Raw genomic sequence first — 72,089 nt, forward strand, 5'->3', positions numbered from 1 at the left:
ATGTATATATCTTAATTAAAAAATATTATTGCTAAGAAATATTCACCATCATCTGAGCCTTCACAGAGTGGTAGTATTTTTGCCACAGTAACATCAAAGATTCTTGATCACAGATCACCGTAACAAATATAATAATAATGAAAAAGTTTGAAATATTGTGAGAATTACCAAAATGTGACACAGAGACATGAAGTGAGCAAATACTGTTGGAAAAACGGTGCCGATAGAGTTACTTGATGCAGGCTTGCCACAAACCTTCAACTTGTAAAAAACACTATATCTGCAAAGCTCAATAAAGAGAAGCACAATACAGTGAGGTATGCCTGTGTGTGTGTGTGTGTGTGTGTGTGTGTGTGTGTGTGTTATAATTACCAACTGTGATGACATCTAAAAAAGAAAGACTGAGAGAATTTAGAAAGCACACCCAGTAGGTGGTGGTAGTGTAGGTGAGGGACTGGCTTCTCTGGGACAGTGATGAAAGATTAGAAAATCCTTATAAGCAAAGCAAAAAGAAGAGAAAAATATAAAGAGAGATTAAAGAGAAGAAAGAAAAGAAGACATGAAAAATAACCTCATTTTATAGAAAACCTTGTTCATTTTCTGGTTTATACATTTAAACAGAATAAACTATTGTCTTGATACACACTAAGTTGCCTGTAATAACACTAACTCACAATTCCTTTACATGATCTTTGGAAATTCTAATGACCTCTTCAAGGGTTTCTGTTATATCTGCCTTCCCCATTTTCAGAGTACCCTTTGGCTCTGAGCTCAGGGCCTCTATACACTGATTTAGCTTAGGGTTTCTCCCACTAAACTTATTTTTTTTCCTGTTCACATTATATCAGCCTAGATGAGAAGCCCTGTTTCTTTTCTTAATTGTCATCAAAGTATTTTGTATGTACAGGAGGTTTCAGTGAATTATTAGGGAGACAAGGATTTTTACTACATCAAGCAAATGCCATAATGTCAACTTCTAGTTACCCCTGCCCCTATCAGCTATGTGGTTATTTAAGCTTCTGGAATTCCAGCTACCAACCATGTTGTTTGCTCTCCTTGCTTTCAACTCTCCTTGTTCTCCAATATTGCCCTTTCTGTTTTCTCTTCCTGAAATCACTGTCCATTCATAAAGCTATAGCATTTAGGTATTTATCTCTTCTCCTTTTTTTATTTGTTCTCAATTTCTATTGCTCCATAACATAGGGTCTCAAAACTCTCTCAAAAGATTCTTTTAGTTGACCCATAACCTAAGGCAGTGTATCTAGGATTTTGTTTGTTTCCATTTTAGTTATTATAAGTCATGTGATAATGAATATCTTTGTGCAGATGGCTCTCTTATAAAATTAAGTGGAAGTCAACTTCTTTGATCTTTACTTCTTCAGACATCTTAGTCCTTCTGAGGTTAGTTCCTCGTCTTGGAGTATATCCTTTATAAATTATTTTAAAGAGAGCCTAGTGAACTCTTATTTTTAATATATCAGATAATCTTCATTCTGAGATTTTCTTGGTTATGCAATTCTAGCTTGACAGTTATTTTCTCCTGGCACTTTAAAGATATTATTTTACCACCTCTACCTTCCAATGTTGTTTCTGACAAGTCAAAATTAGGTTTAATTGCCTTGGTTCAGCTGTCGAGATATGATGTCAAACATACACCAAGAAGGTATGAAATGGTTTATTACTTACATAATAGAGGTCTCTGGGGAGAGCAGGACAGGTATCTCAAGCTGGTCCAAAATGGCTTGAGAAAGAAAGGAAGGGAGATTTGCTGGAGTTTTATTGCAGTTGGGGCATGGGCTGAGATGGGAGATTGCATGGCTTAAATCTCATGACAACACCAAACGAGTGGGCACCCAGGTTTTTCAAAATCAGTTTGTCCAGATATGGAGCAACAGGGGAAGAGAGACGGTGGGGCTTAAAAGTTGTCAGCAAACACCCAAAAACGGAGTCAGGCTCCTCATCACAGCCTTGTAAGTACTTTGAACACATTTATATAAAAGTTTCACAAAGATAGATGTGACAATCATCAAGATTCTGTAGGCAGGATCTGATTAACCTCCAAACCAGTGCCTGGAATCAAGACTATTCAGCAATCAAGGTTCAGTTACTATCCTTAAAAGTTACGGGCTATAGGGATCACTGGGCTCTTATTTACATCAGGGTCTAACACAGCTGTAAAATATTTTAGCCAATCAGCATTTCATCAATGAGGAATATTTTTAATATCCATTATTCTAACTGTAAGTCAGGGCCAAGATCATTACCAAATTTCTCTTATTACTGCCGAGATCCAACTGAGATTTTTGGAACAATTTATAAGATGTTCAGCATAATGGAAAAGTAATTTAACAAGAGGATAACTTATTAATGCTCCTCCTTGACTAGCTCCTTGTCCACCTCTGTGTCAGTGATTCTCAACTCTATTAAATTGAATGCTCTTTTTAATACCAAATATTTTCAAATTTCTATTTAGCATAATAAAGTGAAATACAGACATATACAACATAAACACAAATCTTTCCAAAGCATATTTAAAGAAAAGGAAATAATTAAAATAAAGCTTGTAACCTTAAGTAGAATTGGCAGCTACAATATAGCTAACAATGAAAGCAGGAGCTACAAACACAGATGTATGTTACCTATACCTTAGAAGTGCTGTCATTAGTAAAAAACTGAGTACCAACTAAGGTAAAATTTACCTTGATTTTCACAACAGTGGCATTACAGGAAAAAGCAAGTATATATTAAACTTACCAAAAACCACCCTGGTTTATATATAAAACAGAGTTAGGTACCAAACGCAGGTCATTTAAGCAGGCTTTTGACTTCAGTGAACATCTCTCAGTACTGTGTATGCATTACAGAAAGGCTAGCATCCCTGGCTTTTCCTTCTAATTACCAAGGTACTTATATTAAATGGCAACTGGGAAATTGCCCTTTGTTCCTTTTCAAAATGCCCACTAGAGTAGTATGACTCCTGATGAAAATCACCCCCACCACTAGCAGTGCTCCAGATATCTCTGACAGGCCCAAATACCAGGACACACAGGGAAAGTCAAAACTCCCTCTTCCTCTACAGTATGACTCACCTAATTAGTTCTCATTTTCTGCTTCAGAACCATGCCCTTCTCAGGGCAACTGCCAGAGTTATTAATCCTTCCTTCAGGGAAAATTCCAGACCCTTACACTGCACTGTGGATTTGTCCTCTAGAGGAATTGAACTCCTGACATTCCCCACCATCACACACACACACACACACACACACACACACACATACACACACACACACACACACACACAGCACCACTGAAATTAGATAGAGATGATGGATAGGTACATGGATGGGTAGATGATAAATAGGTAGGTAGATAAAGTATTATGGGGCCAACTTAAATTAATTCAAGTAAAATTATTTACTTTACCTAACAGAACAATTAGCATTTCAGCCTAAAATATTAGCTTTCAGGTCACTTCAGTTTTCTCCAGAATAGTGAGTATGCCCTTGCTTTTAATTTATGCCTATTCAGAGGACTTGCCCCAAATAAGGAGCCAAATGGGATTTCAAATATCAGTCTTTTCAGATATTAAAACCTAGATGTGGCTTTTAAATGAAATATTTCTTTCAGCTGCAATCATTTAATATCTATAAGGCCTCAATGTAGAAAAAGTTTCTTTTATTTTGAATTTGATCCACTGTACCCCACTACATTATTTATATTATCAAAAAAGGCCTTATCTAGATATAACATAGTGTCATATTCTCATGCTCATCTTTCTCTGGCCATCACTGTTGATGTAATATTTCTGAAGTTTTAAAGCAGTTCAGGAATATAGGGCAGTAGAATCATTGCTTTTTACTTGATCATCCCATGGCCAAATCTTCTTGCTTACCTGCCATGTTCATTTACAGTGCTGCCAATTCTTTACAGTGAGTCTTCAGGTTTATGGCCAACTGCTTGCTAAAGTTTTAACTCTAAGTAGGTTCTGGACTTCTTTACACATGGCAATGAAATTTTATCATGCTATGAATTTCAATGCAGTTGTCAGTTCTGTTGTTTATTCTCAGGTTTGCAATGTTCTTATCCAAGTTTGATTTTCTGAGGGTCGTTATAAATCAAGTTCCAATTTCTCCTTAATATTTGAATTAGAAAACTAGGATGGAAGATTTTAGCTTCTTTCTCACTATCACTGCGTATATATTAAAAAACAAACTAAAATAAAACTCTAACAAAGTGGGTACTTTAGAATGTTATCATAGAAGTGTCCTAAAGTAAATGTAAGAATAAGGGTAAGATTGAAATTTCCACTGTACAGTGACCCACTGCAGCCCAGAACAATGTAGTATATTGACCATCATAATATTTTGTTCTTCATTAGGAAAATAAATCAAAATTACAGTAAACTGCTTAAGTTAAAAACTTTATGACACACACACTAAAATAGTTGGAGTAATTACTGAGAAAGTTTAGGGAGGCATTTTTCACATCTGAACTGCCCTCTGTATACATTTGAACAAGATGCTAGTATGACATGGGTCAGGTCTGTGGGTGCAGTGCATGGAGCTTTGGGAAATTAGAAACCAAGCTAAACAAGCAAACGAAACTATTACCCACAACTAAACCATTTAGTCCTTTGAAATCTAAAGGTGGGAGGCAGGATTGCCCCCAGGGAGCATTTTGTGAATCTAATAGTCATTTTGTTTCAAGTAGCAAATACATTTAAAAATAAACATTATTTTATTTTAAAAGAGTGTTCATGCTTTATTTATAGTTAAGGGATTATATTCAATAGTTTGAAATTATATGTAGGTGGTGATACTATACATAAATTTCAATTCAGGAGGTTAAGGGGAGTATCATGAAATATTTATCTAGTAGAAAGAGGACTTTCAATTTGATAGGGTTGAAAATCATAGCATTACATCTTTATCCTTTACTAGGGTCAACTGCTATAAGCATTTGAGTAAATGTATATACCTTCAAAACTATAATCTTATGTTTAAGACAAAGTATCTAGAACAGTTCCTGGCATACAGTAGATTCTCCATGTATGTTTGTTAATTTGGATTAATTGAATTAATTGTCTGGTGCCTATTGATTTAGCCAAGCAAATGAAAACATTATGTAAATTACTGCTGGGCAGCTGTTTGCAGACAGAATCAATATATTAAAGTACTAGTATGAACCAAATGCTTAAATTTAAGACTACTGTCTTCTTTAGTGCCAGCTCAAAATAAAAACATCAAGGCAAAAACCTCTAATTGGTCATTTGTGTTATCCTGAACCAATCATCATGGCCAGAAAATTAAGTAATGAAATTCAGTGGAAATTTGGTCAGGACTGAAAGGTAGTGTAAGTGGAAATCTGGCCAAAATCATATGATTGTAGCAGGGGAGCAGTAGTAATCCAAAGAAAGGTTGTAATGGATTTTTAGATGAATAAACTGTGAGATACCTTTGAGAATATGCAGAAGATGATGGAAACATTCCCAGAAAAATTTCATGTACAAACACACAAATTGTTTTATTACATATCAAAAATGTTTGTTTCAAAACTCAGCTTCCCTCCCTTTTGTCTAATTTATGGAGCTGGATGAGTGTGAAGGAGCAGCTGGTGGCATTCCGCCTGCTCTCCATGTGAAGAAGCCTGATCTACAGAGAAGAGAATGATGCTGACACAACACAGCAGAACTTAGAGAGAATGAGAGGGAGAGAGAAAGAGAGAGAGAGAGCCCACAAGCACACAAGTTGAGTCCTTGGACCCACTGTGCCTGAGATTTCTTTTGTCCTACAATGTCCAGTTGTATGGGGCAATAAATTTGCTTTTGTTTATTTGGGTTAGTTCTGTCACTTGAAACCAAAGTTGTCTATTCAATACTAATTGGTAACTGAATATATCAAGAACTGCATTATGATATTAGCAAAATTATTTGGACACAAAATCAACACACAAAACTGCAAAACCCTTATCTTTTAGTAACGAATTTAAATTATTTTTGTTTTTAGCCAAACGGAAAAAGAGAATGCATATCGTGGGACATGAATGCATCCAAATTCACCTTGAAATGATTATGGATCTCTTTTCTTGAATGACAGTGGTCTGTTAGTTTTGTTATGAAGTACATGAAAACTATTCCCAACAGTACATTAGAATAAGGTCCATAAAAAGGATACAATATTTCAACACACCCATGTTATGGAGATGAAATGTATTGAATGATGATACTTAAAGCACGTGGGCAGTCTATGTATGACTCTTTTAGTGGGGATTGTTGTCTTGATGATTGCTACAATATTATGTGTATAATATTTTGTCTATTTAATTGCATGTTTACATGAAATGTTTTTTATTTATTAACATTAAAATATGTGATGCTAGGCACAACAATGAAAACAAGCTCTTTAATTTCGGAGCATCGGTGCTTTTTCTCTTTTTTGGATGGGGAGTGTTGGGAGAAAGTGGTGTGACTTAAAAACTGCAAACAAACCATGTGCCTAAATGATCTGCAAACCCAACATTTCTGTGGCAGTAGACCTTCTCAGGCAGACCTTCATAGAATTAGTGATGACTTTCTCTACTCGTTTCTTAACTATACATATGGAAAGGACTTTCAGTTAGAAGCTGGCTCATAGTTATGTTCTCTAAAGAGAAATAAAACTATGATATTAAAGCAAAGAGTAGAAAATAAAAATGTGACAGTTTGAAATTTTGGTCTTGTAATAAATTGAAATACATTAGAGTTTTTATTCTCTGGTTTTTACCACTCCTTGAGATTTGGTATCATGTTGAAGAAAGAAATTCACACCATGTGTATATGACTCTTATAATATTGATCCTTACAGAAGATGATGGTTTCAATAGATTATTCATGAAATGGCAAGTTACCATCACTTTGATTAGAATCAACAAAGTTATGGAATAGACATTTCTTCCATAAGAATTGCAAAGGCTTTAGCATCTTTATTCTTTTCTTTCTGGCAGTTGTTTTGAGAGAACTTGAGTTAGAAATAGAGTGTCTGCCTTTAGATTTATGAAGATCTGTATTTTTTTTACAAACAATTTGACAGCATGTGATGTAATCATTCAAGCACTGAGGTCAGACATGCAATGGCTTCTGTAGAGATGTCTAAAATTTACTGCTTTTCACACATTCCCTGTAGTCTTTAAATGAAATGAGCCATAAAAGCAACAAGCAAACATACAGAAAATTATGTCACTTGTTTTTTCTCCTGAGTAACTCTACCCCAAAGTCAATTTCTCTCCAGCTTAAATTTAAAGTAAGACATTTTGAAGATAAGCATATTTCTGTTCTTCTGTTATATTTTCCCATACTGAAACATTTGGGTAACAATGGAGTCTTGTGTTTGTTTTTTTAAAATATGAACCATATGGTTGCTGATAAAACTAAGTTTTAATTATGAGTTTAGAAAGCAGATCTGACTGTTCTCATAGTTAGCCTAACACTAGTCTCCATTAAGTTTTTTAAATTAATTGAACACGTCATACAAATCAATCACCTAAATAACTGACTAAATTTTTATTGTTTTGACTAATTAAACTAGGTGTTTGGTTTTTTCTTTTTTTGAGACACAGAAAAAGCTAAAAGTGTTGTAGGAAGTTGATTACTTGAGTTCCAGACAGAAATTTTCCATGGCAAAAAACTTAATTAATCAACTAATATTTCTGGCCCAAGTCTACAAACATAGGTTAGTTCTGATCACAGAGATGTTAAAATCAGTCAAAGATTGCCCTCCTTTCTCTAAATTTCCAGATGTCTACCACACGAGTGATTTTTGATTGTCTTAAGGATCACAATGGTCAACTAATGTGTGCATGTTGCTTTGGTTACCAAGTATCTTTTCTTCGCCTGATTAAATTTGCAAAGTGAAAAAAAATGAATTTCCACTGAATATTCATTATACACACTGGAGGCTGAAGGTTAAAAATACCACTCATATTCTTATTACTAAACCACTGGGGGTAAGTAATTTGAGGATTTCAATGAGTGCTGCTGATCTCATAGTTCCATTGGTCTTTATGTACAATTTGATATACGCCTAAAGATGTTTAGTATGTTTTATTCCAGTTGGTCACTAAGTTGAGGTGTTTGAGTACATGGATAATGTGGTAACGAATTTCTTATTTGAACCCAAATTAACTTCATTTATAAATACCACATTTAGTGTTATAAGGAGAAATTTTTTATTTTGGGGAAAATCTTTTGATTGGAATGGAGACAAAAGGATAACATTAGCTGATGTGGTTTACTCCTATAATTATGAACTTTAAAATATTCAGATTATAATTAAAAACCTCATTCTTTCAGAAAAGTTTTATTTTATTTACTTTTAGTTGTGTTATGAAGGAGAAAAAAGTGCTTAGTGATACCTTCTTTTCATTGTTTTCATGGGAAAAAAAGAAATATATTAGTAGATAAATGATTTTGAAAGTGATTATTTAGGAAGATTTTAAACTGAGTTGTAGATTTGTGAGAAGTCTGAAACTAAAAATTCACATCATTTTTCTAACTATTTTCATGTTGATATTAAGGCCAAGAAAATTCACATTAAATAATTGTAATTGACAAATATATTTTTAATTTAAAAAAGCATCACCTAGGACTTTAAGTGTAAATATTTGCACATAAATTCTTTTCATTATTCAGATATGAGCTGGGTAAAATGGCTTTATGGGGCAGCTGTAGGCCAGATGTACGAGGAATACATCTGAACAAATAAGTACACAATTAGATAGAAAAGTATCCAATCACATGACTAATGACATTTAAAAATAGATTAATATAATAGGGATGGCAGTCAGGGATTAATAAATGAATGCTTAGACAAGTAAGATTGAAAAGGTGCGAAGATAGTGTTAATTATAGTAAGGATACAGATTAAAGGAAAGAAATACTATAAAAGCAGTGTAAATGAACTTTATCTGAAAAGGAAGAAAACACAATTGTCCATGAGAAAATACATAAACAGAAACAGATGCTATACATATCAATAGAATGAGAATTTTTAAAGGAGTTTATATTCTGATTTAAAATATAGCCCATGTTCTTGGTACAAGATAGACACAAGTAAGTATTGAACAAAATATAGGAATTGAAAAAAATTTTGCATAATTACAAAATGGGAAAGAGTCATAACATTTTCATATGTTTGTTTCTTGCCAAAGAGGTAATACAGTTGCTAATAAAATTACCTTAGAAGTAATTTATTTATATTTGTTTTCATATGAAGTTGCAATATAAGAAAACAGAGTAACGGTGGGGAAACATAGAAGGTAGTATGTTGTAAATACAGAAGAAAGTGGCCATTACGATCATTGGAAGTGAGTGTTAGTCATATTATTATCATACAAGTTGATTAATGGTCTGGAAAATTCAGTAAATGACATTAAAATTTGCAGATGGCTCTGGTTATGACTATTTGCTCATAATATGATGCAGTAATTACTTTCTTAGTACTTGAATTTAATAGTGACACTGTTTTTATGATTGTATGATAATGCAAAACTTTTAAAAAATGAAGTAGAACAATGCATTTAGAAAGCAACAGAAGTATGAATGAGAACATGTAAACATTTCTGGATGAATGCAGCTCAGATAACCTTTGATTCTGATCTCTTTTCAGAACCTTCATTGGATAAGAAAGGGGAAGATGGTATTTCTACATTACACTTAAGTAAGCATTTATATTTCTCTTTCCATGTATTACTGTTGGTACATTAAATTAATCTCTATTTTAATTTCAATTAGTGGAAATAAAATGAATGGAAATCTCTATTTTATGGGGCACCAAATCAAGTAATAATGGTGGTGGTGTGGTTATGGTAGCGGTATTGGGGTGGTAGTACTATAACTACTAGTACCACTACTAGATAACATTTATGCACAATTTTTTATGATCCAGGTCCTATGGTGAACATCCTGTATGCATTAAACTCATTTAATCATTGCAATAATGAATCTACTGTTGCTGTTGTTATTTAAATTGTTGTAGGCTATAGCCTGTTTAATACTGAATAGAAGCACAAGAATACCTCTTCTAGACTTAATCATTGTTTTGGAAAGACTGATACATTAAATGTATCAAGTCCGACATATTTAGGGCACTACAGAGACAAATTATCTACTGCTTTCCACTACCAAGACTTTTTTGAGACATATTATTATTATATATCTCATATTGAATGCTACTATTTGGGGATCAATATTTTGGAAGAAAAACACATTGCATAAGGGAGACAGAAAACTCACTTTGTGAAATATGACACATTCAATCTGTGTCCAAGGCTGGAACTCTGGGGTTGATCACAGTGATGATTTGCAAGTCAATTACTAGTAAGTAAATGCTTATAACTACAACTGGTAAACAGATATTACTTGTATGAAGAGCTTCAACATACAAAAACAGACTAATAGTGGAGAAACATATCCAGCAATAAGTTATAAATTCTCAGAGAAGAAAGTGCCTTTATGCTCATCGGATGTCAGCATGAGTCACATTATTAGTCAAATGCTTGTGAGTCATACACTCATTAAGACAGTCATGTTAAATTGAGAAAAAAAGTTGACCTATATATATATATATAATATATATATAATATATATATTATATATATATGTATAAACTTGCAAGCCTCTTTCTTTCCATATCATGAAATTCTTTCTGTCCACTATAATTTGGCATTGACATTTTATTTATAGTATGATGTATTGTTAACTGTGTTTTAATATATTAAAATATAACTCCAAAATAAACTTCTATTTCTTGAGTTCTTGATGTACTATAAAACTAGACAGATTACAATATGCATTAAATGACTACTTGGTCAATTGCTCAGTTAATATCAGATTGGATTTTATAGAGTTCCTAGGTCAAACATTGAAAGATTTTGGAATAACTTTAGTAATAACCCAAAGTTTACCTCCTAAGTTTATTAGTAATACATTTTAATCAATATATGTAAGTAATCTATATATGCAAATAGTAGATAGTTGAACTAGTATCAACAGCATTAAAAAATGTCTGGTAAAGGTAATAAAGAAGGGGAAAAAAAACCCTGTTCTTAGCCTTTCAGAGTTTTCTTTAGAATTGTCTGATCCACTGGAGCATAAACATATATCATCTTTTGCAAAGCATCAGTCACATTCTTAAATAGGCTATTTGCCAAGTTCATTTAAGTGACACTACCAAGAACTGAAGTTGGGATTTACCACTTGGCCTATATATTATACAGATTTAGTAAAATGTTATTTCAAGCATGTAGCCCTAGAGGTCACTCAATTTAACTGTCCCTCAAAGTTATAATAATTGATTATAGTGGAAGTCAAATGGGTAGCAAAGGGAACTCATAGCCATAACTGAACCCCATTAAATGCATTTGCAATGTCAAAGTCAATTGCCTCTGGCAGTGCCATTCCTGTTATCATGTTGATCAAAACATAATGGGAAGTGACAAGCAATATCACAAACACTCCATCGTAAACAAAATACTCTTCAAACACTTAAGTGACTATGGTGATAACCTGTTTTCATAAGAGTCAAATCCAGTGAAGTCTTTTACAGCTTTCAGAAACATGCCTATGTTTTACAGGAGGAAATCATCCCCTATGGACTTTGAATATAAGCCAGTAGGGTAATCTTAAGAATGATGGCAAAGCAAAGTTCATGTGAGGAATCAATGTACGGAACGGCTTCCACGTAGAACGTTTGTTTGTCTGGTTGTTTTTCTTGCCCCCACAAATAAAGATGCTGGTGATATACATGCATTATTTCCTCTATGTCCATATTATATACTTGCAGGGTTTTATGAATTTATGATAATTTTCCTGCCTGAAATGACCTATGCTATGCTCTATTCTTGTCACTGGTCAATGCTACCTTTTCTTTCACGATTTGCCTCACAACAGTTTCCCTTTATTGCTTTTCCTAAACTTCTTCACACCCACACACAAATAATTAGCCTTCTATTTGTATTTCTAGTATTTTATCTAATATTTATAGTATCATAAACCAAATACCTCAGTCTGTAACTCAAGGCACATCATATTCAGTGCACAAAACTGAACTTAATGTTTTATCCTTTCCAAGGCAAACTGCTCAAACTCTTGAATCAATTATGTAAGTGATTGAAATTACCATAGCAAGCCAGAAACTTGGCAATTGTTAATAATTACACTCTATACCTCAACATCAATTGTATTTGTACAATTGAGTTCTTCTCAGTACTTCATAAAAAAAACTTGTCCAAACCCTCATGTGTCCACTCTGCCACCAGTATCATATATCTATGGGCTTGCCATCACCTTCCTTCTAACTGAACTGCCTGAAAAGTATCTCCCTTTATTCTATTACTTTGTCATTGTTATTTCCCCAACAAATAAATATGATTTGATAGCATCATCAGTAAGTCTAATAATACAATATCAAAGTATTCATGGATTCTTCATTGCCTACAGGTTAATATATATTTTCTTAACATAAATGTCCTTTCATATATTCAACCCAAACAATTTTCAAGTCTCTTTTCTTGATACTTCTGGTACACACACTTTCCTTATTATTACACTACAATTAAATTATTAATGCATCTATCCAACAGATATTTATTGAGTGCTCACCATGTATTGGACATTGTTTTAGGTTCTGAAGTTACAACAGGGAACCCAACACACAACTCATCAGACCTGACTTCCTTTATATTTTTACTCATGTCACCTTCCAATGAAAGTTTTCTGTGACAATTCTATTTAAAATTTCACCCCACAAAAACCTACTTCCTTTATCTCTTTCCAATCCAGCTTTTCCCCATAACTCTTTTAATCCTAAAACTACTATACATTCTAGATATCTGTTTATATCTCTTCCTCTACTATAAAGTAAGCTCAGTGAGGGCTGAGATTTTTGTCCTCTAGCAACCAGTAATGACAGTAAACAGCTTTAATATGTAAATTATTCTCGAAAGGAAAATGTATCTTACATAATTCAAGTTGGTATTTTATAGTCCAGTTACTGCTGTCCAGTAGAGGGTTTTTTTCCCCTCTATTGTCAATCCTAAATGATGTTAGTTTTATTTTATTAACAAAGGTGAAGGATTTCTGTAAATGCCCATACCCCATTTTCCATAATTCAGTTATGTTCATTTCATACGTAAAACCTTGTCCCAAATAATTCCTTCTCTATGAAACACTTCTTGATACTCCTTGTAGAATTGCTTTCTTTTCTGTTTGTGACACCAATAACAAGTAATGCTTCTAAACAAGCATTTATCATAGTGTATACACAAATTATGTAGCATTAGGTGAGGTGAAGAGAGGGAAAGCAAGCATTAGATGGCACAATCAGAATTTCCTAGAGAATATTATTATTTTTTTATCCTAGAGAAGAGATACAAAAGTCACACTAGCTCTACTTGTGGCTCAGATAAGTACATTTTAATGTAAAATTTTAAAAAACTAACATGAAAAATGTCCACATCATTTATTCCTTATTTCTCTCTGAAAAATAAGTTAAAACTCACTTTTAGACTTCTAATCTATGTTTCATCCCCAAGGAAATTAAAATAGACAATATATTTAAGCCCTTACAGCCTTCACAATGTTGCCTGGATTTCAAAGGACCAAATAATAAAGGTCATTTAAATCCAAAACAGAAAACTGCTCCCCTCCAGAAAAATGTTTCATAGGTGCATATGCCACGTGTATACTATGGAAATCTACTGACTTCAGCATGCCTAAAATACATTTATATTATATCCATGCATTTCTCTTAAACTATAGAGACTGTTGAAATTCCCAGAAACCTTGTAAAATAAACTGAAACAAAACATTATTTTCCAAGAACAAAACACGTTAAAAACACCAAGTTAGGGACTTCCCTGGTAGTGCAGTGGTTAAGAATCTGCCTGCCAATGCAGGGGACATGGGTTTGAGCCCTGGTCTGGGAAGATCTCACATGTCATGGAGCAGCTAAACCCGTGTGCCACAACTACTGAGCCTGTGCTCTAGAGCCCGCGAGCCACAACTACTGAGCCCACACGCCTAGAGCCTGTGCTTTGCAACAAAAGCCACCAAAATGAGAAGCCCATGCACCGCAAGGAAGAGTAGCCCCCACTCGCCACAACTAGAGAAAGCTTGCGTGCAGCAATGAAGACCCAATGCAGCCAAAAATAACAAATAAATAAATTTTAAAAAACAAAACCAAAAAACACCAAGTTATATAACAGCAATCCTTTATCATTATTATATAAATGTAATTGTGGTGTGGGTGAAAATTTGCATACCATTAGTATGTATTAAGCATTCCATTGCTATGTCTATAATTTTACCAACAATAAATAAAATACTACAATAATAATTGAAATCACCAATGAAATTTTTTCCATGATTAAATTTCAATCACTAATTCAATAATTTATTAATTTGATGAATGCATCTACTCTGAATTATATCATTATAGACCAATTTGTACTTTTCAAATGTTAATGTCTCATTTCCATCAGGGTTCTTCTTTCAAAGAATCACTTTGCTGAACAGTAGAATCTAACACAACACTGTAAGCCAATTATACTCCAATAAAACTTTAAAAAAGAAAAAGCAATACAAAAATGAAAAATGACATTCAATGATTACATTAAAATTAGTTCTCAGTGTTCACATTTCATGGAAATAGACACATCTAATTAAAGTTTCTATCAAGTCTATACCCTTTAACTATGTGCAGCCTTCAGAAGCTTATTAAATTCACATAGAGTAAAAAAGTAGTTCTGGCAGCATTTCCTCAAGTATTGTGTTAGGTATACCTGAGTGCTTTTGACACTGTAGATCACCAGGTTTTATGCTTCCTTAGACTTATTGTAGGAAACTGGAATCAGCCTTTTGATAAACACCCTTGTGATTCTGATTCAGACTAAGATGGGCTACCAATCAGACACTGAGAAACCTGTCCTATGGTGCAGATTCTCTAATGGGCAGATACCCAAGGAAGTAGGATTTATAATTTTGTCTTTACATACAGGAAAAAAATCCTCTGATATAAACAGTTCTCATTGTATTATTCTTACTTGATGATTACTGGAGTCCCATGGCCCAGCGCAAAACACATTGTAGGTGCTCTTCCTTTTCCCCTTTTCTAGCCCATGGCTGTAGAATGAAGGATTCATACTAAGTAAGCTCAGCTACCTTCTGTTACAAAAATTTACTGTGAATTACCCATGTTCTGCTGAAAATCAGACATAAAAGAAAATAATGTTATGTAATTGTATCGAAAATGAGAATACTCCACATAATTACAAAATATGAAATATGAGTAGTTTATATTGCAATGGCCATACACGTTAAAAATTTTCCATACACTGCTTAAAAAAAAGTATAACTTCCAAAGAAAAAGATCCTGAAATGGAACAAACTACCAAACAAACAAACAAGCAAACTTGAGTTATGTTAAAATAAATTAACTTCTAACCAAAAATAACTATTGGATAAGAGTAACTAGTAATTGGCCTTCCCTGGTGGCGCAGTGGTTGAGAGTCCACTTGCCGATGCAGGGGACGTGGGTTCGTGCCCCGGTCTGGGAAGATCCCACATGCCACGGAGCGGCTGGGCCCGTGAGCCATGGCCACTGAGCCTGCGCATCCGGAGCCTGTGCTCCGCAACGGGAGAGGCCACAACAGTGAGAGGCCCGCGTACCGCAAAAAAAACAAAACAGTAACTAGTAATTGTTTAGGTCATACCAGGCTGTGTTGTAAGTCTTTTTAGAGATTAATTCCTTGAATCCTCACAACTATCCTAAGCAATAGAAAATATTATTCTCCCTAGTTTACCAATAAGGAAATTGGAGCACAAGAAGGTTAAATAACTTCCTGATACTGAAGCTTATACTTACTGTCAGAACTCGGATTGAACCTAAGCAGTTTGGCTCATGACAATTTCACTGTACTGACTTAATATATGTAACCCCAAACTTATTAACCTTTTATGTACACATTTAAAGAAAACTTTCTTAATCATTTGTAGGTTTTACATAGATATATTTTAAAATCTTTCAAAATTTCATAGGAGCTAATATTCCCAGCTGACCAGTTTGTTATTTATCTAAAATGGAAACCCAGTCATCAGACTAATAAACCATATGTAAAGTCCACTGTCAGTCATTTTATGTGTCTACAAATAGAGAATAGCAATAAAAAGATATAAAAAAGAACCAAATGGACATTTGCCACTATTCAATTTCTCTGACAATAATGCCTTAGTTGAAGCTATCTTCCATATAGTGACAGGAAAGTTACAATAGCTCCCATCCCCTACAAGCCACCCTCCCAGTTAGTTTATACACATTTTTTCTTGTCCCTTCTAATCTTTTCTTTGCACAGTAGCCAGACTGACCTGATCCAGAAGCAAATTGAATCAGGTACCTTCTCCTGACTTTTAGCATCTCATGTCAACTCTCATTACCTCAGGAACATCTTTCCTGTTCTTTCTGAGCAGAATACATCTTGCAATTATATAGTTTTTATTGTACCATATATCTTTCATTCATAGGACTGCTCACAGTTGGAATTTTATCAGCTTTATGTTTATTTGATTAAAACCTGTCTTCTACCCTAATGGAAATATACACGAATTCAGGGACTGAGAATATTTAATTTTTTGCTTGCCATTATTTCTTCCATCAACATCCTAATTGTTGGGAAATAATGCTCCATGAGTATTTTCATGTTTCTGCATGATCAGTGTTTTCTGGAAAAAAAAATACTGGCAACCGAGTTAAAGTATGATGGGGCACAAAAACTAAGTTTGACATGTAAGTAAAAAATTGGTCTTCCTCCTATTCAGAACCTTCATATTTATTATCAGAATAAAATAAATACAAAAACTTATCACTGGTGTTTTGTATATGGTAAATACATTTTCAAGAAATAATATATATACATATGAATATATGAGGTTTTATACCAATTATACATATGTAATTATATGATTATATTTTCTTTCTCTAAATTATATTATATATGTATTTGACAGGGAAATATATATATAATTGTTATGGAACCTCATAATAAAATATACACATTTATTTGAATATAAAGGATTATATTATTTAGATGTAAAACTACTTTATTTTTAGTAGTCACCACTTATACTGGTTACTTTAGATGTCATATATTTAATTTTTTCTTAGCTATTAGAATCTAGAAAATCTGAAATTTCTTTTATTAATGATAAAATGTCATTAAAACATTAAAAGAATATGAAAAATCTATAAAATTGACAATACAATTGCTATATAAGATCGTCAAGAAACCTACATTACCTAATGTGAAAGATAAATTCTGACATACTACCCAGAATTGGTTAACAGGCCAGGTAAAATTCAAATTGGGTTTTTTTTTTTTTTTTAATTTTTTTTTTGTGTGTGTGTGTGTGTGATACGCGGGCCTCTCACTGTTGTGGCCTCTCCCGTTGCGGAGCACAGGCTCCGGACGCGCAGGCTCAGCGGCCATGGCTCATGGGCCTAGCCGCTCCACGGCATGTGGGATCTTCCCGGACCAGGGCACGAACCCGTGTCCCCTGCATCGGCAGGCGGATTCTCAACCACTGCACCACCAGGGAAGCCCTCAAATTGGGTTTTTAATACATGAATTTGGCTCTAAAATGGTCATTTTTCCTTATCATAATCAATATATTTTACCCTTCCAAGAGTTGGTTTTATTGTTGCTTCCCTATTTTCCCTATTTAAATGTGTTTTTTATTTTGTTTTTTTTCCGGTACACGGGCCTCTCACTGTTGTGGCCTCTCCCGTTGCGGAGCACAGGCTCCGGACGTGCAGGCTCAGTGGCCATAGCTCACGGGCCCAGCCGCTCCGCGTCATGTGGGATCCTCCCGGACCGGGGCACGAAGCCGTGTCCCCTGCATCGGTAGGCAGATTCTCAACCACTGCACCACCAGGGAAGCCCTTAAATGTATTTTGTGGCAGAATTTTTTATACTATTTTATTTATTATTTAAAATAAATATAAAATATTTATATCTGTCTTAGCCATATTGGAGCTTATGTATAACATGTTGCATTCAGTTCTTCCCAACTCCAATAAAATTGTGCATAATAATATTTAGAGTATCATTCCTACCTTGAGTTTGCCTTGTCCTAGAGGCAAGAAAATATTAACACAGTTATTCATTCATTCAATAAATGTTCACTGACAGCCTTTGAAGTTCCAAATATTCTCTAATCACTAGAATCTGTCAATTGTGATAGCAGTTGCAGTCCTTACCCTCAGAGGTCTAAGGATAGCATGGAAACTGATGTTAATCACCAAAATATAAACTAGAGCTGTTTGTAGGACCAAATGGCATAATGCATATGAAGCACTTGGTTGAGTATCTACAGACATCGAGCTTAATATGTCTTCAGTAACATTATTATTTTTCATATTAAGAGTACAGTAGAGGGTAGGTGCTTAGGTGGGGTTAAATTATAACTTCCCAAAACACAGCTCATAGCACTTAACCCAGACTAAGAGCGGGGACTGGGGAAAACCTTACTGGAGGCAGCAAAATGACAGGTATATTTTTCGTTGTATGTACACAGCTACAACTTCATGCTTCTCATGTCTGCCTCCAAATCTCACATGGGTATATACCTTTGGAGAAATCTTTGTCATATATAAAGCTTTACTGCAAGGGAATAGAGAAACGATTGTTTTAGATTTCCACATTCTATAGTATAAGAAGATAAGTTAGAAAAAGGGTTTTGAATGAATCTCCACTGAACTAACTTACAGCATCTGCACGGTTTACTGTTTGGCTATTCATATGCACAAACATATCTGCTTATCCTACTTGACTTTGAAATAACAATAATAATATGTTTTTACCTGTCATAAGACAGTCATCTTTTGTATCCGTGAAAAAATACACATCATTTACCCAGAAGTGGAGCTCCAAAGTTTTATCAGTCACTGCATCCATCGTTGGGTGATGTTCATTTCTTCTTTAGTTCAATTAAAATCTCATCTTGACAGATTGTAGCCAATGGAATAAATTATAAATCTAAGCACTTCCAACCTATCCTATATATAATTATAGATAATTATAATTATCTATTATTATTATTATATAGTTGTTTCTGCAACTGGCCACAATTTGATAGCTGGTCTTTACAACTTATTCCTCCATTGTGCATTTTTTTCTTTGCCCTCATAATGCACCTAATGTGCTCTGGTCTGTTTATCTAATGGAGTAGCCCAAACCTTCATTTCCGAGGGTTTTACTTTGCTGATCCCACCTATATTAGCTTTCTGGACTCATCTATTATATTTTACCACTGTACAGTACAACATTAAAAGGTGATTCAGAGGATTCCTCCAGGCTTCAGACATGATCTCACTATATAGCTACATCTAATTTTCCATTAAATTTTGTGCCCCAGGCTACAAAGAAGCACTGTGCATCCCTGTTTATCCAGTGGAATGAGAAGTCTGAAAAGGTCAAGTGATGGGCTCAACTATCAACTTAGTGGAACCATTTTCATGCCTTCTAGTGGAGGCATTCCTCCACTGGTTCTAAGAACAAACTGTAATCCAGCATAGCCCAGCATCACAGGCATAGACAACAAACAAACAAATAAAAGCAAAAAAACAAAGCAAGAAAAAACACAATACAAAAATGTATGTGAGTTGTTAACTGTAATAGTGACAGATATCTCTCTACTCCTAAGTTTTATTTCCCAGACTTACATATTCTGGCTGTGGGTGAATAAAACAAAATGAAAAAAAACCATATATTGTTTATGTTTTAAAAATTTAACATCTTTACTGGAGTATAATTGTTTTACAATGGTGTGTAAGTTTCTGCTGTATAACAAAGTGAATCAGCTATACATAAAAATATATACCCATATCTCCTCCCTCTTGCATCTCCCTCTGACCCTCCCTATCCCACCCCTCTAGGTGGACACAAAGTACCGTGCTGATCTCCCTGTGCTATGCTGCTTCCCACTAGCTATTTTACATTTAGTAATGTGTATATGTCTATGCCACTTTCTCACTTCGTCCCAGCTTACCCTTCCCCCTGTGTCCTCAAGTCCATTCTCTGCATCTGTGTCCTTATTCCTATCCTGCCCGTAGGTTCTTCAGACCACTTTTTTTTTTTTAGATTCCATATATATGTGTTAGCATACGGTATTTGTTTTTCTTTTTCTGCTTACTTCACTCTGTATGACAGTCTCTAGGTTCATCCACCTCATTACAAATAACTCAATTTCATTTCTTTTCATACCCGAGTAATATTCCATTGTATATATGTGTCACATCTTCTTTATCCATTCATCTGTTGATGGACACTTAGGTTGTTTCTATGTCCTGGTTATTGGAAATAGAGCTGCAATGAACATTGTGGACTCTTTTTGAATTATATTTTCTTCAGGGTATATGACCAGTAGTGAGAATGCTAGGTTGTACGGTAATTCTATTTCTAGTTTTTTACGGAACCTCCATAATGTTCTCCATAGTGGTGGTATCAATCTACATTCCCACCAACAGTGAAAGAGGGTTCCCTTTTATCCACACCGTCTCAGGCATTTATTGTTTGTAGATTTTTTGATGATGGCCATTCTGATTGGTGTGAGGTGATACCTCATGATTAGTGATGCTGTGCATTCTTTCATGTGTTTGTTGGCAATCTGCATATCTTTGGAGAAATGTCTATTTAGATCTTCTGCCCATTTATGGACTGTGCTTTTTTTTTTGATATTGAGCTGCATGAGCAGCCTGTGTATTTTGGAAATTCATCCCTTGTCAGTTGCTTTGTTTGCAAATATTTTCTCCCATTCGGAGGGTTGCCTTTTCTTCTTGTTTATGGTTTCCTTTGCTGTGCAAAAGCTTTTAAGTTTCATAAGGTCAACTTTGTTTATTTTTGTTTCCATTACTCTAGGAGGTGAGTCAAAAAGGATCTTTCTGTGATTATGTCATAGAGTATTCTGCCTATGTTTTCCTTTAAGAGTTTTATAGTGTCTGGCCTTACATTTAGGTCTTTAATCCATTTTGAGTTTATTTTTGTGTATGGTGTTAGGGAGTGTCCTAATTTCATTCTTTTACATGTAGCTGTCCAGTTTCCCCAGCACCACTTGTTGAAGAGGCTGTCTTTTCTCCATTGTATCTTCTTGCCTCCTTTATCAAAGATAAGGTGACATATGTGTGTGGGTTTATCTCTGGGCTTTCTATCCTGTGCCATCGATCTATATTTCTGTTTTTGTGACAGTACCATACTGTCTTGATTACTGTAGCTTTGTAGTATAGTCTGAAGTCAGGGAGCTGGATTCCTCCACTTCCATTTTTCTTTCTCAAGATTGCTTTGGCTATTTGGGGTCTTTTGTGTTTCCACACAAATTGTGAAATTTCTTGTTCTAGTTCTGTGAAAAATGCCATTGGTAGTTTGATAGGGATTGAATTGAATCTATAGATTGCTTTGGGTAGTAGAGTCATTTTCACAATGTTGATTCTTCCAGTCCAAGAACATGGTATATCTTTCCATCTGTATGTATCATCTTTAATTTCTTTCATCAGTGTCTTATACTTTTCTGCATACAGGTCTTTTGTCTCCTTAGGTAGGTTTATTCCTATGTATTTTATTATTTTTGTTGCTATGGTAAATGGGAGTGTTTCCTTAATTTCTGTTTCAGATTTTTCATCATTAGTATACAGGAATGCAAGAGACTTCTGTGCATTAATTTTGTATCCTGCTACTTTACCAAATTCATGGATTAGCTCTAGTAGTTCTCTGGTAACATCTTTAGGATTCTCTATGTATAGTATCATGTCATTTGCAAACAGTGACAGCTTTACTTCTTCTTTTCCCATTTGGATTTCTTTTATTTCTTTTTCTTCTCTGATTGCTGTGGCTAAAACTTCCAAAACTATGTTGAATCATAATGGTTAGAGTGGGCAACCTTGTCTTGTTCCTGATCTTAGTGGAAATGGTTTCAGTTTTTCACCATTGAGGACGATGTTGGCTGTGGGTTTGTCATATATGGCCTTTATTATGTTGAGGTAAGTTCCCTCTATGTCTACTTTCTGGAGAGTTTTTATCATAAATGGGTGTTGAATTTTGTCGAAAGCTTTTTCTGCATCTGTTGGATGATCATATGGTTTTTCTCCTTCAACTTGTTAATTTGTTTTATCACATTGTTTGATTTGCGTATATTGAAGAATCCTTGCATTCTTGGGATAAACCCCACTTGATCATGCTGTACATCCTTTTAATGTGCTGTTGGATTCTGTTTGCTAGTATTTTGTTGAGGATTTTTGCATCTATGTTCTTCAGCGATAATGGTCTGTAGTTCTTTTTTTGTGACACCTTTGTCTGGTTTTGGAATCAGGGTGACAGTGGCCTTGTAGAATGATTTTGGGAGTGTTCCTCCCTCTGCTATATTTTGGAAAAGTCTGAGAAGGATAGGTGTTAGCTCTTCTCTAAATGTTTGATAGAATTCACCTGTGAGGACATCTGGTCCTGGGCTTTTGTTTGTTGGAAGATTTTTAATCCTAGTCTCAAATTCAGTGCCTGTGATTGGTCTGCTTATATTTTCTATCTCTTCCTGCTTCAGTCTCGGGAGGTTGTGCTTTTGTAAGAATTTGCCCATTTCTTCCAGGTTGTCCATTTTATTGGCATATGGTTGCTTGTAGTAATCTCTCATGATCCTTTGTATTTCTGCAGTGTCAGTTGTTACTTCTGTTTCATTTCTAATTCTATTGATTTGAGTCTTCTTTCTTTTTTTCTTGATGAGTCTTGCTAGTGGTTTATCAATTTTGTTTATTGTCTCAAAGAACCAGCATTTAGTTTTATTGATCTTAGCTATTGTTTCCTTCATTTCTTTTTCATTTATTTCTGATCTGATCTTTATGATTTCTTTCCTTCTGCTAACTTTGAGTTTTGTTTGTTCTTCTTTCTCTAATTGCTTTAGGTGTAAGGTTAGGTTGTTTATTTGATATGTTTCTTGTTTCGTGAGGAAGGATTGTATTGCTATAAACTTCCCTCTTAGAACTGCTTTTGCTGCATCCCATAAGTTTTGGATCATCGTGTTTTCATTTCTATTTGTTTCTAAGTATTTTTTGCTTTCCTGTTTGATATCCTCAGTAATATCTTCATTATTTAATAGTGTATTGTTTAGCCTCCATGTGTTTGTATTTTTTAACAGATTTTTTTCCTGTAATTGATATCTAATCTCAGAGTGTTGTGGCTGGAAAAGATATTTGATACGATTTCAATTTTCTTAAATTTGCCAAGGATTGGTTTGTGACCCAAGATATGATCTATCCTGGAGAATGTTCCATGAGCACTTGAGAAGAAAGTGCATTCTGTTGTTATTGGATGGAATGTACTATAAATATCAATTAAGCCCACCTTGTTTATTGTATCATTTAAAGCTTGTGTTTCCTTATTAATTTTCATTTTGGATGATCTGTCCATTGGTGAAAGTGGGGTGTTAATGTCCCCTACTATGATTGTGTTACTGTCAATTTCATTTTGTCAATTTTCACAAAGACTAACAAATAAAACATGAATCTTCTAAGAAAATATGTATATTTTTAAAAGATTCTTTAGTCAAATAATATAGTGGACACATACACAGGCTAACAAGAAACTTTATCTGAAATACTACTAAAATAATCCTACTGGAATCATGTAAAGTTCACTATAATATTTGGCTTTTTATCAATAATAACTTTTCCACTAATGTTAAGAATCAAAATGTACCCAGATGTGTTTTAAATTCTGTTCCCCAGATTTAGACAGAGAATTACATTAAGATGCAGAGTAAAAAATGTCAGTTGATTATTAATTATCAAGACATCTTGGGGAAAAATGGCTTCTAAAATGTATAGATAAATGATTTTATTTGAATTATAGGAATGGACTATAGAATGGAAATATATTCTGGTGTAAAATTGAGCATAATGTTTTATGACAATTAAAACATAATATTTCCCTTGAAGTACAGACTTATATGTGTAGTTATTTAGCATCTCTACTTTGAAATCAAATTATAAACTACTAAGCCTGCACTGTGGAGGCCACAAGCCACAACTACTGAGCCTGCGTGCCACAACTACTGAAGTCCATGCACCTAGAGCCCTTTTTTTTTTTTACATGTCAAAAGAACCTTTATTCTGTTGCTATCATAGTAAATGGACACTCCATGTTTCATGTGGCTCAACAAATCTGTTATTCTTAATGCTTATTTTCCTTTCATAACCTAAACCAAATTCATCAGCAAATATTATCAGATCCATTTGCAAAACTATCTAGAATCCATCCACTTTTTCTGCCTTGAATTCTGTCTCATTAACTTATTGCTAAAGCCTCTTAACTGTTCTCTTGACATCTGCCTTGAGTCCTTTTGATCTATTCTCAACAGAATAGCTACAAGTTTCCTTCTACTGTGACAGTGTATCTAGTATCATATAAACCTCTTGATAGGAAAACTATTAAAGGTAGATAAAGTATTTTTAAATACAGCTTTTGATTTTTTATTGTATTGGGAGTAAATATCAAAGCCTGTGTTATCCTGGAGAGACAGAAGATGTACTAAAAGGGAAATTGGGAAAAGTTCCATTTACAATAGCATCAAAAAGAATAAAATACCTAGGAATAAATTCAAATAAGGAGGTTGTTATAGACTAAATCTGTGTGTCCCTCCCCCACCAAATTCACATATTGAAAACTAACCGGGCTTCCCTGGTGGCGCAGTGGTTGAGAGTCCACCTGCCAAAGCAGGGGATACAGGTTCGTTCCCCGGTCCGGGAAGATCCCACATGCTGCAGAGCAGCTAGGCCCATGAGCCAAGGCCGCTGAGCCTGTGCGTCTGGAGCCTGTGCTCCGCAATGGGAGAGGCCACAACAGTGAGAGGCCTGCATACCACAGAAAAATAAAACAACAAAAAAAAAGAAAACTAACCCCCAGTGTGATGCTATTAGGAGGTGGGGCCTTTGGGAGGTGATTAGATCATGAGGATGGAGCCCTGATGAATGGGATTAATGCCCTTATAAAAGAGGTGACCTAATAGAAGTTGTTATAGTCTTTTTGATGTTTCCATTTTGTTAGGGTATAGTCCCCAGTTATTCAATAAAGCCCTAATCTAGGTGTTGCTGTGAAGGTGTTTTGTATATTTGGTTAAAGTACATAATCAGTTTACATTAAGTAAGGGTGGATATTTTAGGTAATCTGGGTGGGCCTGATTCAATCAGCTGAAAGGCCTTAAAAGCAGGATTGAGGTTTCCCTGAGGGAAGAATATATTCAACCTATGGAGAGCAGCTTCAGCCAATGCCCATGAGTTTTAATCTACCCCTCCTGATGGCTTGCCCAACGGATTTTGGATATTCCTAGACAGCTCTCACAATCATATGAGCCTATTCCTTGCAAGAAATCTCTTGATATATATACTGGTTCTGCTTCTCTGATTGAACTCTGGCTGATACAACTATCTAACACAAGATGTCCAACTTCCAACCAAAATTTATTAAACATACAAGGAATCAAGGGGAAAACAAAAATAAAAACAAAAATCCAACATACTATCAAGGGAGAATTCAATCAAAAGACCAGCCTCCAAATGTTGAAATTAGAGAAATTAAAACAATTATGGTTAATATGGTAATGTCTCTAGCAGTAATAAAGACAGACAATATATGTGAACAGGTGGGAATTATTGGCAAAGATGTGTAAGATATAATAAAGAACTAAATGAAAATATTAGAAATGAAAAACATGTTAAATGAGGTGAAGATAGTCTTTGACAGTTTATCAGTAGACTCAACACAGCTGAAGAAAGAATCAGAAAATCTGAGCATAGGTGAATGAAAATTACCCAAATTGGGACTTGCCTGGCTGTCCAGTGGTTAAGACTCCTCGCTTCCAATGCAGGGGGCGTGCATTTGATCTCTGGTCAGGGAACTAAGATCCCCCATGCTGTGCAGCATGGCCAAAAATTAAAAAAAAAAAAACACAAAATAACAAATTGAAGTACAAAGAGAAAAAAAAAAGTTGAAAAAAACCCACAAAGCATTATCAATTATCCAATGTTGTGGGACAACATCAGTAAATATCATATGTGTAATTAAAATCTAGAAGGATAAGAGAGAGAGAATAGGGCAAAAGAAATATTTGAAGTGTAATGGATAATTTTTCCCCTGAAATTAATGTCAGACAGACAGACAGACAGACAGACAGACACACACACACACACACACACACACACATCACATTTAAACTTGAAAACCAAATATATAAAGAATACTTTGAGGACACTGAGGAAATAATTACATTCAGAGAAAAACAAGATAAGGATCATAGTACTTTCTCTCAAATAACCATCTAAGTCAGAAGGCAATGTAGTAATAAAGTACTAAAAGTGAAAAATAATTTTCAACCAGATTTTTATATATATGGCATAATATCCTAGAAGGATAAATAATTAACAAAAATTTTATCAGAAAAAAATGAAAAACAAATTACCAGCAGAAAATAAGAAATATTAAAGTTCTATGATATATGAAATTATTAGGTCAATTTATTAAATATAACTGCAAAGTGTTTGAATTCCCATTTTGTGTTTATAGGCAAATCTACATGAAATGTCAGATTATAATCAGAAGGCTAGCTGGTGATCACAGCATAAGAACAGAGGAGGTTAAATTAATAGAATGTTTAATGTCATCAATACATCATGACTGATCACACAGTAATCATGTATTAATTCCATTAATACATCACAGACAGCTTGCTGCATTCACACCTGAAAAGTCAGTAGTTGCAACTGGAGAGGAACATCACACACTGATTTTTCCAAGAGACTTGCAATTGTTGACAGCTTAGAATTCACACATTTCAACAGCTAATGTTTCAAGTCTTCTCTACCTCAGGTTGACTCTACTTTTTTCTCTCTTTCTATTTTTCATTCTTTTTTATGCTTTCCTCATTGATCTATCACCCTTTTAATTTACACATTCTTTCTTTTAACATATTAGCACATGCAATCTTTTTACCACAAATACTGACTTAAGAACCACTCTGTTTCTTTAACATAGACTTGAATTTCTATGCCTTCTTTCGGTTTTATAGCTTTAATCTAGACGAGAAATTTAATTTCCCCTACTTCTCAGTATTGCGTTGGCTTTAAGACATCCCTTAAAGAAGGTATTTCTACTTTAAGTTTGCCTACTTACTGCCTAAGATTAGCCACCCTGTCTTTAAATTTACTTGAACAAAACCCCATGCACTTTAAATGTCTTTGAAGGATCTATACGATCTGCGTCATTTAGTTACCCATCATTTTTCAGATCTCATTTCCTGTCATTTTTAATAAGCATGTTCTTGCTCTACCAAAGCTGCCTTCCTCACCATTCTCTAAATTCAACTATCTGTCTGCATATCACCTTACTCTTGTTTCATCTCCCTGTAAAGTTGTTCTCTCTAAAAATATACATAGCTTGTTTCCTCATTTTTTTTGGTCTCTGAACAAATGTCGTTCTATCATAGAGGCCTTCTCTTATTAACTCCGTCACTGTAGATACCTCTTATTCTACTTATTTCTTGACTTACTCTTTTTTTCATCTGACAACTTCTGATTTTTTAAATTAGGGTCATGAGAGGAGAGACTCCATTTGGTTCACAGTTGTATGCCCGACAAACAGAAAATTTCTGGCACAAAACTAGCTTCTGTAAATATTTGCAAAATGAATGAATGTACGTCAGACACTACATTAAATGCTTGCCCACTCTATTATTTCAGTAAATTCATATATCAACTAATTTTATAGATGAAGAAGTAGAGCTCAAAAAGGTTAAAATAATTTTGTATTTCAAAGTTTGAAAAATTATGTAAACTCTGCTAATCTGCCAGGAGTAGTCAGCCGTGATATTCAAAGACTGACTTCTCTGACATGTCATACTTGGTGAGCTCTGAAAAATTAAGGATGTGAGGTAAAGATCAAGGGGAATATTGGAACAAAATACATAATTAAAGGAAGGCTGGCCCAGATGAAACTTCCAGGGTTCTCAGGGTGAAGGTAAGATTGAGAATAGAGAACAGAGATTCTGGACTGGAAAGTAATTATAGATGTGGTATCACATAATCATGTGAGAGAAAGGTGATAAAAGGGTGAAGATGGAAAGAAAGAAAAAAAAAGGAAAGCATGCTTTGTTATTAATGAGAATTTTCCTTGCACAGGAGGGCTAAATGTCTTGTGTCTGTATCTCTAGACATATTTCAGAAGCGGAGTGGCTCTCTCTGTCAAAGCTATTCTAAAAGACATTCCTACTTTGTTTTGGTAGTTTTATTAGTTGAAATGGGGACAATCTTATAATATTTATGTCTGTTAGTTAATGTTTCTAGTCTGCAGAAGAGATAGTGTTCATATAGCCTCTCTCTTTTTATCCGGGTCTAGCAACCTCAAATATAGTCAGCATTTAAGAAATGCTAACTTATGACAGTGATGAGATGATTCAGTAGAGAATTGACCTTTCCTTTTGAACCAGAATACTTGTTTTATCAGTTTGACTGACAAATCTTGTGTTATGGAAAGACATATAGCCACTGAGTCAGAAGAAGTCAAACTCTGTCTAAATCTTTCACTTGTAACTGGTGAATGTACTTAAATTATCAAGCGTACATGGGGGGATAAAATAAATTGTCCTGATCATCTCAGGGCATTGTGGCAAATGTGAAAGTATTTTGAAACCATAAAGTCTATTGTTATAGGAAATTTGCATTTAATAGGTATTAATTTTCCTTCACTCTGAATAGACATTTTAATTTCTGGATTTTCCTGTTATTTTAATTTATTTTAAAAAATTATATTTTCCCCAAACTTGTCTTCTAGATTAAGATGAATTCCAAATGTTGTGCAGCATAGATCCCATAAGGCTTTTCTCAGAATATTAAATTGTTTACCTTCCACATTTCAAGTCATACAACGAAATCCTCATGTGGAAATTGCACGGAATTAAAAGAGGAAAAACAAAGAATTTTAAAAGAATACTTAATAAGTGTCATATTTTCTTTTCAGATTTTCAAGGAATTGTCATAGCTAAATATATCTATTCCATTACCATGCCAATCTAATCAGAGCTCTGAATAATAAGACAAAAAGGCCTGCATGTGGAACGTGGGGGGTTTCTGTAGTTGAAGTCACAGCTACTTATCAAGCTGTTGTGGAGGGATTATTGGTAACTGATGGAAAGAGCCATTTTTTGAGTTTTGATCTTTATAAGATAAAGGAAATCTTCAAGGTTATCGTCCCAAGTGCTAAATTTTGGGATAAGTAAAGTACTTGATCAAGACTAGTTCTGCAAAGTATGTACATATTTGTATAAATATTTTTCTCCTGTTTTACATATCCCAAGATCATAAATGAATCAACTTAGAATATTTTAGCACTTTAAATGCACGATACTTATAATTTAGTACTTTCAATTCTACCAACAAAGTCTATGGTATATATCTTAAGAGTTGATTATTCCAAGATATATATATTTGAAGACATATTAAGTGACTTGAAATAGAGGCTATACAGTCTTCCCAGTATTTCTTTGTAAAATTACAGTAGTCTTCCTATATAATTTCTAATGTGGAATTAGAGATTAGTACTGCTTATTAACACCTAGAAGTTTTGCAGAGGTTAAAGACTATATTGTGAAAGCAGATGGGCAAGCTCCTTAGTACCACATAGGGATAGCAACAGAAAAATAGGCCTGGGGAATCTGAGCAATTTTGTTAAAAAAAAAACAAACTACAAAATATTGTAGTTTAAGATATAAGAAGTACCTACTCTGGGAAATGCTCCAGTGACATTCTGGCCATGTATCAATTTTGTCTTTATGTCTGAGTTCAACATTAACTATGTTTGTAATAAATTAAAACTGTTTTCTTTCCTGAATGGAAGGGAAAAGGGTGAGAGAAGAGCTCCTTCCTAAGAAAATGGGATGGAAGACATAATTGAGAAAGTAAGGTAGAGAGAAATGATAATATAAGAAATAAGGCAATTAAAAGCAAAAGAAAGAATAATATTACAAAGGGGAAAAGAAAAGAAGAAAACACTGGAATCATTTTACAAAGATCTTTTTACTTCAAAAGAGAAGAGGGTGAAATCTGATCTTCTGTAAATCAATAAAGATTCCATATATTTGAAAAGGTTAATTCAGTGTGACATTGTGAATATCACAAACATATATCCAAAATATTACAGGATGTTTATACTCCATGTCCATATTCACCTCACTCATTGATTTCACCTGACTTAGCTGATATAAACAGGAAAGGATAATTCCTCAAATCACACCTTGGTAGGAAACTGAAAGGAGGCCCAGATCGGTCCTGCATTTTATTCTTATCTATTTATTTATTTGGTCTTGTATTCTTAAATTTGAAATGTTTGGTATTATAATAATAAGGAAAACAGAAATGATTCATCAGTTATTTTCATAAACAGGATCTGTTTTGTGGATCATATATGACACACCATCACAAAATAATGGGCTCCAAGCTAGGGCCATAGTGTATTTCATAACATTTAGTGTGTAGGTTGTAAATGTTTTTGTGAATGTCTTGCTGATTTTGTGAAAAGATCTTTTAAGTGATAAAGAGCAAATGTCACCATATAAGGTGAACCTGAACAGAATCGGAGTGGGTAAAGTATGACAAAGTGCAAATGAAATGCTGAAAATGAGGAGAATAAAAAGCAGCAGGAAGAAGGCATGTGCATAAGTGTCTAAGTGTCTGGGATGTTGGGCAGTAGAGGCTAGGCATCATTGGTTTGTCCTAACTCAAATTACCCTCACACCTGGTCTTTGATCTATGCTCTGCTTTACCTCTATCTTTTATATCTCAGTGAAAAAGTCAACCAAAGTACCAGCTATGAATGGAGCAGATGGTGTTGTCAGCAAAGATATTCCACTTGTAATCAGTTGACCCACTGAATTACCCAAGTTCTGTACATGGAGTAAGTGATAAAGTGATGAGTCCATCTTTCATAACACCTCCCAACTTAGTATTCAGGCATTTAATTAATGTTCTGTTTATATAGCACTTCCAGATCATTAATAAAGATGTTTAATAGAACTGAATTTTTTTTTAAAAAAAGATCTTTTGCTTTTCTTCTTCAAGAGAAGAAAATGTGAGTCTATATCATTTTGCCCTTTCTAGTGTGTCACCAAACTTAAGCTCTTTTCCTATAATCCAGTATCATTTCCTTTGGCATGTTCAAGTTTCTGCCCGTATAAAAAACAAAAATAAAAAATTCAAACAACCAAATTAACCTCTTTCTAACTGGTAGTCCATCTGTCTACTTCCATTTATGGCAAGATTCTTTAAACAGCTTTCTTCATTCATTGTCTCCAAATTTTTTCTCCCCAATTCTCTTCTAAAAAGCTTTAAAATTTAGTTTCTTTATCTACTATTCCACTGAAAGTGTTGTGGCAAGCCACCAGTCATAAGTTATCTTAATGCTTTGTTAAAAATGAATCATTTCTAATCCCTATTTTATTTGACCTTTCTGCAGGGTTTGCCAGATAAATCTCTCTAAGGAGCCTTTCCATATGATTCCCATGACACAGTGATTTTCAGATTCTACTTTTCTCATTGCTTTGTCTTCAGACCCTGACATGGTCTTCTCCTTCTCTGAAAATGTTTTAAAGTTTGACGTTTCCTGGGGTAAAATCCTTGAAAATCATCTGGATTTCCACTTTCTCCTTTGGGGTTTTCATTCATTGCCACGGCTCCCAGTAAATGGTAATGACACCCACTTTCATACCTATTTTGAGAACTTCAGATCCACTTATCTGACCTTGTCCAAAATAGCTATGGTATGAAATAAATTTAAAAATAAATTAGTAACTAAGATTATTTTCATGTCTTGACTATTAATTTTTTGCATATTCTTGGGTTTGACAAAATTATGAGACATTCTTATATTTATGGTCATTTTACATGTGCAATAGACATTATTCAAACAAATTCTCATCACTGATTCTCTTACACAGAGAGGGGTATGTCCTTTTTTTAAAATTAATTTTTAGGGAGTATACTTGATTTACAATGTTGCGTTAGCTTCTGTTGTACAGCAAAGTGATTCAGTTATACATATACATATATCCACTCTTTATTAGATTCTTTTCCCATATAGGTCATTACAGAGTATTGAGTAGAGTTCCCTGTGCTATACAGTAGGTTCTTATTAGTTATCTATTGTATATATAGTAATGTGTATAAGTCAATTACAATCTCCCAATTTATCGCCGCCTTCCCCCCAGTAACCAAAAATTTATTTTCTATATCTGTAACTCTATTTCTGTTTTGTAAATAAGTTCATTTGTACCATTTTTTTAGATTCCACATATAAATGATATCATATGATATTTGTCTTTCTCTGCCTGACTTACTTCACTCAGTATGACAATCTCTAGGTCCATTCATGTCACTGCAGGTGACATTCTTATATTTATGGTCATTTTACATGTGCAATAGATGTTATTTAAATAAATTCTCATCATTGATTCTCATATGCAGAGAGGTACAGTCTTAAAATTATCTTTCTTTACTTAGTGCAATGGAATCTGGATGGATTGCATATAAGTATCAACCCAAATGTGTAAGTTTGTTGTCTCTTGACAGCTCACATGAAATACCATATTTCATATTCATGATCTTATTTTAAATATAAAGTCCTGCAGTCAAATCTAGGAGTCTCAACACTGGAATCAGTGACCTCCTGTATTTGTATCCCAACTACAATTGTGTTTGGGGAATTGGAGAAACATAACTTGTATTCTTTTTTCAAACAGCACATTAAATAGAACAAGTTGCAGGACTGATATAATGCTCAAAGCTACAGGAAATTGAAACTTATAACTTCTAAATTTACACTATATAACAGGTTAGTTTTCTACCTTTAACATCAAATTAGAGTATAATTTCACATATTGCTTTTTTTTTCTTTTTTAAAGAAGGAAACCTTCATTTTCTTCCTCCAGTCTATTTTTTTCCCTAGCTGGCTCTGCTCAAAGACATCAAACTGAGAAACATCAAAAATGACATGGGAGCTGAGCTGTTCACACTAGAGAATTGTTTTCTTGTTGTGAGTTTCATGCAGAGAAAGAGCTGAACTTTTGGATTTAAGTTTAGTTTAGCCCTCTGTAGCAATAATTTTTTTCCAAATTTGTTTGACATCCCCAAATAAATGCTGGGAAAATTGACTTTCTGTGGGAAATCTGAAGTATCTAGAGAACTTTGACTACGGAGTTTAAAACAAAGAAGGATGACAAATTCTGATTTGTTTTGATTTATCAAAGAGCTCTGACCTGAGATAAAACAGAATTGATTTTTTTAAACTTTAAAAAAAGTATTAAGTCCCCAAAATCATGAGAATTGCCTTTTAATCATTTTGCTTAGAGATTCCATTGACTTGAAAGAATATTACGTCTTGTTCCCCACAGGAAAGGATGAGAATTGTTTCACAAACTCTTGTCTTTAATAATAAGATTGTGTAAGTTATTTGAAAGTATGAAATATAAATGTTAAATTAAATATTCAAAGGCATTGGAATTTGTTTTTAGAACAACCAACACAGAAAAATCTTGCATTGCTTTCATGGTTCAATTTTGTCAGCCTAGTGCGCAAAATAAATAGTAAAGCTCAGGGTTACAGCTTTTCTGCTTATATAGTGTGACAGATTGTGCTTATCAAAGTCTAGAGGTTCAAGAAAGGTGCCACGGCAATCATCACTGGTTCAGCCATGGCTGTCTTTAGCACTACAGTGGTTCTGACAAAATTGCAAATTGACCTCAAGCTGCCCTTGAAAGTTGTAAGCTGAGATATGGCAAGCATATGCCACTAGGCCTCAAACCCAAACCTGCCAAAATGGTAAGAATTGGTTGCTGAGTAAACCTGTTAAAAATGTATCCTTTTACCAATTAAATAGACGGAATGAGTTTATATATTGAATTCATTTCCTATTTAAAATGCTTTACTTAGAAAGTGATTGCTAAACAAGGAAATAGAAAAAAATATTCTTTTTTAGTATGTCAGGCTAAAGTGATGTGCCTTCTTAGAATGTAACACTTAACTTGAAAATCAGTATTAGTATAAAACTATTTATTTAAGGTAGATGAAAGCAAAAATACTCTTCATTTTAAAACACTTGCTTCAGCAGACTGTATTTTCAATTTATCTGAGACGATGTACATTTTGCTGAGCTAACATGGATAACAACGAAAATCATCAATGCTCAAATATATTGTCAGTGTTTCCATGGAGACCAAAGAAATCATAACCACTGAGTTCAAACATTTTGAGAAAGGCTAAATACACACCACACATAAGGTGAATAGTGAATGGGAAGAAATTAAATAAGTGATAGAAATGCAATTTTATATATGCCATGCTTAATATGCATAAACTGAATTCTTTATTCTCCTTAAATTCTCCCAAGTAAGTACAGTTGTGGTATGTGATGTAGTGAGCAATGAGTACCTTGACCCTGAAGTCAGAACACTTGGGTTTTAGGACTGACTTTCCCTTAACAGCTGCTTGTCTTCGGGCAAGTAGCATAATTCAGTTATTAATTCCATTCAAGGAGCTTAAAATAAGGATAATCAATCAGAATTGAGATGAGCAGCTGAAGAGTCAAAGGTCTAAATCCAGCAGAGATTTCAAGCTGCCTTGCTTACATCTTTGTTTTTCTTTTTAACCCTCAGGATGGTACCTTTTTCAACTTGCTAATATTATGCATTTCCTTAGCCCTAGTCATTACAATCTGCATCTCTTTGTCCTAGAATCTAATTCTACTTTTGCAAGGTGGAGTATAGTAGTATGTTGGGATTCTTCACTTTTCCTCTTATGTGGTTGGTGAGATTTACATAAACAAGAAACTTAAAAGAACATTATTTCAAAAACTGATACTGGAACTATCTTTGAGGGAACTACTAATGAGGCAACTCTGACTGGAAAAATTCTATACCATAAATTCCTTGAGTAGAAAGTCATGCCCAAGAGTAGGAATATGTGAAGGGACAAAATGAAAGAGAGAGAGAGAAATATATGAGGAAAAGAGAGGAATTTGACTTTCCATTTGAAATGGAGAAAGTGTTTCTAATAAGAGGAGAAGAAAAGAGGGGGAGAGAAGACAGTAGATGGTGAAAGGAAGTTCCTCAGAGGTCACATAGCCACAACATACTTAAAAACAGTAACGTCACCTGTGCAACTTGACGTTGTCTACATTTCTGTGATGAAATCCATATCTAAATCATCCCACCTCCACCTTAAATAAATCAACGATACTTACTCCCAAGGTTGTGTGTATGTTGTGGGGGAGAGGGGATTGTCTTTTTCTTAGTAAGCAAATGTCTTCATTTGCAAACATTTATTGAGTATCTTCTGTCAGGCATTGTGCTAGGTGCTGGAGACACAGCCATTTTAGGAAGAGGTGCAGGAAGGAGTTTATTAGCCAATTTGGCAAGCATTTAAGGTGCCCATAGTAAGTGCTATAACTGAAATATACATGGGTACTACAGAAACATGGGGGGAGGGGAATGTACATCACACAACTCTAAAGAAAGATGTCTTAGAAAATATGATTCTAGAAACTTACTTTTAAAGGATGGAGTGCTAACTCTTTATCTATAAAATAGGGTGTGTAGTAACTGCTTTAACTGCTTCACAAGAATGTTCTATGGAACAGATGTGATAGTAAAAGCAGTATATAGCTGGAAAAACACCATACATACATGTAGTATGTATATCTAGATGTTAAATAGCCTATAAGAGTAAGGCTAGAATCAGGAAAAATCAGATAAATATGATTTTATCAGGTGATATTAATGAGATATTACTTTAACATTTATTCTGCTTCATTTAATAAAAATAAGCCTTTTTTCTTTTTTTTAAATTGCATGTATCTTTTTAAATGTGTTAATTAAGGAATATTAGGTTGAGCCATATGAAATTGCTATTTTGGTTCATTAAAGACAGTTGAATGTTAGCAATTTCTTATGCTTCAACGTAATATGTATGTCGGACATACTAGTTTAACTTTTCTGAAATTGATTGTTATGTTACATTTAATCCACATCCATAACTGCATGGCACTAATAACACGCAGTGATTATGGAGAGTAGTTAATGTAATGATGGTTACAAAGTCTGGTTCAAAAATTTTCTTAATGCAAGTTGGCAAAAACTTTTGCATTCTTCTTTCTTGTCCTCTCCATTTAATTTTGCAATTGTATGAGACAATTTCTTAGAAGGTATATTAAAGGATTTTAAATTTATACTAAATCACTTGTTCCCTGTTAACATAAATCGTTTGCTTTTGGAAGTTTAGCTAATTGCTAGGAGTAACTTCTGGTATTTGCTGGCGGCAGGCTGGTCTTTCTATTTGGAGGTCAGACTAATAGTTGCATGGAGAGTTTTGTACTCAGATTTTTCCAATACTCAGCAAGTAATGGTAACTACCAGGGAGGAAACTTTGTAACTTCCACTCAAGGATGCTCTCTCCTGTCAAAATGGACTAATTTTTCTTTCTCAATTTTTTAATACAGAGGCACGTGTTGAGACCTGTCTTAACTGTCACCTTGATTTTCAGTCATAAATGTTTTAGTATTTGCTATAACTCAATGTTTATATCCCCCCAAAATTAATATGTTGTAAACTAACCCCCAATGTGATGGTAGTAGGAGTTGGGGGTCTTTGGGAGGTTATTAGGTCACAAGGGCAGAGCCCTCATGAATGATAATAATGCCCTTATAAAAAAGACCTCCGAAAGCTACCTTCTTTCTGCTTTCTGAGGATATACAGCAAGAAGACAAATGTCTATGAACAAGGAGACAGGTTCTCACCAGACACTGAATCATCTGCTGCCTTGATTTGGGACTTTCCAACATCCAGAACAGTGAGAAATATGTTGTTTATAAGCCACTCACCACATGATATTCTTATTATAGCAGGATGAATGGATGAAGACAGTATTCTTCATAGATGGATAAAAGGCTAGTTGTCCATCAAAATCCACTATCCATTGTAATATAATAATGGCCATGAATATGGCTAGACTATATTTGCTAAACTCTCTTGAAGCTAGGTGTGATTACATGACTAAGTTTTCTCAAATGGATAAAGAGTAGAGGTGATATGTGCCAGGACTGTAGGAGAACAGATAATCATTCTCTCTCATCTTTTTCCCTTTCCCTCAAATCTGAGCATAGAAACTCTGTATTTCATTTTAAAGGTTCACCCGAGGAAAATACTGTAGCTGATGGCTGAGGAGTAGGATGGAAAGAATCTGGGTCCCTGGGGCAAAGTTATGCCCCATCTTAGAACTCTTACACTTGAGAAATAATTTTGTGTTTTGTTTAAAAAGCAGAATCTGGGGAGGATTTCTTTGTTAAAGGGGCTAGTGTTACTCTAAGTTATATAACGACCCAACCTAGCCTGGTGGAATCCTCCACTAGGGCAACTATGTGATGTGCTAGAAGATAGCTTATCTACCTCCGATTCTGCAAGGACATGGAATATACATTTCAACAACTTCAACTATAAATTGCTAGCTTTGTTAGAAAATTTTGGTGCTCTGCCCAGGCTCACATTACAGGCCTGGTGGACCCAAATGCAGCTACAGCTAATGGGACCATTTTCCTCACCTGGATATGTCTCTGAGGTTATACCTTATCCCAGAGGTAACTCACAGCCAATATTGCCAGTCCCCTTAATTCAAAGTGGTCAATTATGAAATGGTATTTATATGCAGGCATTTGTTGAGAATCTTCTACATGCCATGCATCATGCCAGGTAATACTGAGTTGAGTATAGGCTTTAGCTGGACCCATCCCTTTGCCAATATTCTTTCCCTGACCTGTCCTTCATCCCTCGCTCCCATATAGGTGTTACCTGAGAGAAATTTCTCATTAAATAATCTGAACAAGAATCCCCGAGAAGGTGCTGCTTCTACTGAACCTAGCTTTAGAGTTCAAATTAAATGATGATGAAGTTCTGTCCATTAAAAAAATCACTTAAAACTAGGAATAATCATAGAATTTTATGCTCACAAGTGACTCTATAATCTGTTGGTCTCATTTTACATTCTAAGGCCTTGTAAACTCTTTTTCCCAATATATATTCTTTTGCATATATTGGAAGATTTTGGCCACCATTTAAATGATTTTTTAGTTTATTTACAAAATACAAGTGATTGTGCTGGAAATAGACAGAATGGTTATTATGAACAATGTTAGATCATATTTTAGAACCTTTATGATAGGGAGAACTTTAGCACTCATATTCACTCCAATGCAGTTAACAATTTTATTTTTTTCATTTTTAAAACAATATTCTTTCCTTTATTCTATTTCCTTTGTTATAATTACATCATTGGTAATCCCAATGGATCAAATAAAAATTTCATTCTTCTTTAATGTAAAAAATAGGCTAGTGTAAGGTATTTCTTGGAAACTTCTCTATGAATCAAAATATTTTGGAAGGGCAATTCAATCATGTAACAAACTTTTTGTTAATTAGTACTTGAACCTTTCAGCTCCAGCTTTTTTATAGCTGGAAATGGGGATCTAAGAAATTTAATCTTGAGTTTCCTGGGAAATTTTTAAGTGTAGAATTCTAAGATTTTTTTATCTGTGGAATTAAAATCCAACCCTTTCTATTGATAATATTATACATTCAAATTTATATTCAGTGAAGAACTTTAAATAATGTACTTAGTTATTGATAAAAACATGATTTATAATATTCAAACATCTTGAGTTCATATTTTTAAAATAAATTTATTTATTTATTTTTGGCTGCTGGGTCTTCGTTGCTGTGTGTGGGCTTCCTCTAGTTGCAGCAAGTGGGGGCTACTCTTTGTTGCGGTGTGTGGGCTTCTCACTTCTCATTGCAGAGCATGGGCTCTAGGCACGCAGGCTTCAGTAGTTGTGGCGTGTGGGCTCAGTAGCTGTGGCTCATGGGCTCTGGAGCACAGGCTCGGTAGTTGTGGTGCACGAGCTTAGTTACTCCATAGCATGTGGGATCTTCCCGGACCAGGGCTTGAATCCGTGTCCCCTGCATTGGCAGGCGGATTCTTAAACCACTGTGCCACCAGGGAAATCCCTGAAACATCTTGAGTTCATATTATCCAGATGTTTATTTCAGCTACAATTACCACACCCTGCAGTCTCAACTTCTACCAGTGAATCAATAGTTCATGATTGCCATATTATCTATCTAATGAGACTTTATAGACATTTCTCAAAAAGGAAAGTAAAACAGTAAAACATAGGCATTTTCTTGTCATAGATAATGGACTATGTCTAGCAAGCCAATTCCATTTTTATGGTGAAAGAGCTACTTCTCTTGACTTACTTAAGCCTATGTTCCTCAAACACTGTTCTTAAATCATTCAAACATTATTTCATTAAGCATTATAATAACTTGAAATTTGAAAACTTGGTAAGCTAATGGATATTTAAAGAAAACATAAAATTATAGAGTTCAAATTAGTCAAGTGATAGTTTTCCCAGTTCATTATTCAGAAAATTTTTAGAATTTGAGTGATAAAGAAAGCCAGGTTAAAAATCAATAAATGTGATACAATTAAAACTTAAAAATTAATTGCTTACATTTTTCATGTTCTCTTCTGGACTTTGTTCACATTCATATACAAGTTTTATATAGTTTTATCTTCACAGTTTTATCTTTTGCTTCTGACAATATTTTAATTTGAATAACAACATACCACTGAGAAAGTGTGCCATAATTAGCTGTTTATATTTTATAAATTAAAATCTCTATTCATCATGCCATGTAGAAATATTCATAAGTAAAATAATTGAGAATTTTCTTTTTATTGGTTTCATGGTGTTTTGTATAGCTGAAAGTATGATACTTTCACTTCTCCAAGTGTAGAAGGGAAAAAAGGTCACCAATAAAAAGAGCATAATCTGGAAAATAACTTATTTCATTACATACAAGTGGAATTAGGCACAAGTTGGATGAAAAGGGAAATTAAAGCATTTATTAGAGCTCTGTGTGTGTGTGCATACTAAAGAGAAGACTAAACTAATGTTTTAGACCCTGTAAAAAATTACTAAACAGAAACCTCAGAGTTAGGGGAGTATAAGGGGGAGGAGCTCTCATGCCCTGAGATGCTAGCAGAGCCCAGCAGAAAGAAAACTCATCTTCTCTCCAGGCAAAGGCTCAGCCAATAAAAAGCCGTGGACTCTGTTTGCTACAGCCCTCCCGACCTCCTTTTCCTCTTTATAAAAGTGCTCTCCTTCCCTAGCCATGTGGGAACTCGCACATGGCTCACCACGGTTACAGACCCTAAATTGCAATTCTCCACTGATCCTGAATAAACCAATCTTTACTGAAAATATATCTGGCAGTCTACTTGTTTTAGGTCAACATGCTATGGGTAGATACTAGTAAGTTGATTTTTTTTTTTTTCAGGTTTTTCCAAACAGGCCCTGATTGGATCTTTGGTCTAGATTTTTATTTTCATTGCAATATTGAAAATGAATAGTGGAACTGTTTCCCTTAAACTTTAATAAAGAATTGTGGGGCTTCCCTGGTGGCGCAGTGGTTGAGAGTCCGCCTGCTGATGCGGGGGACATGGGTTCGTGCCCCGGTCCGGGAAGATCCCACATGACGCGGGGCGGCTGGGCCCGTGAGCCATGGCCGCTGAGCCTGCGCGTCCGGAGCCTGTGCTCTGCAACGGGAGAGGCCACAACAGTGAGAAGCCCGCGTACCGAAAAAAGAAAAAAAAAAAAAAATTGTGCCTTAGTCCCTAAATAAAACCATGATTAGAACCATGGAAACTTGCCAAATAGTTCTCTATAGAGACTCTTCAGATTTAAGTTGTGACACAATCTGATTCACTGACAATGCTTAAGGTTGGAGTCAAGATTCTCATAAATTTTAAAAACGTGGCTCCAAACTTGACCCTGTCCAATTACTTTTCTGCATTGGAAGTGAATGCAATTCTGGATCATGTCTAGGCTGCTCAGTGCAGGTAAGATTTAAAAGCAATTTTCTGTAAAAAAGCTTGCCTTAGCAAGATAAATAACGTGTGTGATCATTTCTCTCCAATTGGTTTGCTGGCGCTTTTTGATTAGTATTGAAATAGGAGTAATGGCATATTCTGTGGTTTCTCCTACTCTTGAAGGACAAAAGAATGAATGTGGATGCCATTAAAATTGGAACAGGAACTATTTTAGAATGAATCCCTGATGTTTATGGACAGATATTAGCTATATCAGAAATAGTCTCAGGTGTGGCTATTTTCCAAGTTGTTAAGGTTGTAATATGAAGAATAAGTTTAAAATGTCTGGATCATTACTTTAATTCTTAGCTAACAGAAAAGTCAGCAATATGGACAGCCATGCACAACAAGAGTATAGGGTGATAGGTATAGCCATAAGAAAAACAACAAAAACTAAATTTTACCAAGAATTTCTAGAAATATATATATATATTTTTTGTGGGTACGTGTGCCTCTCACTGTTGTGGCCTCTCGCGTTGTGGAGCACAGGCTCTGGACGCGCAGGCTCAGCGGCCATGGCTCACGGGCCCAGCCGCTCCACGGCATGTGGGATCTTCCCAGACCGGGGCACGAACCCGTGTTCCCTGTATCGGCAGGCGGACTCTCAACCACTGCGCCACCAGGGAAGCCCTAGAAATATTTTAAAGTTGTGTTAAACCACCACATTTCATGACTGTTATGACAGCATTTGCTAAAAGATTCTGAGAATCTCTTCTGAAACTGATATTCACCAAATGTCATGCTGTAATTACAATTAGAAAACAGCATTGTGGTGTTCCATATTCATTAACCTTGGCTAATTATCACACCAAATGTGCAGTTTTAAAAGCAAATAAGATCAGTTGCTGTCACTGAAAGCTTTACTCAGAAATCAAAATCAATGTTCCTTCTTTTCTACTTAAGACTGTACAATTATTGGAAGATGGCAATTAGAGCAAAACTTATGATTTACAGCTTTAACAAATACAAGATTTCAGCTCCCGATAAACAGGTTCATAATTCTCTCAGTACTAAAATGTTTAATAAACTTTCCTTATTAAAGAAAGATACACAAAATCTATATATATTATTATAGACCTTGTGAGGACTTCTTAAGAATAGCTTAGTTATGAAAAATCCATGTGGAATTCCAAGAAAATTTTTTTAGTAGAGAATGAATCACTCTCTTTATGTTGAAAATCATGCTTACTGAGGCCCAATGTTTTCTCATAGATGACAAGGATAGGGCATAAGGAGGTTGGGGCAACATAAAACTAGCAATAATCATTCTTTATGATTAATATACCAATTCCATTACTGTGGAATGACTCTCAAATTTCCATCAGAATGCAGATCCTTGGTGCCTACACCAGGAAAAGACTTTCTTAAGAGAGAGATAAGGTTCAGCATTTTAGACAATTTTTGTGCCCTAAATTTAAAATCAAATGGATGCTTGTAATTTCCCCCCTAGTTTTAAAGAGAAAATGAGTAAGGATTATTGGCTCTATGACAGATCCCATAACTCCTTCAGAACTTCTTAGGTATGTGGTTTTGTCATAAGGGTGAAAACACATCAAATGTGCATCCTAAACAAAATGAGGTATTTGGCTTTCTTCCATGAGTACACACAAGCCCCTCGGGACACTGTCCTATTTTGATCAGGCTAGGACTTGCCAAAACCCCAGAAAGGACAGCTGAGCAATATGGTAAGAAAAAAAAAATGTAGCTTTTACATTAATTTAAAAATTTTATTCACTAATGTATTTTTGTTTCATACATACAAAACAATATATGTAACCTATAAGCAAGCTATGGAAGATGTTTATAAAATGAATACTGTGAATTTATCACCCAACTAATGACACAATGTTACCAACAGTGTTTAACCTCCCTGGTTGCATCTCTTTTTCCACTGAAGTTAAGCACTACTTCGAGTTTATGTTTATCATTCCCTTGCTTTGTTCATGTGTCCTAATGCACACTCACAAGAAACTATCTAAGGTATATATCTATGAGTGGAATTTATGGGTGATGAATTATCCATATATTCTTCTTTGCTTGTTAATGCAAATTTGCTTTCCAGTTTACCTATACCAGTTTAAATCCCACTAGAAATGTATAAATCTCCACTGCCCCACATCTGAAGAAATTCTTGGACTTCCCAGAATTTAAAAAAATTTTGAAGTAGTTCATGTAAAGTGGTATCATAGAGACAAAATTTTTCTCACCCATATTTCAAAAGAGAATGAATATATTTATTTGTTTGTTGGCCACTGACTGTTACTCTTCTAAGGAGAGTTTATTCAAGTCTTTTAGGAATTTTCTTTATTAAGTTGTTGGTCTTTTTGAATTGTAAGAGTACTTAATATTGTTTAAATATTGATTATTAGTTGGTTAAAAAGGCTGCAAATAGTTTCCCAGTAGGTAACTCATATTTTTACATTATTTTACTAACAATAATTCTTAATTGAATGTAGTCAAATTTATCTGTTTCTTTTTGGTGAGCAGTTTTTGCATCATTTTATTCAAACATTTCATAGATCTAAAATCATAAAGACGTTCATCCACATAACATTGACAGAGGAAAGGGTAAAGAAGATGTGGTATCTACATACAATGGAATATTACTCAGCCATAAAAAAGAATGAAATAAGGCCATTTGAAGAAATATGAATGGACCTAGAGATTATCATATTAAGTGAAGTAAGTCAGACAGTGAAAGACAAATATCTAATGATGTCATTTATATGTGGAATCTAAAAACAAAAAATGATACAAATGAACTTGAATTAGACTCACATACATAGAAAACAAACTCATGGTTAAAAAAGGGGAAAGGGGAGGAGGGATAAATTAAGAGTTTGGGATTAAATGATACACACTACTATATATAAAATAGATAAACAACAAGGACCTACTGTATGGCATGGGAACTATATTCAATAATTCAATATCTTGGGACTTCCCTGGTGGTGCAGTGGTTAAGAATCCACCTGCCAATGCAGGGGACATGGGTTCGAGCCCTGGTCCAGGAAGATCCCACATGCCATGGAGCAACTAAGCTCTTGCACCACAACTACTGAGCCTGCATTCTAGAGCCTGTGAGCCACAACTACTGAGCCCATGTGTCACAACTACTGAAGCCCGTGCTCCTAGAGCCTGTGCTCTGCAACAAGAGAAGCCACTGCAATGAGAAGCCCTCACACTGCAACAAAGAGTAGCCCCCACTCACCACAACTAGAGAAAGTCCACATGAAGCAACAAAAATCCAATGACGAAGACCCAATGCAGCCAAAAAAATAAATTAATTAAAAAAATAAAAAATTTTAAAAAACAGAAATAATTCAGTATCTTGTAATTACCTATAATGGAAAAGGATCTGAAAAAGAATACACACACAAACACACACACACACACTTTGCTGTACACCTGCAACTAATATAACATTGTAAATCAACTATACTTCAATTAAAAAAAAAAAGAGTAGGTAGACATTAACAGGTCTTTTTGGCGTAAATCTTTCCTATAAGCTTCTCAAAATATCAAACATTTAGATAAAGCAGCCCACATGATAATCAGAGCTTTTATTTTTAAAGTCAGATACACTGAGATAGATTTACATATAGAAGAATTCATCTCAGTTCTGAGTTTTGACACACACATATAAATCAAATACAATATAAATACGTATAATCATGTAACCACCACCACCAAGGTAAGAACAGTTCCATCTCTCCAAGAAATAACTTGTAGTCCTTTGTTGTCAATCCCTGTCCTCAACCACAGTCTGAGACAACCACTGATCTGTTTTCTGTCCCTAGATCTTCATCTCTGTGTATGTCTTGTCCATTTTTAACATTAGTTGCTTATTAGAAATGTTTATTGAACACCTACCACATCAAAGGCATCGTTCCCCACAAAACTACACCAGTCTATTAATATTCAACATTCATTTCTAGTCAGATTCGAACGTTGTTCAGAACAAAATAAATATCAATTTAGAAATAGCCACATGCAATATGCAAATTTCTCCCATAATCACTATACTTTTTTTTTTACTTTATAAGTCTAAAAATGGAGACAGCGATTGGTGGGAGGTTTCTTAATCAGTGAATGATGATAAACAGTTTCTGGAACTCACACTGACTTTCAAAACACAAAGCCTTTAGAGCTGTTTCAGCCATAGTTTTCAACTGTAGTCTTTCTCTGTGTTGGAAGAATTAAAGAGTCTAGCACTGCAAATCCCTGCTGATTGCACCACCATGTATCTAGACCTGGGCTGATTGATTTAGGTGAAACTGGCTGGAAGAGATTTGTACCATCAACAAAGAAAAAAAAAAACAAACCTAAACTAGCATGTTGATATACATTATACTCCAAGTTATGCCTTTTCAAAATCAGAAGTGAAAAATCAATCAAATTGTTAAGAGTTTCTCTTGAGCTTTCCTTTAGAAAGATTCTAGCTTTGCAAAATGGCAGTTTATTTTTTGGCATAGAGTTTCCCATCTGAATTGATGAGCCTTTATTTTTGTCAGTAAATTACTCACAATAAGTTGGTCAAAGTCTTTCCCTTCCACTTAGGAAGTATGGATCTAGGCAATTCCTTTCACTTTTCCCCTTGAATAACAGTTCTTTTTTATGTTAAACTAAGGGTATTGTTTAGTGTTAGTCAGATCCGAAAAGTTGAAATATGGTTAAATTATCGTCATAGTCAAAGAAGTACTCAGATTATTCAAAGTCCTAGTGTCATTTTATTACCAAATATACTTTCTCCTCCTTATGAATTAATATTCAAGCCACTTCTGACTTGAAATACTTCAATCTGTTTCAAATAAAGGAAAACAAAAAATGTTTTAAAGCTCTTTTATTAAATCTCAGTAACTCTTAAGCTTTTGAACTGCATCTATGCATAGCTTTCTCATTTATCCACTTACATAAAATCACAATCTTCTTTATGGTAGGGATAATATATATATTTTTTCTGTCACTGTCCTCAAAGTTATTCCAAGCACATTAGAATCTATGTGCTTATTTAGAAAATATTTAGAAAATAACTATTTAATTATATTTCCCACAGGTACAAATAAAAATCAGATATTTTAGTTGTAAGCCTGGGGGAATAATTGCATGGGGCTATCAAATTAAGCAATTCATTAAAAAATTTATTTTACATGTGCAGGCAGCATCTCTTCTAGGAAGCCTGTCTCACAACCAGTCTAGGCTACTCTCTTAATACACTGTAATATAACAATCTATTAAGTTAATTGTTTCATTCACAAAACTGAAAATACCTTGAGATTATGAATGTGTGGCTTAAACAGTTTTTTAAACTTTCCTGTAGAAAGCATCTACTTCATGTTTGTTAAATAAGTTAGTGTATGCTGAAAATATTTCTTTCATACTATAGTATGCTGTAAAGAGAGAAACTATTTAAATATGCAAGGTAAGTAAAATATATTATACCGGGTATACAGTTCGAAATATTGACTTAAACATGGTTTTCACTGCTTCAGGAAGTTATCAAGAACACAAGGCAACAAAACTGGAGTGTAGAGCAAAGGGACTTTATGTCTGCAGAGACTGGAACTTAGGCATTGAACCACAGTGGACTTCCCCAAATGTATGACTTTGTGTCTCATTGACAAAACTCAGCACGCTGTGGAGGTGGCAATAAGCAGATAGGTCCTATTGCTTATGCTTTTGGTGTCATACCCAAGAAAATACTGCCAAATCTAATACCATGATGTTTTTCTCCAGTTTTCTTCTGAAAGTTTTATGACTTTAGCTCTTACACTTGTCTTTGATCCATTTTCAGTTAATTTTGGTGTATGATATAATGCATGGGTTCAATTTCTTTTTTTTTGCATGTGGGTACGAAGTTTTTTCAACACTTTGTTGAAAAGACTGTCCTCTCCCCATTGTATGGTCTTGGCATCCTTGTCAAAAATCATATGACTATATATGTGAGGGGTTATTTCTGTACTCTCTATTCTATGCCTCAATCTATATGTCTACCTTTCTGTCAGTACCACACTACTTTGATGACTATAACTTTGTTGCAAATTTTGAAATGAGGAAGTGTGAAATCTCCAGCTGTGCTATTTTTTTCAAGACTGTTTTGCCTATTCAGAATCTCTTGAGATTCCATGTGAATTTTAGGTGTCATATCTAAAACACAAGGTCATCTAGATTTTCTCTTGTTATCTTCTAGGAGTTTTATAATTTTGCAATTTACATTTAGGTCTGTGATCCATTTGAATTAATTTTTGTGACAGATATAAGGTCTGTGTCTAGATTCACTTCTTTGCATGGTGATGTCCAGTTGTTCCAGCACCATTTGTTGAAAGACTATTTTTTTCTCCATTGTAATGCACTGCTCCTTTGTCAAAGATCAGTTCATATGTAATTTAAAGTGATAATTTTTAGACCATAATCCTATCCCCAACAAACTTTTACCCAATGGCTTTCATTGTTGATTGTCACCAGCATCAATTGTTATATTGGAGATTGCAAAATGAACCTGACTTTGATATTTTTATAGCATGAAAATTTAATGCAGTAAGTTAACTCCATAATAACTTTTAGGCTCATAATATTAAAAATAAATGACATATTCCAAGTTGGGGTATTTTAAAGAAATACAAAGAAATGCTTAAAACCAAGAATAACTTGGATCAACATATAAAAATATACCATAAATGCATATGTTTTTTATTTTTAAAAAAGCATTTTAATTGTTTCATATATTGGTATAAAAGATCTTGTAAATATTTTTATTTTAGTGCCTTACCATGATATGATTCCAGTAACTTTTATAAAATCCAAAGTTTTTAGCAAAATATTCTAACCCTTAAAATAGACTCTGCCTGGTTCTCTGAACTTCTCAGTGCTTTCTACCCTCCCTTTCAATACTTGAGCTCCAACCATAATAAAATTCTTTCAGATAAATATGCTTACCAGTTCAGAGCCTTGGGATTTTACACATGCTAGTCTTTTATTTGAATGTGTTTTCTTCTCAATCACTTGCAAAATCCCTATTCTCCTTTAAAGTTTTAAATCTAGCATTATTCCCTTCGGAAACATCACAGATTGATTTTAGTTAGAGTTGACTATTCTCACCTGTTTGTCCCCCAAATCCACTATATACTCTTATCACAGCACCTAAATCACTGTGTATGCAAGGGGCTTTTATGAGTCTGATTCCCATTCTCAAGAGTTAGTTCCTTGAACGAGCAGGAAGCTTATCTATGACACTCTGCTGGATATATAGAATAGTGGCTGCTGGATAGATGGTGTAAACGCACCTAACATGATTCAAAATTGAGTAACACCTGTCAAGGGTCCCTATGAAATCTCTTTCAGACACCCAAGAACTATAAAATTACTGAAGACTACAAGTCTATTCTCTGCAAAACCACATCCTATAGAGACACAGCCAGCCCAGGTACTACTGTGGACTAGGACAGACATGAATCCACCCCCTTTTCTTGCACCTTGCCCTTTGAAGCCCAATAAAAGACTCAAAGCCCCACCCTTCAGTGCCAATGCCACTCTATGCATCTGGTCCCTTTTCCTCTCTTGGAGAGTGAATAAAAACTCTCTTTTCTCCTCTTGCTAATATTTCTGTGAATTCTTTCACAACCGACATCAGCTCACCTAACAGCTGGTTTCAAATAATGTTTGATGATTTAATTATAAAAGTTTCAAGAAATTATATATCACAAAGATGAATGAGGAAGGGTCCTTAGGACCTAGGAATTACAGACAAGGAGCAAAGAGCCTTGGTGCAGGAAGCACTATAAAGAGAAATTTCAGATTTCACATAAACACTGCCTATTTCAGAAATCACATTTAGGCCTGCCTTGTTTCTATTTAGGTAAGGGACAGTACTATTGTTTAAATATGTGTCCCCCAAAATTCATAGGTTGGGGCTTCCCTGGTGGCGCAGCAGTTGAGAGTCTGCCTGCCGATGCAGGGCACACGAGTTCGTGCCCCGGTCCGGGAAGATCCCACATGCCGCGGAGTGGCTGGGCCCGTGAGCCATGGCCGCTGAGCCTGCGCGTACGGAGCCTGTGCTCCGCAACGGGAGAGGCCACAACAGTGAGACGCCAGCGTAACGCAAAAAAAAAAAAAAAAAAAAAAAAAAAATTCGTAGGTTGAAATTCTAAAGCCTGATGTGATGTGATGGTAGAAAGTAGGGCCTTTGGGAAGTACTTAGGTCATGAGTGGGAATCCTCAAGAATGAGATCAGTGTTCTTATAAAAAAGACCTCACAGAGATTCCCTTGAGCCCTCCACCATGCAAAGGCACAGCAAAAAGACACTGGCTATGAACCAGGAAGAAGGCCCTCATCTAAGCATGCTGACACCCCAATCTTGGACTTCCTGGCCTCCAGAACTGTGAGAAAATAAATTTCTGTTGCTTATAAGCTACCTAGTCTGGTATTTTATTATAGCAGCTCAAATGGACTAACACAGAAACCCCACTCTCAATATCAAAATCTGTGTTAAAATTCTCCAGAGAAACAGAATCAACAGAATACATAGAGATATATACAAGAGGATATTTATTATAGGAATTGGATCATTTGGCTGTGGAGGCTAAGCAGTCCCTCCTTGAAGTCATCTGTAAGCCGGAGAGCCAGGAAAGCTGGTGGTCTATTTCAATCCAAGGCTGAAGGCCTGAGAACCAGGAGTTCCAATGTCCAAGGGCATGAAAAGGTGAACATCCAGCTCAGGAAGAGAGAGTGGAAATTCACTCTTTCTTAAACTTTTTGTTCTAATCTGGGTCTCACTGTAATAGATGATGCCTACCCATGTTGCTGAGGAGACATCTTTACTCAATCTACTGAATGAAATGCTAATCTCTCCCAGAAACACCCTTAAAATACCCCCAGAAACAACATTTTACCAGCTATCTGGGTGTTCCTTAACCCAGTAGAATTTACACATGAAATTAAAAATCACAGGTAGGTTATAAAAGTTCTCTTTGGACTCAGTAGATTTCTGGTCTCCCAATGGAAACATTGGACTCAGGTGTATCTCATTGTCTAAGCACTCTTAGATATCAAAGATTTGAAAGGATTTTAAATGTACATTGATTTTTGGTTGAAAAAAATTCACAGATTTCTGTATGCCAAGAATTCACTTTATCATATCAAAAAGAATGTGCAAATGCACACATCTTTTTGGCCTCCTCTACAGAAGGTAATGAAATAGTTACATTTTACTTGTAATAAGGCCTGGCTATAAAATGAATGATTTTGATAACTTAGAGAGAGTGCAAATCATCAGTAAACAATTGCTTGAATATTCTGGACTACTTGATGACATAGAAAACAGCTTTTTTGATTCTCAGATGTGCAATTACAATGCAGCTTCAGTTCCAAATCTGCTTGCAGCCCATGCTACACTCCTGAGTGAGCTGTCTGATTGCCTCCTTGAAGACATTTTATTGTTGATCACAATTTAAATCAGTGTATTATTAATTTCATTTGTAACTTGATTTTGATATGCCTTTTTGCCATTCTTTTTAAATTCTCTGTAGCATTACATGAAGGGAGCTAAATGGGGGATGACAATGTGGAGCATTAATTCCACAGGTGGTCTTATTGAATGACTTTCTTCAATGTTCTCTGAGGCATTATGTCATTTTCAGTGACTGAAAGTTATTTTTTAAAATTGAGTTATCATTTCCACCAACTATAACTGTTATCTCCCACAAATAAGGCCACATCTGTAAGTGACCTAACTCTGTGTTTTATTAAAAAAATATCAAATGGTACTGTTTTCAAAGTCTGCTTGAAGACCACCTAAAAAACAAATAGTTGTTTTTAGGTTCTTATTCTGGTAAGAATATTAAGTGATTCTTATTACTACTGATAGAGTAGTATAATCCTTACATTTGAATTCAAGGGTAACTTTGAAGTTTAAGTTCATAATCAGTAAGAACTCTTAGCATACTATCTGTAAGATGTTTTATCTTTCATGAAATCCAGCAACAAAAATCAAATTAAAACATTATTACATTTGTCAATATTAATTTTAGAAGTAACTACCTATAAAGAGTTAAGTAGTATCAAGAAGCAAGTGGAAATTGTAGTCAAGGTCATTTTTTATTTGTCACTTCTGATTTAACAATTATTTTCCCCGATCCTACTTGTATGGGCAATAAAAATAATTTATCTTTAAACGTGCATTTTTTACCTTGCATCAGCTGGTTTACTTTCATAACATTAAGAATTGACGTGTCATAAGATACAGTCATATTTTTTTTGCCAACAAATAAAATATGAACATGTTTGTGAAATTCACTTTTACACAGACATGTACAAGGAGCGATATAAAAAGAAAAAATATGCTAAATAGTCTATAGTATTAAGAGCGAGACCTAGATCCATCCCTAATGAATCCATGATTTTGGGTAATCAGTACTACTCTCTGAGCCACAGTTCTCTCTTACGTGGGGATTGCAGTGTCAATAGTTGTGAAGGTTAAGATGCCCTGAAAGTGCTTTATAATATAAAGTCACAATATAAAAGAGAATTCCTTTTATTTATATATCAATCATTTGACTTTATCAACAAATCTCTCTTTTTTGAAAGACAGTAGCAAATTAGAAGTTATACAATCATTCTCCATTTGTGTTAGATCACCGAAACATCAGCAGCTTTGTCAGTGATGGAGTCCAGAAATAAACCTATACAGATAGAGTCAACTAATCTTTAACAAGGGTGCTAGGAATACTCATTGGGGGAAAAGACAGTCTCTTCAACAAATGGTGCTGGAAAAACTGGATATTCACTTGGAAAAGAATGAAACTGGACCCCTATCTTACTCCATACCCCCAAATAAACTCAAAATGGATTAAAGATTTAATATAAGACTTGGAACAGCAAAATTCCTAGAAGGAATAACCAAGGAGAAAATCTCCTAGACACTGGTCTTGGCAATGGTTTTATGAATCTGATATCAAAAACATAAGCAAGAAATGAAAAATTAGACAAGTCATACTATGTCAAGCTAAAGTTTCTTCATAGCAAAAGAAACAACCTACAGAGTAAAAAGGCAACCTATGGAATGGGAGAAAATATTGGCAACCAATATATCTGATAAGGGATCAATATCCGAAATACAAAAGGAACTCCTACAACTCAATAGTAGAAAAAACAAATAACCCGATTTTAAAACATGCTAAGGACCCAATAGGCATTTCTCCAAAGAAGACATACAAATGGCCAACAGGTACGGGAAAAGGTGCTCAGCATCATTAATCACCAGGGAAATACAAATCAAAACCACAATGAGATATCACCTCAGAGTTGTTAGGATGGCTATTATCAAAAAAGCAAAAGATAATAAGTGTTGGTAAGGGTATAGAGAAATGGAACTCTTCTACACTGTTGGTGTGAATGTAAAATGGTACAGATGCTACAGAAAATTGTATAAGAATTTCTTAAAAAATTAAAAATAGAACTACCACACAATCTAGCAATTCACTTCTAGGTATATATCCAAAAGAATTGAAATCAGGATCTAAAAAAGAGATCCTTGCTTTTATTGCAGCACTCATTATTCACAATAGCCAAGATATGGGAATGAGGCAAGAGATAGATGGGCCCCAGTCTGAGCAGCTGGAATCTGTCCCCCATGGCCAGATACTCCAAGATAAAGATAATGGCAGAAGAGAGGAGGAGCTGAGTCCTGCTTGGATTAAAGGTAAAGAGAACACATATTTCTCATTCTTGAGGTCAAGGAGACCTCCCAAAGTACACATGTGCAGAAAGGGTCCTCAGGGGTAAGAAAAGGGAGGGGACATCAGACCATAATACCTTCTGTCAACTTCCCAGAAACCCTTGTGCTGGAATCCACCTTGGCTAAAAGATGTGTATACACACAGGGCAGGGCCCTGAGTGAGACCAAATATGGACTCAGAGCCAGACAAAGCAAGATGACTGGCTAGAGTGAACATGGAAGAACTGCCCCCATATAAATGATTTAAATGACCCCCAAAGCACATGACTCTTTCTCTGCATCTCTTTGCTGAATTCCTTCTTCAAAGCAGGCAAAAAGCCAGGGCCCTACTCCTAGCTACTAGTCCCTGGTGGTCTAGTGGTTAGGATTTGGTGCTTTCACCACCACAGACTGGGTTCAATCCCTGGTTGGGGAACTGAGATTCTGCTTCAAGCCACCACAGGATGTGGCACCCTACAGTCACCTGAGGTCAGGAACATCCTTAATGTCTATCAACAGATGAATGGCTAAAGAAAATGTGGTATATACATACAATGGAATGTATTAAGCCTTAAGAAAGAAGAGAATCCTGCCATATGTGATAATATGGATGAAGCTGGAGGATATTATGCACTTAAGTCACAAAAGGACAAATACTAATGATGGCACTTTTATGGAGTATCTAAAACAGTCAGACTTTAAAAGCACAGAGTAGAATGGAGATTGGCAGAAGAGAGCAAAATGAGCAGTTGTTATTCAATGGCTATAAAGTTTCAGTTATACAGTTTTTAAGTTCTAGAGATCTACTGTATGGACCTGTAGTTAATGCTACAGTTAACACTACTATATTAGTTAATAATACTATATTGTACCCTGAAAAATATGTTCAGAGAATAGAGCTCAAGTATTCTTACTACAAGGAAGAGAGGTGGGCAGGAGGAAACTTCTAGAGGTGATAGATATGTTTATTATCTTAATGTGGTGATGGTTTCACTGGTGTATGCTATGTTCAAACCCATCAAATTGTATACATTAAATATGTGCAGTTCCTTTGTTTTCCAAGTAAACCTCAATAAAACTGTTAAAAAACACACAGGGAATTAAGGTAATTCTCACATGCCCCGGAGCCAGACAAACTGAGTGCACAGACATTTTTATTTTATTAATAAGAATGCACAAAGAATGAGGTATTCTAAGTTTTTAACTTAAAATTAATTTGGAAAAGGAGAAAAAAGTTACTTTTGGCTTAAATTATAGCTGTAGAAAATACCTAATTTTTCACATACCTAATTTTCTAAGTAATTAGAAATATTTGAATCTAACAAAATAGTTCTATGGTTAATAAGGATGGTTACATCCCTTACATCTATGAAGACAAACATTTAATTCTCATTGCAACGGATGTAGTGATAAATCGTAGGGGATAGTGATAAATTATTGATGATATCAGGATGCCACCTAGAATTTATTTCTTTAAAGCAGAAACACACTTATCTTTTATTTATTAATTCAGGTAGCTAATATTTATTGAACACAATATATTGCTATTTACATTTTGTTTTGGTTACTGGTGAGATTGTTTTTCCAGTTAGTATTTTCTAGGAAACACTCCTACCCTTTGCATGAGGATACCACATTTTTAATACAATGTGACACACCCACTCTGTTACTGAACACAAGTTCCTGTGCCTGATGCACAGTGAGGTCAAACAAACTGAAACTTCCAGGTTTGGAGCAGAGAAAGGTTTATTGTAGGGCAAAACAAGGATAATGGGTGGCTTGTGCTCAAAAACCCCAAACTCCCTGATGGTTTTCAGGGAGAAGTTTTTTAAAGGCAAAATTTGGGATAAGGGCTGCAGGGTGTGTGACTTTCTTATTACTGGCTGGTGGTAAGGTAACAGGGTAGTGCTCCAGGGATCTGGTTTTCAGGTTAAAGTTACCATCCTCCACCTGGGTGGGGGCCTTAGTTCCTGCAGAAGAACTCAAAGGTATTGTCATGTATAATCTTTCAGGAGGAACCAGGACCCTGCCCCAAGGCTGCAGTATTGTTTTTTGACTGTTCCTCCTTTGTTTCTGCATCCCCTCCCTTCCCTGAATAGCAACTGTTTGAATCTGCCCTTTGGAACTCAGGGAAGGTCGAGTTTGAAAGAAGCCTACTTGCTACAAACAGGAAACAGGAATGTGGAAAGCATTTGTATCAGGGAGGGACCCACAGGGTCCTGTTTGGTTTCAACTCCTGCCTTCAGTTGATTGGTTGATATGATAGGAAGATAACTAAATCAAATGTGGTAAAAAAAAAAGTTTGTAGTCTAGGATTATTAGACTTGACATGGTCCAAAAGTATATGGTAAAGTTATTTTCCAGCAATTAAGGTTGTGAGATGTAAAATTCAGAAACCATCAGAGGGCACATTCTGTATTATGAGGAGAAAGCTTCAATGAAAAGAATGAAGTGGGGCTTCCCTGGTGGCGCAGTGGTTGAGAGTACACCTGCTGATGCAGGGAACATGGATTCGTGCCCTGGTCCGGGAGGATCCCACATGCCGTGGAGTGGCTAGGCTCGTGAGCCATGGCCGCTGGGCCTGCGCATCCGGAGCCTGTGCTCCGCAACGGGAGAGGCCACAGCACTGAGAGGCCTGTGTACCGCAAAAAAAAAAAAAAAAAAAAAAAAAAGAATGAAGTGGATTCAAAGAGAAAAACGAAAGAAAGGCAATCAAGTCTTTACCTTGATGTTCAAGTTCCAGGTTCCAGTTCTGAGGATTAGGAGTACCTCTACAATTTCAGGAACAGTGTTGCTTATATTTCATATGATATCCTCCAGGGCACTGAGAATATATATACATTGGATTTCTGCTAGTTGCAAATATGAACTCCAGTTAACATTGTTCTTAAATTTTCTCTCATATTCATAATGAAAAAGAAATACTCCTGTGTGGAATGAAGATAAGTAATTCTTATTTATTTAGGATATGATTCTAAGTTATTTGGCAGACCCTGTATATAGACAATGTTAGTCCCATTGTGACGATTTATATACTACTGATTGGTTTGCAGTTAAGAAAATATTGTTTATTATTTACATACATGAAAAATATCTACAGATGTCTCATTCAGAAAAATACAAAGTCAAACAAAACAAAGGAAACAAATTCAACCTGTGTGGTAGGCAGAATAATAGTCTCCCCAAACATGTCTATGTCTTAATTCCTGCAATCTTGTGATTATGTTAGATTACTATGTCAAAAGAAAGTGAAGGTTGCAGATGGAACTAAGGTTGCTAATCATCTGACTTTAAGATAAGGAGATTACTGTGGATTATTCAAGTTGACCCAAAGTAACCACAGAGGTCCTTGAAAGTAAAAGGAGTCAGAAGAAGATCACAAAGAGATGTGTGACTATAGAAGAAAGTCACAGAGAGCTGCAACTTTTCGTGCTTTAAAGAAGGAGGAAGGGAGCCTCTAGAAGCTGGAAAAGAAAAGGAAACTGATTTCCCCCAGATCTCCAGAAAGGAACAAAGCCTGCCAACATATAGACTTTCATTTCTGTTTCTGACTTCTGACCTACAGAATTCTAAGATAATAAATTTGTGTTGTTTTCAGCCACTAACTTTGTGGTAATTTATTATGGAAGCTGTAGAGAACCAATATAAACAAATAGTTCAAAATTAATATAGAGAAAATTGAGTAGTAACCCTTGTAGGAAGTAAATCTTTTTTCTAATACTCAATGATTAAAAAATCAATTTTATATCTTTAAAATAATTAAATATATTTTATAACATGTGGTAAGAGTATGATAGTAATGGAAATAATTGTGAATATTGATCTCACAGAGCTAGACAAATTAAATATATAATGTCATATGTCAGAAGAAATAAATGGCATCACAGAATCTAAAGGAAGGGCATTTAACCCAGATTTGGTGGAGAAAAAGATTTCTGGGATAAGGGGACTCAAGGGATGAATAAACCTTAGTCTGTCACATGGGTACGGATGGGGGTGTTGAAAGGACAATTTATATGAGAAAAGACTGGGAGTTTAAATTAAACTTGACAATCAAAAAATAAGTTCAAAATAATTGGATCCAAAGTGGCAAAATAGGGTGCCAATATATGGGCTCATTTTTAGAAATGCTTATTGTGTCCTTAAGTCTTTCATATCACTGGTCCTTCTGCTTCTGAGATTAATTGCACATGGGTAAGGTAAACACGGCAAGAAATGGCTAATTCCCCAAAAGTTATACAGTTTTCCTGACTATGCACAAGCAACTCACTCTAACTCCTACTATCTATATTTCCAAACAGTATGCACTAGAGTCCTGTGACATTTTTTCTATTTTAAGAAACTGATGCCACCAGATTCATTTCTTTATAAAAAAAAATCGAAACACATAATTATAATTTCAGAGATTTCCACCACATTAGCTATTCTAAACACTTACACCATCATTCTGGAAACACCAATTGCAACAGAAAAATAGTAACCCATTAAATTTGTAAGTCCCAAAATACTTGAAGCATCTGCCTTTTAAGAAGATAAACTTGGAGGAAAAATTACACAAGATAGACTTGAATGACAATCCATCATCAACAGTAACCCAAACACATTGTGTTTTTATATATGCTTTTTAAGTGTCAGTAAAGATGACACATTCCTGGGGATAGTATAGAAGCTGCCACCAATGGAAACTGCCTTCCATTATACTTCTCTCTTTTATGGTTCACTTTTCACTGACCAGAAGTTGTAATAACAGTAGACAGAAGAAACCATTTAGAGAATGTCCCTGAACACCTGATAAACATTGATTTCATGGACAATGCTTTTCAATTTTGTGCATGTCCTTCATATTTTAAAACCTTTCATATTTTAAATTTCTCTCTCTTTAAATGAGATTTAAAGCCAATCTCATCCATATATCCATCTATGATAGAAAACTTATAGCCAAAAATTTGTTAGTTAATATCAAAATTGATATTACAAATGGGAGCTCAAAGGAAAGAACAGTTAAAGTTTACTTTTAAAATCAGCCATTCTGTTTCAGGCATGTAAGTTTGGGGCAAAGGTACTACATAATTAGTAAGAAATCTAAAAAAATTGATGTGACAAACTGGACAATCTGACACCTGGACATGGATTTTTTCATTAACATCAATTCTAGCTACAATGATTCTTTCCTCTCTCTTGTTTCCAGGACACTCCCAGAGCCAATGAAATGGAAAATTATGAAGAAGATAAGTTTTTCAGGATGCCTGGTGCTTTACTTCTCTTTTTCCCCAAAACTCCCTTCTTCCTGGCCCTCATTTCTAGAGAGTAGGAGTTGCGTACTTCTTTGCTTTTCTTTTAGAAAAATACAAAAAGGAACTATTCACTCATACATTTCTTCTTTTATTTTAGTGTTTTTGTTGAGCAGAATATAAATGTTAGTCTTGCTACTAAACAATTTAGTTCTGGTAAACAGCTGGGCCAAGTATGGCATTTTGACACAATCATCTGATTTGCAATGGCTGAAATCATGAGAATATCGACTTTATATTAGAAGCCAAGATTGGTGTATTATCTCAACAAGTCAGCAGGATCTTTCTATGTATCCATGATTCCACCTTCATTTAAAGCTTTTAATTGCAGGTTTGTCTTCTGATTGATTGCAAAGTGGCTACCATAGCCCCCGACATCATGATGTGATAAAATAACAATGAATCTGGAAGTAAGGAAGAGAGAACAGGACAACTATTTTATCAAGGAGGTTGATGGGGTTTTTTTACTTTTTAAAAATTCACTTCATTCTCTTTTTGCTTTCTGGTTTCTGAAGAAAAGTCCAATATAATTATTATCTCTGTTCCTCTATAGGTAAGGTGCTTTTTTTTTTGGTCCCAACTTCTTTCAAGATCTCTCTTCACTTTAACTTCCTGCACTTTGAATATGATATATATACAGGTGTAGATTTTTCAGAATTTATCCTTCTTGGTGTTCTCTGAGCTTTCTGGAACTGTGGTTTGGTGTTTGTCATTAATTTTGGAAATTTCTCAGTAATTATCACTTAAATATTTCTTGTGGGGCTTCCTTGGTGGCACAGTGGTTGAGAGTCCGCCTGCTGATGCAGGGGACACAGGTTCGTGCCCCGGTCCAGGAAGATCCCACGTGCTGCAGAGCGGCTAGGCCCGTGAGCCACGGCCATGGCTGCTGAGCCTGCGCGTCTGGAACCTGTGCTCCACAACGGGAGAGACCACAACAGTGAGAGGCCTGTGTACTGAAAAAAAAAAAAAAAAAAAATATATATATATATATATATATATATATATATATTTCTTCTGTTCCTTTCTCTTTTTCTTCTTCTGGTATTCCCATTGGATGTATGTTATACCTTCTGTAATTGTTCCACAGTTCTTAAATATTCTGTTCTGTGTTTCCATTCTTTTTTCTTTCACATTTCGGTTTTGGAAGGTTCTACTGACATAACTTCAAGCTCACTGATTCTTTCCTCCATTATGTCCAGTCCACTGATGAGCTCATCAAAGGCATTCTTCATTTCTCTTACTGTCTTCTTAATTTCTATCATGTCATTTTGATTCCTTTTTAGATTTTCCATCTTCCTGTAATATTACGAATCTTCTCTTGTGTACTGTCCACTCCCTTTTTTATTAGAGCCTTTAGCATATTGATCATAATTATTTTAAATTCACAGTCTGATAATTCCAAAATCTCTGCCATATCCAAGTCTGGCTCTGATGGTTGCCTTGTGCCATCAGACAGTGTTTTTTGTCCTTTACTATGCCTTGTGATTTTTTGTTGTTGTTGTTGGAACCTGGACATGGTATATTGTATAAAAGGGACTGATGAAGGTAGGACTTTAGTGTGAGGTTTCATGTTTATCTAGCAATGAGTTAGGCTGTGTTTACTATTAGATGTGGTTGTGGTGTCAGAGACTAAAATTTCCTCAAGTGTCCTTGTTTTAGTTTCCCCCATTTTCTGTTTTCCTTGGGACTCTTTAAATAAAGTATGAGCCTATGGTTCTTTTATCTGTAATCTTCTGTTATTATAGAGGAGCTCTACTGATGTGGTGTTAAGGTCTGTGTATGGGGGAGGGCAGGGAGCATTGTATAGTCCTATAATTTGGTTTCAGTCTTTTATAGTGAGCCTGAGTTGGGTATTTCCCTTGCCCCAAAGTAAAAGCTAGAAGGTGTTGGAGTTGAATAGGTCCCTTCCTTCATGTTGGTTAGGCTTTTATAAAACTCCAGTTGTTTAGGCTCTGGTAAAATAGTTTCCTTTGAGAAAAGGCCTTTAGTTAAAGAGAACAGAGAGCTCTGAGTGTATTTCAAAATGGTTACTTTCTGTATTGGCCTGTCTGTCTCTACAGTTTTGGGGGCAGCAGTCTACCCTGTGAAAACAATTCTCCTGTGGAGCTAAAGAGTTGTTGATTTTCAATTTGTCAGCTTTTTTCTTCTTGTGAGGAGAGAAATGATGACTTCCAAGTTCTTTACATGTCAGACTGGAAACTTGAAGCCTATGATGCATTTTTAATGTTAAAAATCACTATGGATTTCTGCTTGATTATGATTTGTGCATTTACTTCAATTGACTATGAAATGAGAATAAGGTACTGTGTATTTAAGTATACCATGTAATAAATTATATATGACATTTTCACAAAGGCCTATACAAGTTTTGAAGAAGAGTGTGTCATGTGAAAAGAACATGTCAATGTGAGACACGTTTATTGAGAAAGAACTCAATGCAAGCCATGCACATGATCTGATTAACATCTTTAATCTCTTGATTCCCTAATTCTCTTCTGCTTGGTGCATTCCCTTAGTGAACTGAGGTGTTCATATGCTACATCTCTTCCAGTTGGTAGGGATTCAGGAGAAAAAAAAAAACAAACAAGAAATATTTCTTTGTGTTTACAACATAGGAAGTTGGAAATATGGACTTATCTTGACTGATTTGTATTAGGCGAACATGGACAGTCATCTGACAGTATCACAGACTATAAAGCATATGTTGAACATCTTTTAAAATTAACATACACATCGCCTTTGATTTGGCAATTCCATTTTCAAGAATTAGTTTTATAAATACATTAGCACATGAATAAGAGGTTTATGAATAGGGATATCTACAAGGTTTGGAAACAGCTTCAATATTAATATGAATGGACAAAGAAACTGAAGTACAGGGAAGTGGGTTAAATGATATCTAATTAGTAGTCACCTACTCTTAATCCAGTATATCAGGTTGTGTTCTCTCAAATTAATTGTTCGTTTAGTTCTATCTTATTATTTCAATTTAAGTAAGATAATTTTCCTTTCTACTTACTTGAATTTCTAAGCCTTTCATTATTCTTTCTCCTCTAGTGTACTTAGGTTATAGTTAATGTTTCTAAGAATAATAAATGTGAATTTTTAATCTTCTTCAAAGTTTCTTTAAGTACATCTGAACATTTTAGGAATATGTGATAATGTCTAATTAATAGTATTAAATTTGTTTCCTTAATATCATCTATGCTTATAATGTTTAGATTAACATTGCTTCAAGAAGCTTTGGAAAAGTAACATTTTATTTGACATTTTCAAAGAGCAGAAATAGTTCTTTGCCTACTAACCTTTAAAAAAATGATGAAGTGTTGGACTGATGATGTCATTTTGACTATTACAATAATTTCACCAGTGACCCTTTCTACTTTCACATACTCTTACCTTTAATCTGAACAAAAGTGGCACATTCTTTGTGTTTTTCTAATACAGGTTTTTTCATCTTTTCACAATTTTTAAAAAATAATGTCCTTTACTTGGAGCTGTCTCTAACATTTTTTTTTTTTTTTTTTTTTTTTTGTGGTACGCGGGCCTCTCACTGCTGTGGTCTCTCCCGTTGCGGAGCACAGGCTCCGGACGCGCAGGCTCAGTGGCCATGGCTCACGGGCCCAGCCGCTCCGCGGCAAGTGGGATCTTCCCGGACCGGGGCACGAACCCGTGTCCCCTGCATCGGCAGGCAGATTCTCAACCACTGCGCCACCAGGGAAGCCCTGTCTCTAACATTTTTAAAGGGAGAAATAATTTCTACCATATAACATAACACATTAACATCTTTGAACAATATTATGAGGCATAGAATATTTATTTATTAGGCTTTGTTTACACTAGACCAAATCAACAAGTTCTTGAGGTTAAATGATTATAAAATGAATAAAATGATCATTCTCATGGAGATTAATTAGGGATAATGGAGACAGAACGTTTGCTATTTTTTTTTTCTACACAAGTTGATGTGAATCATACGTTCATCCTGAAAACCACTTGATAAAGTACTTCTTTCCTTCAAATGAGCATAACAAATTAAATATTCTGACCCCAAAAGTTTAATATAGTCCCTTTCACTAGATATTTTACCATATCAACTTTTGGATGCTACACTCAAATTATTAGACTATTAAAAAGAAAAAGTTAAAGGCCACTGGGATTTGGAGGCTCACAAGCCAATAATGCTAATAGTAATAGTAATAATAAAACAACAAAATAATAGTAATAACTCAAAGGAGACACAAGGGACACGTGTGAAAAATTTTTAAATAAAAAACATTTTTTCATGAATTTCACATTCGAGTTTTTGTTTATTAAAGCAGAAACTAAAATAAGAGAATGTGGCAGATTGTACGTTCCAAAAATGACCATAGCAATATTTCAGTTCACAACTTTTCTTTTAGAACCTTGTAACTTTTCATCAAGTGGTGGAGTTAATTTTCCTCTCCTTCTGAATCTAGGTGGGACATTGTGACTGTTCCAGTGAACAGAATGGGTTGGAAAGGAAAATGCTGAGTGACTTCCAAGGCTAGATCAAAAAGGGCCACACAGATATTCTGAGATATTCTGAAAATTAACGTCTCTCTCTCTCTCCCTACCTCTATCTATTTCTTTATTTCTCTTTCTCTTTCTCTTACCTGGGGCTGAGGAAGCCCTGGCCATATTGAGAGGTTGCATATAGATCTTCCAGCCATCAGTTCCAGAAAAATTTCAGTTGACAGCCAGCCTTAAGCATTAGACATGTAAATGAATGAGCCTTCAGATGATTTCGTCTCCTAAACTTTGCACTGCCTCAGTCCCATGTAAATGTCAGGTTGATGCATACAATAAAATTTGTTATTGTTTTAAGCCACTCAGTTTTGTGGTAATTGTTTATGTGGTCATAGTAACTAGAGCAGCAAGCATTCTTATTGTTTTTCTGCTCTTACAGTATATAAATAAACTCCACAACAGCAAGAACAAAATCTGTTCTATTCACAGCTGCTTCCCCAATGTGTGGCACATAGCTAAATAGAAATCAGGTGAATTAATAAATAGAATTTTGACTAAACTGTTTCAATACCGAAACTTACAAGAATGTTGTGATGCATCTCAATGTCTTTCCTGTCTCAAAATGCCTTAAATATTTATATTAGAAAGAAAGTCTCTCTCTTTTTGTTTACTGTTACATATTGGATTTTTCTTAGAAGCCAGTCAAATTGCTAGGAAACATCGATTAATAATAGCATAAAAAGGTCAAGATAAACCCTCTCTCATGACTTCCCCAGCCTTGGAACAGATTGTTCTTGCTTGGAAAGCAACTTCTCATTTACCTTCTTCAAACTCTCTCGAGGTTTCTCTCCTCTTCTTGAAAGGTAATGTACTTAAACCTTCTTACTTACACACATTTTTACACATTTACTGCTTTGTATGTATATTTATTTTTTTATGTAGTTTGCTTAAGGTTAATTAATTTAACCATCTTGCATGTGATTTTTCAGTACTTTTCAAATTTAGAAGATATTAGCAATATACAAAATGTAAGAATGAATCCATGTGTCTGTGTTCTATTGCCTCAATCATGTATCAGGCTCCTCCGGCAATAAGGCAAATAGAGCAACATTAGTATTTTCTACAGATTTTAAGTAGCAGCCCACTATCTGCCCTCCATCCCAATAGTCACATTCCTCTATTATATGTAGGACAAGTGGTTTTGCTCATATTTATTGCTGAGTCAGACAATATAGCTGCTTGCTTTTCTGCTTCAACCTGATCATCTAGTGTTGTCCTTTGCTAGATTTCATCACTGTTCTTTCATTCCCCTATATTTACTCTAACACCAGGTGGTTTTGTGTGGCAGACGTTTCTAAAGGTTAGGAAGTAGCAGAATGCAATTACCACATAAGGCTGGAAAGAATTGTAAATCCAATGTTAGACATCACTCTTCCTAGAACTGCATTATACATTTCCCAGGGAAAGTGATTTTTCACTCCCTATTTGTTCTCTTAAGACTCAGGTCCCTGGTCATTTTTCTAGGGCCTCTCCTTTCTCTTTGATATGCCCCAGTTTACACTGTAGTTATTTTCCAACCACATATCCAAGCTTCCTATCCATATCTGAAAATCTACAAATTATTGTTATGGTTCTTGGCTTACAGGTAAGAATGAGACTCATTTATTGGGTGGCTGAATGTCTTACCAATGCAAAAAAGCTTATAATGGCTTGGAAAAAATGGTGCTTTTTAGAGGAAAGAGAGAGATGAGATCTTTTCTTCTAGGTAAGATTAATGGTAATGATATCATCTATGCAGTATAGAAATATATATTCTGCTTCTTTTGTCATCCTTCTCATGCATTGCTAAGTACTCTGAATGCAGTGAATATGTGAAAAATAATAAATGACTAAAAGTAAGGATAAATCTGAAAATGCCCTAGAAATTTATTTTGTGATTATAGTTAAGACTGGTATCGTTGAAAAGTTTCACTGAACAGAAATTGACGAAAGTATTCTCAATCCTTAAGTATTGTTTATCAGCTAAAAATGTGAGAAAGAAAAATGATATTTCAGGAATTTCTCTCAAAAAATATATATTATGAGTTTGAAGATGAGATAATTCTATAGTTTAAAAAGAGTTTTTAACAGATTCATTTATATAAGTGAATAGAGTCTGTATCTCAAGTTTTAGAAAAATCTTACATCCTTTTATTAATATTTGCATGTAGGAAATGAGGAAGGCCATCTTGAGCCTGTGACTGGGTAATTATCATTCTTTGCTCCTTAATACACCAAATTAGAGCTCTGTTTTATACATGGATCTAACTTTTAGTCACCAGAGAGAGAAGTCTTGTGAAAGTGAGCAGGGCAAAACCTTGCGACCCTCAGGTCATGGAAAAAAACTGCTATGCTGCAACCCCAAATACACTATTCACATCACAGCTGCAAGGAGTGAATATGAATTAACAAACTTTAATAAAAGGGTTTTTATAAGAGGTTTCAATAACATATATTTGAATAGGATAATATTACTTGCAAAACAATACATTAATAATCTATCTGTTTGGGGGTACTAATTTCCTTTCTCTATTTAGGTTATATTGTATACTTCTATAAAGGAAACTAATTTCTTCATTAATATCCAGAAGATGGAACATACTACTAAACATACTACTAAATATAAATATACATACTACTAAATATAAATATAAACATACTACTAAATATACTACTATATATACATATATATAAATATATATCAGTACCAGTAGATATTGAAGAGGAAGTAGAAACAAAACATGCCTTGTTGAACTTGAATTATAACTTAGACTATACATTTTTAATGATAATATATTAAGTAAAAAGAGAAAACCCCTATTACACTATATAAAGGGAATCTATTAAGAGTGAAGTTTCTCAACTCCCTATTCCCACCCATACATATTCACTTTCCTATATCTGCATCCACCCTTCCTTCTTTTGCTCCATATAATGGCTAATTCCATATAAAATGCTGTTTTCCTGACCCAAGTGCTATTCTTGTTTCTTATGTATTTTTAACATCTCCCTCCCTATTGGCAATCTCTTGATTATTAAATCTATTCACAAGTTCCTCATCTTGGTACATACTTCTAAGTAAAACAAAATAAAGCAATCTCTTTCCATCTGCATCTTTCAGGTACTACCATTTAGCTCTACATTCTTACAGAGTTAATCTTTCGAGAGTCTTAAGTCAGTAAATCTTTAGACTTACTTTAGACTTACTGACTTTCACATACTCATGTTCATTCTTCAACTGAGAATACTCTATATTTCTTCTTTCCCAAATCTATACAATCCACCTTTATCATGGACATCAATCCTCTATATTGCCTAATCCCAGTGTGAATGACTCAGCTCTGATCCTCACTGAAATCCATAGAATCTGGCATTGTGGACTAATGCTTCATCATCAAAACTTTCTCCTTACTCATCTTCCAAGACGAGTGCATATATGGAACAACCAAAACCTGTGACAGAGAATTATAGAACTTCAGAGCTAGAATGGGTCATTTTATAGAGACTAAAATTGAGGACCATAACCTTGCCAAGTTCACACTTACACTGAAGAGCACTGAAATTTATATCCCCTGGATCCCATTTCATTTTTTTAAATCTTATTAATCAATTACTATATTTAATTATTCTCCTTTACCTTATCAAGATAAATACAACATTATGGGAACCAAATTTCTGAAAAATTCCATTAGCAAATTTTATCTTATGTGAAGGGACTATATTGATCCAATTACAAGATTTCAGAAATTTCTATAGTTATCAAAATAATGAAAAAGTTGAGAGAGCTGGCATACTTTGAATTTTTGGTTTTATATAACACATTCTACTGTACAATCTGGAATGATTATTGATTCTATTTAAGATTTTCTTTTCCAAATTAGGCATTGGTGCAGCTAAAATGTATTAATAAACTAATACAGATGTGTGATCATTTTTATCATAAAATAAAAATATATACTTTTTATAGGCTGCTACACACTGACAGGTGATATATGTGGACTCTATTGAAAATAAAGTATAATACAAAACAGAAACTGTATGGCTGTTTTGAACATTTGAATCCTAGAATCTAAAATGTATTTTCATTTGTAATTTGAACTGAATAGAAATATCATTGGCATATATAAAGAATCTAATGTGATCTCTTTCTTTCTCCTTATATCCCTTTCTCATAAATGCCACTTTCATCTTGGAGCCTTTCCTAGTTAGAGCGAAGTCACAGCCATATGACATAGCAACAAATATTTCTTATATCCACAAATATTACTTTACCACTGATTTTACTGCCTTGTATGTATTATAATTGCATCTTATTTACCAAAGATAAATCTAAATAATTGTTCTATAGATACATCTAAATATTCCTCTCAATTTTATACAATAGCATGTAGGCATGTTTGTAAAAATGTGTAAAACAACAGAATTATCTGTAACAACGTAAACTTCAGGAAGTTTATAACTTGTTATAACTTGCATACAGATTTAAGGCTCAATCCATTACCAGATAGAAAAAAAAGTGCATGCCAAGTCTGTAGGCAATAAAGCATGCCTGGATATAAGAAAATAAATCACCACAGGAAAATGAATCTTTGAATGAAAGGTGAAAGAACATTTCCTTGTGCAACAATCAGGAATTCACTGAATAAAACAAATTATCCCGTCAGCCATTTAGTGTCCTCAGAGAAATAAAAGGATTTTAAATATAAAAGACTCCTGTAAAATGTGTATAGGTAACTGCTTAGCACATCAGATGGCAGAATAATACATTTCATATTCCTTAAGCTTATTCCAAAAAAGTTTCAATTTTATTAAAATAAAAATACACTAAACGTTTTTTAATATGAGAACATTTCCTTAAATTTGATTTATTCTTGAATAAATACATCAAATGGATATGGAAGAAAGAAATCTTTATGTTCTAAAGGTAATGGCAAGATGAGCTAACTATGAGTTCCAGGTAACAAAAAGTAGCATAATTTTTACCTACATATGCTTCTTGCAGTTAAAATAAATTTGGTTAGATCACCTAAAATCACAGAGTGTGAATTTCTTAAATGATGATCTAGAAATATACTGGATTATTAAAATAAATGTAGTGAAGTTAGAATTTCCATGAAGGGTGAAACATAAGGTTGCAAAAAACTTCTAATTAAAACATCCATGGTCTTGTATCTGTTTCCATTTTTGAATAGTTACTGACAAGTACCTTCCTTTTAATTCTTTCAATTAAACCACACTTTGTCACTTCCGGGGAAACTAAAATATTATTTTGTGCATCATTAAGCGAGAGATATAAGTTGTGCTTGATTCATAAACTAAACTCACTTATCCCACAGATTCTCCCATATAGGTTTGGGTAAGCCTCAGCTGTGCAAGCTTTCAGTCACTGCAAAATAGATCAGGGTTTTCTGCCTTGGATTTAGGCTGACCTTGAGTTCTGTAGGACTCCTGAATTGCCGCATCAATTATAATGTTCCAAAATCACCTTGGCTCCCTCCCACACTATCCTCCTTTCCCTCTTGTTTATGCCCAAATATATGCAGGGAGCTAGACAATATACCTTGAGAAGCCAGACAGGATGTCAGCCAACCATGGCTCTTTTGAGCTAACCAGAGAGAAGATATATCTCCTGAATACTGCACATTTTGCCAAAAACCTCTTCCATTTGCCTTCTTCCCTGAAATCCATAATTATGTTTCCATTTTTAGACTTTCTATAAAATTTGTTGCCAGGCCAAAAATTCTCAACATTTGTGTTATCACAACACACATATTATGTATATGGAACAATAGGATAAATGGAGGGTCCCTGGCTTTCCTGAGGCTGAGAGATTCATATCTCACACACTTTGAAAAGCTCTGGCTTGGAAAAATTATCGAACAATATGTTGCATATGTTTAAGTTATTTCATATATAGTGTTCCGATGTATTTTTTGAGAGCATCCTCAATATTTGTATTTTCCATATTCACCTATAAACTACTGGTTCCATAGTAGAGAGAGACAGAGAAGAGACAGAGAGAGGTTATCCAAACTCCTTTATTTATTTATTTATTTTTATAAATTTATTTATTTGTTTTTGGCTGTGTTGGGTCTTTGCTGCTGTGCACGGGCTTTCTCTAGTTGTAGAGAGCAGGGGCTACTCTTCGTTGCGGTGCATGGGCTTCTCATTGCAGTGGCTTCTCTTGTTGCAGAGCACGGGCTCTAGGCATGTGGGCTTCAGTAGTTGTGGCACGTGGGCTCAGTAGTTGTGGCTCGTGGGCTTCAGACGCACAGGCTCAGTAGTTGTGGTGCACGGACTTAGTTGCTCTGTGGCATGTGGGATCTTCCTGGACCAGGGCTCGATCCCGTGTTCCCTGTGTTGGCAGGCAGATTCTTAACCTCTGCGCTACCAAGGAAGTCCCTCCAAACTCCTTTAATAACTGGTTTTTCTTGATGGGCAAATTATAAAAGTTCATTGCTCCCCACAGTCAGCACCTATACTGTAACTTTAGAAATCATATATTTGTGTTGGTCTTATCATAACTGGAAAATATAATTTTAATGAATTTTATTTTTGGCTTTATGTTTAAAAGTATAGTTGCACTCTCAAGAGCAGATTAAGTGCATAGCCTATATTCAAAAAATCCTACAAGCCACTATGCTGAATAGAATGATTTCACCGTAAACTGTTATCCTCCCCAGCTCTCTCCTTCCCAGTAAAGCTTCTGATAAATGCCTTCACTGAGTGGTCATGAAATTTACACCTTTGATCCTTCTATCAAAACTGATTATACAGTATGTAATACTCAGAACAAGTTTCATATAATTTTTATGACATTTACCAGAGTAATGTTCCTGACATTTACCACAGATTGTACTATTTAGATTCTGGATCTTGGACCTTTTTTTTTCTTCAAATAACCCTGAAGTATTTGCTGTCATAGTAAATTGTACATACTGTACATATACTTTGATTAGTTTTGTAATTTCTTTTTTTTTAAGTTTGATAACTTTGTACAGGAATCCATGGTATAAGATTAGGTAGAATTTTTATTGAAACTAGCATTTCTCTGATAAGCTTCTCCATTACTTAGAATGTGGCCAACTTTCTTATATACATTAATTGTAAAATGTCTGTGAACTTAGTTTGCAAGTGTAAAATACAGAGAAGATGAAATACCAAAATTCTCTCTCAAAAGCTGTCAAGGAGGAATGATGAGAACCATTTCAGTAGTCCATTCACTCTATGGTATGATTTCAGAGCTTGTTGCACTTGGTTGTGCTGCTAATTTTTAAAACTGACAATAGAGCTCTGCTTTTTATTATATAGCCTTTTTATTACAGCAGTGTACACAGTATGGTAGCATTTTGAACAGTTTTGTAAACTTCTGTGACAATAACAGAGTTTCCCTAAGAGACTCTTAAACATTAAAAATGTTTTCTAGCTAATAATAAACTGCATGGGCAAGTGACAGTTGATGGGATACAGGAGAAAGAAAAAAAAATGAGGTAATGAGATCTGAATTCCAGATATAGGACTGCTTTACTAAACTCTTGCAATTTTACCTTAAAAATAAGAGTTGGTCATGTGGTCTCTACAGTCTGAAAACCATAAAATTACTTTTCTCCAGAAGCCAAAAAAATGTGATCAAATAATCAGATTAAATCCTATACATATTCTTCCTGTTTAAGGAGAAATGGAAAAGTAACTATGCCAGGATGAGCAAACCGTCTGTTTCATGGATCTAGGAAGATAATTCAATTGAGCTAATGCTAATTTATAACCTCCTATATGCTTAGTGTGTCAAAGGCATGATATTGGTCTAAGCTGCTATTCCAGGGTCCTGGGAAAACCCATCATTCTACTATAGACCCTGTGAATGATTTTAAATAAAAGCCCCCCACCTGTTTTTTCCAATTTCACTTCTGAAGGATAATGGGAACAATATCAGCTTCTAATTGTTCCACAGGAATTGTAAGAAAATTCAATAAAGTGGCATGGAAATACATTTTAAAATGCATATTGAAGTAATCTGAATTATGCCATAGAAAAGTAAACTAAGAACTAAAGTGTATTGCTCTGTATAAAATTTTTAAAGATTCTCATTATTTTTCCCCAACATTATGGAAAAAAAAATATTTGGATAAAAATATATAAAAATCCAAGCTCTGCCCTTCCAGCTGTATGATCTTTTCTTTTCTTTCTTTTTTTTTTTTTTTTTTTGTGGTACGCAGGCCTCTCACTATTGTGGTCTCTCCCGTTGCGGAGCACAGGCTCCGGACGCGCGCAGGCTCAGCGGCCATGCCTCATGGGCCCAGCCGCGGTCCCGGACCGGGGCACGAACCCGTGTCCCCTGCATCGGCAGGCGGACTCTCAACCACTGCGCCACCAGGGAAGCCCCAGCTGTATGATTTTTGATATGATAATCTATTTAATTTCTCTGAGCCTCATTTCCTACATCTGTAATAAAAGCTAATAAAAATGTACTCAATACTTGGGTGGGCATAAACTATAAATGTATAAAGCTCCTTGTACTTAGTAAATAGCTAGCAAAATTTCCATCCTCTTTTCCCTTGACAAAATTATATGAAAGTGGTGAAGGATTCTTCAATCTGTCTCAATTTCAAAGCAATATAGGGTGGGTTATTCCATACCCATTATAGTTTTAGAGATTCCTAGGGGATGTTTAAACTCATTCTTAGTCACTTGTTTCAGTTTACTAACCCATATAAGTAAGCAGTTCTTTCTTCTGCCTAGTATATAGTGAACCTGCAATAAGGAGAACATATTTTCCTGCATTGCCCTCAGGTTGTCAGATTCCACTTTATAATGCCTAGTCTTTATTCACCTAGGGATACATTCATACACAATCTTTTTAGTATATAGTCAGTTCTTGAGGTAAAAAAAAGCAGTAATGTGATAATTCAAACAACATCTATATTTGATTTTGGATTCCATTAGTTTTTGCTTTTCTTCAGATTTACATTCTTAATTATGTTTTGCTCAGGCTAATATTCAAATTAGGTTGAGTCCCTGAGCATAATTATCAATGGTAAGGGAAGACAGCTTAGAAGAGTAGAGGGTGATTGAAAAATATCTGTATTTTTCACTAATAATGCAAACATGAAAGAAATGTAATTACAGGTAATTCAAACATTAGATAGCCCACATGTGTTGAAAAAAGATGAATAAATCATCTATCAAAATGCAAATAAAATATACATTTCCACACTTAATTACTACTTAGAACTCAGAATTCATTTCATGTGATGCTGTGATTATTCCATTATAATAAAACCCCCAAACCCTGGAGAGAAATCATTTATTTGTGCCAATGGAAAGCAGTATTAGCAGATATATATGTGTTTTTCTTAGTTCTGTGGTTTTTTCATACTGAACAATCATATCATCGTTGGAACATCAGACTTAAGCTTTCAACTCACAAGTTGTTGGGCTGCTTCAGAAAAAGTATTTTGGTAGGAGATGAGAAA

The sequence above is a fragment of the Kogia breviceps genome, chromosome 17, assembly GCF_026419965.1.
Source record: "Kogia breviceps isolate mKogBre1 chromosome 17, mKogBre1 haplotype 1, whole genome shotgun sequence".
Taxonomy (NCBI): Eukaryota; Metazoa; Chordata; class Mammalia; order Artiodactyla; family Physeteridae; genus Kogia; species Kogia breviceps.